This window comes from Acartia tonsa, chromosome 9 (assembly GCF_053477335.1).
Source record: "Acartia tonsa isolate MP-2025a chromosome 9, ASM5347733v1, whole genome shotgun sequence".
NCBI classification, from domain to species: Eukaryota; Metazoa; Arthropoda; class Copepoda; order Calanoida; family Acartiidae; genus Acartia; species Acartia tonsa.
This window is the reverse complement of record NC_137268.1, coordinates 13,101,370-13,173,458: the sequence shown is the minus strand read 5'-3', so window position 1 is coordinate 13,173,458 and position 72,089 is coordinate 13,101,370. Positions and strand designations below refer to the sequence as shown.

The 72,089-nt window shown below is 31.9% G+C and overlaps 1 protein-coding gene across 2 annotated transcripts; it reads left to right on the top strand.

Annotated features, from left to right (window-relative positions):
- Positions 1–39,090: 39,090 nt before the first annotated feature.
- LOC145328246 (uncharacterized) lies at positions 39,091–70,544 on the top strand. 2 transcript variants are annotated; one of them, XR_013882406.1, is made up of 14 exons: positions 39,091–39,482; positions 46,666–46,901; positions 47,063–47,102; positions 53,774–53,830; positions 54,277–54,488; positions 57,075–57,255; positions 57,663–57,840; positions 60,106–60,307; positions 66,008–66,325; positions 66,598–66,762; positions 68,235–68,329; positions 68,767–68,849; positions 69,068–69,180; positions 69,474–70,544. XR_013882406.1 is itself a non-coding variant. In XM_080171864.1 (14 exons), exons 2-14 carry the CDS (start codon positions 46,686–46,688, stop codon positions 69,616–69,618), a joined length of 2,010 nt encoding a protein of 669 aa, XP_080027990.1. In that variant the 5' UTR covers positions 39,091–39,482; positions 46,666–46,685; the 3' UTR covers positions 69,619–70,544. The 2 variants fall into 2 exon arrangements, 1 of the variants encoding a protein (XP_080027990.1); XM_080171864.1 differs by having other exon boundaries at positions 68,762–68,849.
- Positions 70,545–72,089: the final 1,545 nt, after the last annotated feature.

Genomic DNA, 72,089 nt, shown 5'->3' with positions numbered 1-72,089 from the left:
AATTCCCAGCCTCCAAAATCTAGAGACAAAAAGTGCAAAATGAATTTTTAAGTTTTGGCTGTAATTGCAGTTTTTTTGGTTGGGATAGACACTCAATTTCTTGAAGGGGTTAAGTGACCCTCTATTAATCGATATATCTTTACTTGAATGTTGCACCAGATTTTTATATACTCTGATAACTTTATCCTCGCAGCTGGATAATATAACGTTACCCCCGCCTATCATCTTTACCTTATCCCCATCACTGCTACTCGATTTATAAACTCACCAGTAAATGAGGTCCGTATTAGCAAGCTAAATTGACGACAAATTTATTCAGGCCATTCCACTATTGCTAAACAAAGTCGGTGGTAAAAATGTCCTTCTATAGTTACCATGCCCCTCCTTTAAATTCATAGTCTATGCATGTTTTACAGAGGTCTTTTTTCCTGAGTGGTCCATTTCATCAAGAGAAAATTGCGCTGTTTTTGTGGCCAAGAAATGGGAGTTGAAAGTGGCAATTTTAGATGCTTTATGCAAAAATGTTTGCGAAAATAGGTTACTTTTTATAGTGGTATATTCAAAAACAACAAACAAATATTTACAAATTTATAAGAATTAAAATAAGTTTATTATTAAAGAAGTGCAACAATAACAAAATAATGCCTTAATTTTAAAGTAAATTATAATTGCAGTTGTTATATGAATCATGTTATTGACCTAAAAATAAATCTGATAATTAAAAAGAATGGTAGATAAGATAAGATAAGATTTATTTTCCTCAAAGGTACAACATATTTTATTAGATATATATCATACATTAAGTTACTATGCTTTGATTGGTTTGATTCTTCTGTTTTGTTATGTTTGATGCAGGTTTGATAACAATATACATAATAACTATTATTAAGTACCTAGCATGGAATTGACCGAACTTCGTCTCCACCTAGTTACCAGGCCAGTTCGAATAGGATGAAAATAACATTTTTACTAGAAAAATCCCATGCAACATTGTACCAGATAGTTGGCATAACCCATTTAGGGTTGTGGAGCCACTGGTGTACTTTGACGCTTGCCAAGCCGATACAATGTTATATGTGCAAATAAATAATAAATAATCTTAACAATGATAGAATACAATATCTTGCTGTGTATTTCAGACATCCTCCTACTATCAGTTGCAACTTCTCCAAGCGTAAATTCGGAACAATTAAGGAACCAAAACCTTCAAAAGAAGTCGCTATTCCCGTTGTGATCCCTTTTCAGCTCTACCTAGACAGTTTCCTTTGTAAAAATTTATTTTCATTATAGAGTGGAGTTATGTCCGGGTCTAAGGACATCTCCACACCAATAATTACAGGATAACGATAAATATCGCGATAACGCTGGTCCAATCCAGAAATCCAAAAATAAAATAAGATACTCTAATATATAACGTATCATGTACCTAAGTGAACAAGGTGTAATAATTGGTTTCGATTCCTACGGAATCTGATTTTTATTTCTTGAGAAGGGATATAATAATCCTCTGATGTACAAATGTACAAAATAAAGAAAGGTCATGTGCGATTCCTACGGAATCTGATTTTGGTATTTTGAGATAATGGGAATGTATCCCTAGATGTGTAAGGTTCGATTCCTCCGGAATCTGATTTTTATGTTTTGAGAACTGGTCACAGCATAGCTGTGAATGGGGCATCAATATGGGGGGGGGGGGTGGGAGAGGGGGGGGAGGTGAGGGGAGAGTGGTTTGTGCTCGAAAAACGTTTACATTAATCCATTAATCTCACTTTTTTGAAAGAGAAGGGTAAAGGTGGGTCATGGTAAGATAAAAAGAAGGTGGCGTGCTATTGCGCGCATAATTTGGTCATAGCTTAGCTTTTAGTGGAGTTTTAATCTTACTGTTGTTTAGGCACGAAAATGTTCGGAGAGGAAGAATACCAACAAATGTGGCAGCCGCTACGCAATAGATTGACAATAACATATCAACGACTTCTCAATATAGTTAATGGTGGCAATGTCAGTGAGGAAGTGCGTCGTGAGGTAGCCCGTCTACTATACCATCAAGGTTATCTAGAAACCGAGTTGGCACTCACTCTGTACAACCCAAACAAAGACTTGGAGTATCATGAAACTAAATTAGGTGAAATTGCTCAGCGGATAACTGCACAGGAGGGGGCCTGTCTCCAGCTTTAGCTCCAGAAAGTGGCCATTACCGGTCAGGACCGGTTATGGTCAAGTTCTCTGCGACTTCATATACAAGATATCCGCAAAAATATTCGCGAAAACGTCCGCAAAACAGCCACAAAAATCAACAATAATCAACAGAAAAAAGCTGCAAAATCGTTACAAGATGTGTCTGATATGGCTATTAAAAAAACTGTTTTGTGAGAAATAATACTGTTAAAATTTGAAGATTTGAAAAAGAATTTGAAAATTTAAAAAAAATATAATTTTAAAATGTACCATAAATTCATCGATTTGTTTTAATTAATAAATCCTGGATATCTTGCTATGAATTTTTATTTTATTATTTGAAAGATGTATAAAGCAATAGGATGTCTGTTAATATGTTAATATGTTGCTATGGAATAATTTTGTATTAGCATCAAAAAAAAATAAGGATAAAAAATATAGGTTGATGAAGTGAGAGACTAGTTTATTAAGGGAGAGAAATCAAGGAATTGAAAAGGTATAGGGGAGGAGGGGGGGGAAAACGAAGAGAAGAAAATGGGGCGTGGTGAATGGTTTGTGCGCGGTCGTGGCTACCAGCCAGACAGACGGAGCGGCGCTTATCGTTTGGTATGTGCATAGGGGGGGGGGGGGGGGTGGGGAGAGGAAATATGGGGTGGAAATATGGGGTGGGGGGAAGAGTGGTTTCCTGGTATAGCACAGCAGAATAAAGAAAAAAAGGGCAGAATAAAGAAAAAAAGGGCGGGGGGGAAACAATTGGTTGTGAAGCATAGGGGAAAATTGCGCGGGAAACGGAAGTAGGGAAAGTGTTATTACTAATTAATAATTTGAATTAAAGATTGCATAATGCATGGTATTAAAACACAAAGGGGGTATAAATATGGGGTAGGTAAGGTCAAGGTTCAATTGTTTCCAAGATGTCAGATCAAGAAGAAGAAGTAGGACAAGGCCAAGGTGCTATACCAGACGGGGCGCCGGAAATTCCGGAGGAGGCTGGAGGTGAGGAAAATGTTCCCCTCCATGATCAGGTGCAGGAGCTCATCGCTATGCTCAATTCTAGCGATGAAGTCGATGATCCTGTACCCGTGCACGGCGTCCAGCAGCTGCTAAACCTCGCGGCAGTGCCTGATCTACTCCCATTTCCGGGGGTAGACAGGCGCTGTCTGGACCTCTGGTTTATGGTCAAGCGCAGGTTGATGGGCGTTGTGCACGAGGGCGACATGCTGATGTGGCGGAGATTCCGCAACGATGCCATCGATGAGGAAGTCCTCCGCATGATGTATTCCAACTATGGGTTAGTCGTGAGGTTAATATCAGTAATGCCCACGTACGCCCGTTCCTTCCAGGCCAACATGGACGCCATCGCCACAATGGACCGCCTGGTCACCGTCCAGCAGGACCTTCTGGAGGAGCTACTCCATCAGGAACCAGACGGCGTCGACGACTCCAGCGACTACGACGAGTAGATGGCTATGCCCACTATTCATGAGCTTATAAAATATATTTTCGGCCAAAATTCAACCAAAACTTTGTTATTTTTTATTATATAGATAGAGGTTGCGCGATTCGTTAGCTACTGGATAAAATAATATAAAGTCAAATGTAAAATGTAAAACAGTAAAATGGATAAAAAACAAACTATGCCAAGCTACTCTATACTTGGGTATGTGTGTCGGTTCCTACGGAACCTATTCGGTGTGATTTGAGGTTAAGGAAATGCTGTTTTATTGAATTTTAACAAAGTAGTTTAATGCTTACAGAAAGTCGAGGGCTAAAAAATACTAAAAAGTACGGATAGAAACTTAGTTAAAACAAAAATTCAAATTCAAAATTTCAAAAGAACAGAGTTTTAACATTAGTAAAGCATTTGTTGAGTAAAAGAAAGAAAAAAATATTTGCATTTTAAAACTCAATCTTATTTAGGTAATAAGTAAAACATTTTTGCTTGAAAATATTTTTATTATCAATTAGTTTAATTTCAAGTGGAAGGTTGTTAAAAATAGTTGGGAAAGAGTTAAGAGGGGCGTGCAGGAGAAAGTTTCTATTGGTGCCCGGTTCGTAAGCAAAGTTGTTCCTGTTCCTTGTGCCATACGTATGTCTGTCTTGAACAAAGTTCCAAGTGTTTTCAAAGATTTTGGGAAAAATGCCTGATTTATAGGCGTGCATGAATTTACAAACATTGAATTCAATTAATAGGTTGAATGGAAGTATGCCATTAGATTTAAAAAATTCAGCTGTGTGAGCTCTGCTTGGCAAGTTTTCAATTATTCTAATGGCTTGCTTTTGTAGCTTAATAATTGGTGCTAACAGATACATAGGGCAGGCAGTGAACAGGAGACAACAATATTCGATATTCGACTTAATGTAAGACGTATAGAGTAGCTTTAGGTGTTTCTTGTCCAACAAATGACGCATTACTTTCATACTATAAATTATTTTTGAGACTTTGCTATAGACTTTTTCAAGATGATAAGAAAACTTCATTTTCTCGTCTAATTGAATTCCTAAGTGTTTGATACTACCCTCGTTGGTACCGCTCACAAGATCCAACTTAGTGATTTTTGACTCATCATTTTCATTGTAATTGTTCATGTTTACATAAACTTCGAAGTTGGTTTTAGCAGCGAGCTCAGCGGGGGTGAGTATCTCTCGGGGGGAGGAAAAGACCATACATTTGGTCTTGCGGGGGTGTATGAGAAGCTTATTGGCATTGTACCATTGGGTCAGTCTGGGGACAAGCTCCCTTGCAAGGTTGATTAATTGAATAATATTCTGCTTTTCAATGAAGCCCACTGCGTCATCAGCAAAGAGATTGATTAGGATCTCTTCACTGCATGAAACTAGGTCATTGATAAAAATCAAAAAAAGAATTGGTCCCAGGACTGACCCCTGAAGTACGCCAATGATAATGAATTCAATAGTAGAGGAGAAAAGGCCCTTAAAAAATACACGCTGCTTCCTATTTGCATAGTAACTACGGAACCACTCGAGTGCAACCCCCCTTATCCCTGAATTCTCCAGTTTGCTAAAAAGGATGTCCCTATTTATCATGTCGAAACACTTCCTTATGTCCAAAAATATGGCCATGCAGGAAGCGTTTCGACTGAGTGCTTGGGTGATCATTGTGCTTAAGTTCAGTACATTGTGAAAGGTTGAGATCCCTTTCATGAAGCCAAACTGGCGATTGCTAAAAAAAGACCTATCCTCTAAAAACTTAACCAGCGTATCACAGACATATTTTTCAATGGGTTTGGAAAAGTTATCAATGAGACTAATGCCTCGATGATTATCTGCCTCGCTGAGTGAACCTGATTTGTGAAGGACAACTATTTTGGAAGTTTTCATTTTTTCAGGAAAAGTGCCATTTTGAAGTGATAAATTATAAACATGTGTTAGGGGAGTGGCAATGGTATCAGCACAGCGAGACAGAACATACATCGAGACATCATTGATGTCTGTGGAACGCTTAGGTTTGATGCTACGAATAATATTAATAACTTTGAAGGGGTACAATGGTTCAAAGAAGAGGGAGTTTTGACATGGGGGTGGTAAGTATTCAAAGAAATTTTTGGGGGTGGAAGGAATTTCAGGCCTTAGGGAAGACCCAATTTGACTAAAATAACGATTAAATTCGTTAGCTATTTCTTGGTCATTTTCAATTTTGTTAGGGCCTACTTGAAGGTATGTGCACTCAGGGGAAGACTTATTAAACCCAATGACTTCCTTAAGAGTTTTCCAAAGTTTTTTCCCATCCCCATTTGCATCTCTTATTTGTTTTCTATAATAGTCAATCTTTGCTCTTCTCACTTGCCTATTGTAATTATTCCTATAGACATTGTAAATACTTTCATTTTCAATTGTTTTATCTTTTAAAAAGTTGCTGTACAAAATATCTCTATGCAATCTACAACGCAATAAGTAATCTGACATGAAAGGCTGCTGGGGCTGGGTACGTTTGTTTTTTCGTTTTTTTCTAACTGGACACTTTTCATTATAAAGTCTCAAAAAGGTTGAAATAAAGTTATCGTAAGCTATGTTTGTGTTGTCCTGACTTAAAACGTGATTCCAGTTAGTGTGGTAGAGTGCATAGTTTAAGGCATCAAAGTTTTCATCATTCAATTCTCTTTTTTCAAAAAAATCTGGAAGTTTGGGTTTATTTACTTTGTCTATTCGGAATGAATTAATAATTGGCAAGTGATCGGAAATTTTTGAAGTTAAAACAAAAGATGACATTAGGTTTTGAATAAAGTTACCTACCCCGAACAAATCAAGAAGGGTTGCAGTGGTTCTAGTAACTCTAGTGGCTCTGGTAACAGTATTTATTATACCGTTAAAAGAAAAAGACTCAATAATTCTCATGGAATTGCTGTTTATATTACTTATTTTAAAAAGGTCAAAATTGAAATCTCCCACAATGAAGTATGGTATATTTAATGCTGCTATTCTATCAATCAAGTCTAAAAAAAGTTCAAAAAATTCCTCGATTTCAGCATTGCTTTGATTGGGTGGGCGGTAGCAATTTAATAAACAAAACTTTAGACCATTGTAGGAAATTTTTAAGCAAATAGATTCAAGGATATTTTCTTTAAATGAGAACTTATCAAATAGTTTATCTACTTTATAATATTTGCTTACTAGAATACCCACCCCTCCCCCCCTGTTATTTGATCGGAGTTTAACGTGCCAATCATAATTATTAATTCCATAGCAATCCATATTTACATCCTTATTTAGCCATAATTCTTGAAAGCACAGAACATTTAAGTGGATATCATGTTGTCTGAAGAAGTCTACAGTGGAGACAATATCATTATATTTAGAATGTAATGACTGACAATTAATACTAAAAATATTGAGAAGGTTTTCATTGAATGTTTTCAGTTTTTGTACAATACCTTGTTCACTTGAAAAAACACAATTTATTCCAAATTCATTTTCGAAGTCATTAAAGTAGTCGCCGTAAATCGGATTCATAAGATTTAGACCAATGTTATCGTTTAAGTTACCGTTATCCTGGTTAATTTGTTCATTAAGGAGGTTTGTCATAGTAGAGCTGGTCCAGGAGCACCGCAGGAGGAATCGTTTTAACGTCAAGTATGGACATCTGAAACACAGTAGATATTAATGGACAAATAAAGATAGTTAATATACAAAATATTATCGTTGAAACGAAAAAAATTACTATATTTACTATGTTTATTCTGATTGCGTTTAGTTTATGTGTGTGTTGGGGGTGGCAACACATTTAAAAGCTAGTTTAGTTCCCCCTACTCATTTTCATACAAGTTCCATATATTTTATATGCTAATCAGCAGAAAAAAAAAGAAAAGAAAACAGAGGTATGAATGAGATCATAGTTTTAAGATTAATATGCGACATAGACGCTTTAGCAAATTTAAGTAATGTATATATAATATTATTATTATTACTATAAAGTCCACGTCATATGGATCAGGATTAACTCAAAATATTCAAATTGTTCCGAAAATAATAACTATGCTGAATGTTTTTAGTTAGGTACCTTTTTTCGCTGTACAAGATACTTAACTTCATGTTGAGATTACCGCCTTTGTTGCTTTCTTGCTTTCTCTAGCTTTGGCCCTCGTGGCAACAGGATCAGAAGGTGCTGAGTCAACGGTAAATGCCCTCGTGGCAACAGGATCAGAAGGTGCTGAGTCAACGGCAAATGCAGATGCGGCAGATGCGGCGGCAGACGTGGCGGCAAGTGCGGCGGCGTGTGCGGCGGTAGGTGCGGCAATAGATGCTGCAGGTACGGCGGCAGACGCGGCGGCAAGTGCGGCAGTAGATGTAGATATGGCGGCGGTCACGGCGGCAGGTGCGGCGGTGAGCGCGGCGGCAGGTGCGGCAGTGAATTCTTCGGCAGCGGCGGCGGCGGATGCGGCGGCGGCAGGTACTGACTGTGCAGCTGGTGCAATGGCGGCATGTGCGGCACTAGGTGCGGCGGTTGCGGCGGTTGCAGTTGCGGCACTACTTGCAGCAGAAACTATGGGAGGAAACACAGCCAGGTCCTCAAGAACTGGGGCAGGGGCAGACGTTAAATTATGTTGAATCGTGCTGGCTGGGTGGGCAGTAATTGTACTAAACTGCCTTGGGAAGTCATCTTCTGTTAAATCAGTCTGGTTCGAGAAGAATGTTTTCCTTTCCTCAGGCGTTAGCTTGTTGAAACGAAGGATTGGCGGTGCCTCAGACAGAAAAAAATCTTCGCTTCCAGGTATGGGTTGAGCCATTTCCTTCAGGTCTTTGCCGAACGGGTTAAGGCAGCGTATCCAGCGGCTGCCGTTCTTGAGTTGGAATTGAACATATTGGCCAGCGACTTTGGCCCTCGAAATCTGGTTGGTGGCATATACAAAGGTCATGGTTTTCCTATTGAGGTCTGACATATCTTGTTTCACCTGGACTAATCTGTTGGGAAAGAACGGGACCGGTGACGCGTTATTCCTGGGGTTGAACCTCTTGATCTCGGCGTTGTAACGGTCAAGCACAGCCTTCTTATTGTTCATCCACGCGTCGAGGTAGGATCTAGACATAAAACGAAAGATAAAAACGGGGATCTGGCCCTTTGTATATGGGAGCATATGAGCACGCTCAACGATATCACAAAAATGTGAGGGGATATATTCTAATTCCCCTCGTTTAACGGCGGCTTCAAGGGTGGGCCTTATAATGTTTCTGAATATTATAAACTCAGTGATATTTTCACGGCTCCATGGCTGCTGAAAGTTCACTATTCTACAACTCCAATCGCGACATCTTTGCTCTCTTATCGAGTTTTGTAGAAGTTGAAATTTTACGAAATTTTCTCTCGACGATTCGACAGAGTTTAAATAGTCTTTTTGTTGTGTAATCGTGGTCCTAATCGCTTTTTGTTCACTTGCAACAGATTTAGCATCGACGAAATTTTCAATGCCTTCGATAGATTGTATTTTAACATTTAAATCTGAGACTCTCAATTTAATATCGTTTATTTCGGTTTTATGACTGGCAAAAGTACTATGAATAAGCTCATCCCTTACCTTGGCTATATTCGCATCATATTCTTTAAACTTAACATCCAAAGCTGCGTCCAAATTTATTTTAAATTTTGACCAATATTCTGGGTTGTCACACGTACTACAGGCCATGATGAAGTGAAGATGGCGGATCCGAGGGTGCTGAGTGAGTGTGTGTCAGCTGACCAATAGTGGGACGCGAAAAAATGTTAGCCAATGGGAGAGCTTATTTGTCGGGAGTACTTTGCGCCGGTAAAATGTTGCCAGACCGATAAATTATCAAAAGATTTAGAGAGTGTTTTCACTATAAATTGTTCATTAAATTAAATTAAAGCGATTAGGTTACACATAAATTTAGATTTTTTTAATTCATTAATGTTTTATTTTCACTTTTTGTGTTAACAATTGACCGATACGTTAACACATACACATTGCCAGGCCTAAATACGAGGTGCCCTCTGGCTACAGTGTCTTCCCTTTCCTCCAACTGCGGAGTGACCACGGGCAGTGGGGAGAGGGGAACTAGTTGAGAGAGAGGGGGAAGGTAGAACTGAGCTTAACACATGGGGTAGGGCGGGGAGAGCTTGCAAAATGCGTGTTCTCAGCCCGACTCTCTGAACTAAACTAAACTAAACAGTTATTTTTCTTTTCTTTGTATAAAAAATCAGCCATGTGACGTCATAAAATTTAGATAGATGAGAGGAGAAGTGGGAAAGAAACCCCTTTAAAAAGAGATGGATAATCACTCATTTTTATGACGTCACATGGCTGAGACACTTTGTCCAGTTACTTTTCTTTTTCCCTTTCCACTACATTAAATAAACACCTCTCCTTACTTTTTTAGGAAAATTTGTTTATTCTTAAAATAATAATAATGATAATAATACATTTTTACTTTTGTAGACTTAAGTACAGTTTACATTTGAACTTTTTATGTCTGGGAAAGAGTAGTTACAGGTTTTTAGTACACTTTTAATTTTATGTTTGTGTCTGGCTAAAAAAATGTACGTATTAGATTTTCGGAAAACATTTTCAATTCGAACAGAAATCAGAACTATGTTTGAAAAGTGTAGATTTACTAGTTTGGATTCAACCAATCACAAATCAACAAAAGTACTCAAAGTTTTTGAGCTTGTTATAAGACTTAGGGTACCAGTGAAATTTCCAGTCCAATGTCCCCTCTCTTTCTGTTTGTGGATTTAAGGATTAATGCTATTTTCTTCAAATAAAGCCCTATAAGATCTCTCGAAAAAACACCTAAAAAACTTCTTTTTCAGAAATTGGATATAATTACACAACACTTTTACATTTAGATACACAATTTTTTACAAACATGTAAAAAATTATGCCTTTTTTTGAAATATATTTCTTGACGCATGGACAAATCCTGGTTTTTGAGTAGCAACAATTTACAAGAGCAATCCCTTTTTTTGCGTTTTGTCTTGTAAAATTTGCATAAAAATGAAATATTCATAAATTGCTTGGCGTAAGTAAAAGACTGACAAATTTGGCAAGATTAATTTTTAGTGGATCTATTGATTTAACAAAGAGTCAAAGAATGTCCTAAGAGAGCAGGATGTTTGTATGTATTTCTGTGTGTAGCTTGAGATCTCGCTATCCGATTGACAGATATGATTCTTCTTAGTTTAGAAGCCTCTTATAGGTTCAGGGAAGGAAAATAACTATTTTGGGGTTGGGTACCTCCATCCTTTCAAAAGAAAACACCCCAACCATAACAAGAAAATTTTTTAAAACTTATTTCACAAAAGTAAAATTTAAGTTGAGTGTTGATTTAACCTTCCTCCCCTCCTTCAAGTGTGCATATAGGCATCTTCTGACTGATCAATGTGCCTATGCAAAAATTTCTGGTACCTGACGACCGATTTGTTACACTTGTCACTTTTTCATCAAGTTTTGTCCACGTTTTGGTTATTCTTAAAAAGGGTTTTTACAGAGTTACACAAATTAAAATAGCATCCAACTTTTTATGAACATTTACTATAGTAGACAACTAACCTTTTGATTGCAAAACCTTTGAATTTAAGTACTTACTGTACATTGCCGATCCTACCCCTACTTTTACTGTTAAAGTTTTGTATCTGATATAGCAGCAGTAGGTACAACTTTTAATGTTTTTAGTTATGACGCAGTTTAGCCCGAGATTTGAACCCATAATCTCCCCAATTACGAGCGTAATTAACTGTATTGTTTTCACAGTATCTCTAGGCTATGGGTGGGATGGGTGCGTAGTCAATTTTCCAGTGTAACATGTGAATATGGATATTAATATCTTTTTGTCCCAACAAACTTGAATATTCCTCAAGGTTGGTTATTCAAGGAGGTTTAACATCTTTCCTACAAAAATGTATGAAGTTCGATTGTGTGTATTTGTCTAAATTATTTGACTGAATGCAATTTTCAGTGAACATCTGTTTAATTATCAAGTCGGGTCAGGTTTTAGTCTATTCTATAATTTACTAAGAGGTTTTAAAAGGAGGTAAAAATCCCTTCTAGGGCCTTTAATAAAGTAATAAACAAACAGTGTTCATTGTGGCATTATAGTTTGTAGTACCAACTAGTATTATAAAATCATGATATTTAATTACAGATTTAAGACCCTATAAATAATCCTGGCAATAATTCATGGTCAAAAGGCCTTTTCATTCAAATACACTTCTTATAACTTCATGAATATTTTGAGCTTAAACAAGAAGTTATAGAACAAGGATAGAATATTAGCTAAAGCGTAGTAATCTTTAAGTTAATATTTAACTTGACATGGTGATTTCTTCAGCGGTCATATACGATGTATAAAGCGTAGCAACTTTGTAATCGTCACCAGAAATCCTGTATGGGGAACTACAATTTTTTTTAGACTAATAAACTTATATTTGGATTATTGAGTTCTGACACTCTACAAGTGTTAAATCTTCGTTTGTCCTCCGGTCTGATTTTAGAGCTGTTATCCATGTGAATGCTGTCGTCCTTGGGTTATCTGATCTAACTTTTAAAATTATTCTTGTAAAACTATGCTATAGTTTGTTTGTCGTTTTATAATGATTTAATTTTATTGTATACTTGGCTTTGGACTGAATTTATTATGCTTCAAGACATGCCAGAAGTTACCTAAACAGTTACTTTACAAACTAACCAAACATTTTAAAACAGAATAACTTTGTTTATTTCCATTCTTTGCATCATTCTGCTATTTTAATTAGATAATTTCTCATCTTTTTTCTTTTATTCTATTCGCTGCAATAGAAACGGTTGCTTGCTATATTAAAAAATCAGGTATCGTATCGTATTATAGACAATTTTCTTCAAATTGTAAAATAAAAATCATAAAATTAATACCCGTTGTTTAATTCAATAACAATCTATACATCAGTTTAAATTATTTTATCTCGTGTATTTGTTTAAATTTCTTATATTCAAAGTAAAATACTTTATAAAGCTAGAAAAACACACACAATATTTTGTCGGAATGTATTTACATCACCTATGCTATAAATACAATTAGATAAAATTCAAGAGATGGGGGAACACAAAGGGGAGGGTTTGAATACAATTAATAATTTACATTCAACAAGGGTGAACATCTTCTAAGAGAATCACAATGTGATTAGTAAAAAACAAATATGCAGGAAGGGAGAGAACATTGGACTTTAAATTACACTGGTACCCAAAGTTTTAAAGTTGTCATAAAACTTTGGGTACTTTTATAAAATTTTGATTGGTTGTTTCCAAAACAGTAGTGTCCAAACTATTCTGCCATTAGTTTAAATCTAGATAATGGATTTTTTTGTTTATCATTATTGGGTATATGTGAAATGCTGGTCCTTTGGTGGTTTGAAGCCATTTCTTGGGGGAAGATACTTCCAACGGGTGCCACGGAGGAACAATTTAAACAATCCAACAAACATTAAATGTGTGTTAGGAGGGGGGTCCGGGTGGGGTATCCTAACCCGATTCTACTTTAAGCTAAGCTTGCGGAAACCACTAGTTGGTTTAATGGTTGCTTTATTTGTAGTAAAAGAACAAATATTATTCACATATGATGTTTTAAAATGGGGAGAGAATTATAGTAAATTTGTATATGCTTTGCACTAAAAAAAAACACGGACAAACGAACGGACTTTTGGAATTGTAGAGTAGCTTTGCTACTAAAAAGTAGAGTATTTAAGCAGAGTATTTGATAGTAGTAGTAGCAGTAGTATAAGAATAAATATTACTGGCCTTTAGAAAATATGTCATATGGCGAATAAATGGTTTAAATACAGGGCCTTTTGGTTAGGCGGAATTTTATAAGTTGCCAAAGCATTGAAAAGTATTCATCAATTTGGAAAGCGAATCTTTTCTTTAATCAAAGTCTTTTCCTTTTTTACAAAGAATTTATAGGATACATTAATAGTAAAAGTGAGAGTGGAAATGCCTTGGCCCATAAACAGGACATAACACTTCCCGGGACCTATGAGAAGCTACCCAGTTACGGAGAACCCGATAGATTCAGTGTTTGTTTAGCGAGATCCTTCGGTACAGACAGACAGAAACAAAGACAAACAAACACACATCCTGTTACTTTATTGAAAAGATTTTAGTATAATTTTGGTATAATGTAAATTTGTGTTGGACTTATCAATTGCTAGCGGCATTTATACAAATATATACACATAAATATTTATTAAAAGCAAAACTTAACTATAACATGGGTAGGTTCGTCCGTACATCCTTAACTGTTATCGTTATCGATTTAGCAAGTGTACTACTCTACAATCGTTACCAGAAAGTCCAGAAATTGTAAGTATGTCCTACTAATCTCAGATAGAGAGGGGACAATGGGCGGTTTATTGCACTAGTCCCCAAAGTTTTATATAACCTCTTCTAATATTTTGTTTACACTCTACAAGTGTTAATGTTCGTTTGTCCTCTCGTCTAATTTTGAGTCTTTGCTTTTATTGATGTCGTCATCCTTGTTTTATACTACAGAAAAGTGTATAGAAAATTTTCAGTAATTTACATTTGTCTATTACCAAAAACCCACTTTGAATAATTTATAGCTATGAAAATTGGTATATTATGAACACTTTTTGAGCCATATAGACGACATTAAGTAAAGGGGGGGGGGGGCGTTTTGAAATGTATAGTTGAATCTGATATGAAAATGTTCTTATTTCTTATTTCTAGATCACAATTGTACACTACTATTTATATATCAGATTGTAATAGTAATGTTGGGGGGGGGGGGGGGGGGGCGGTGGGGGGTGCTAGAGTAAGGTAACTGTAAATATATATAGCATCACATTTTATATAAGCAGCTTTTATTAATTAATTTAATTGTATTATACATTACTGTAATCAACATAATTGATTATGACTGAGTAATGCTGCGTCCATAGCCTTTATGGGTATCTTTCAAAAGTCATGAATACCTGGCCAGAAACTGTATAAATTTAAAAATAAAGCTGTTATTGTGTGAAATCTAACCTAAATTTTTTTTAAAACATTTTTATGTATTTTTTCACCAAAAACCATAAACCACTGCTTTATAATTCAAAGTCTGACTTTTAACTAAGCTACATCTAAATTTATATCCAACATTTACTAATTTTCGAGGATTCAAATATAAAATTTTTATTTCATAAATTAAATGATGATTTTTACCATGATGTTATAGGCATATCTACTTTTTTTTTAACCGTTGATGGTTAGAAAAGCCAAACTTTGGCAATTCTAGCATTTTTTACATACTTTATCAATAAAAAGTAGAACAAATATGTTTTTTCGTCTGAAGATTAAGATATTGGCAACCGCTCAAACAAAGCCCCTAGAGGCTAGGGAAGAAGTAATGTAAAGCAAAAGCAACACATGTTGATTGTTTATATCCTATTCCCCAAACCCTATAAAGTAAGATTTTAATACCAACTTTTTTATAATAATTAAATTGTTCTGTTGTTATTTTGACAAAGTGGACAATGGCTCAAGGAGAATGGAGTTACAGCTTACAATTTATTAAGAAAAATTCTCAAATTTAAAACAGTTGCCTTGTGTCTTTTTTCATGACTTTTTGTCTGCATGATTTTATACATGTCATGTCATCAAATATGAATGTCTATGTCCTAGCCACCTTCATCTTTTATTTTTTACCTCTGCTTCAATGCATTCGTAATTGATCTTAGCCAGAACACTTTGCAAATTCTTTTTAGTTTGATTTGTTTCCGTTTTCACAGGTCTCCAACATTCAGCTCTATAAAGGAAAAACGATTTTACAATACTATTGTTAAGTATGATTTTTGTTTTCAGAGCAAGTTTCTTACATTTCCAAAAATTGTGAAGTCTGTTGAAAGCAACCCTAGCTTTATATTAATGTATTATTTTGTTGCACACGCCTGACATGAGCAGAGGCCAAGACTGTGAGAATAATCTCTGGACAATACATCTAATATTTTAACTTTTAACGGTCAAAATGTTTTGTTTATGCATTAAGAAGAGTCAATTATAGAGTATACAACATATTATATGGCCAAAAAATTGGCAGAAAATATGGAAAAAAGTGATTGATACTTTCAGAATTTACATTTTCGTGCACTTTTAAATGTACATTGAAACAGAGAATAAAATTCAGATGTATGTAAAGGTTTTTTTCCAGTAAAACTTTGTAATTCAAGAAGATGACAAAAGTCCCTCCACAGATTATGTCGTAATACGATTGAATAGCCAATGAATAATCTGCATAAATTTTATACTAGCCTCTCATTGGCTATTCATTCGTATGACGTCATAATATGTGTAGGGACTTTTATCATCTTCTAATTCAAACCAAAACTATACATATGTAAATTTGTTTCAAAATTGCCTAAATACAGAATACAAGACATACTTAAATATTTAGGATTTGATTATATAGATGCTTCACTTAATGCACTGTACCATGTTATTCTAGGAATCATTACTCCAAAAATCAAATATTTACATAGGATTATTTTAACATATAAAAAACTTGTTGCCTAAAAATTAAAACAATTTTAAAAACAGTAAATTGTGTATAAGGCAACTAAAAATGCGCGCATTTGGTGGCTGCAGCAAAAAGTTAAAAGCAGAAGCCGGGTGAGGGCTTTTTCCAACTTACAACACTGATTACATAGGATAAAAATCGGTTTTTAAAACATTTTTTTGCATTTTACATTTTAAAAAAAATATTTTTGCATTGTATTTCAGACTGTTTCCGCTGATAGGAAAATGAATAATTACAAGATTAAATTTTTGCGTTGAAAACTGAAGGCCAGGGCCAGTACAACAGGGTCAATTCTTTAATTTCTTTCGATATGATACATGATTTTCCATTGCGGCTTAGAACCGGTTCCAAGCTAAATGAATTTTATCTGAATTGAAATTTGTTTCATTCTTTTGGATATAAATGTCCTTGTTTATTTTACATTTCAATAATAGTAATCAAAAAAAAAACGTAGAACTGAAAAATATTTTTAAAGCCTGGTCCATCGTCTTGCAAAAGTTGCTTAAGGGAACTATTTTTGTTGGTTTTTTATCCACACAAACAGACAAAAATTGCTAACTCAAGTAAAAAGTACGGGAAAATGGGATATAGCGATGAGTGAGAAACTATGCTATATTTATTGTCACTCTCCAATCGAGCTATTCAGCCAGAGATTTTGTTGACATTGTAGCCAACTACTATTGGAAACCTACTAATTCTAATGTGACAAGAATGGCAACATCCACAAGTATAAGGCCACATAAATTCATGTAAAGGATGTTCAATTTTGTATATAAATACAGAGAATATGTATCAAATCATAAAAATCACGGAGCTTTTATGAAAAAAGGGTTTTTTGGTCCTTTGATAACTAACTGACAAGCAGACCAAGTAAACTACATCATTAAGATAACTTTTACCCGATTTACTTTTCATTTCCCCAAGATTAAAAGGCAATGGAGAGAGACAAATAAAAAAGAAGGGGGAGAAACAATTAGGGAAGGAGATCTAATCCTAGGGTATAATTGAAAAATTTCAAGATGAACATTATTTTTAGAGTCATTTTTATAATAAAAATTACAGTACAGTAACGGGCATACTTAATACATTAATATTTAGTGATGCAATGTAGATTAAAACCTCGGAAACGGCTGAGATTTGAAAGCACATTGAAGATGAAAACAAAAATTATAGTTGGATGCTAAAGCTATGGTTATAAATCAACATTTTCAAAAATGATAATAGCGACAACATGATTTTTAGAAATAGTAATTCTTGTCTATAGAAAGTTTATTGGAACAGAGTATTAATTGATTTATAGTAAAATTAACCCCCAAAACATTCATATCCACAAGTAGCACTACAGTAATAAAATAATTAAAGTTTAGCTATAAGAAAAGAACAATGTGGAATGAATGTGGAATATGTGTAAATATTTTGACAAGGTAAAAATTGTCGTAAATTTAGGTTGCTAACTTGGACATCACCTAGTGGTCCGTTCGTTCATCCAGCATGAGAAATTGGGTAAAGGGGGTGGATGAGGGGGGTCGTTTTTTAGCCAGCTCCAAGTTTCACATGATTAGAGTGCACGTTAATCTGTTGTAAGATCAAAGTTATAATGCATACATTTTTCTAAATAAAATAATTAGTTAAAAATTTGACTTCTCTATACTTTTATAGAACAATTATTTTAGTTTGTTATAATTTTCATAACATTTACTGTATGACAGTTAAATGCTAACACGAAATAAAAACAATTTTTGCCATATTATTTTATTATTATAGATTATTATAAATTTTGGCTTGCTTTCTTAAGGCTTAAATTATATTTAACTGAAATTTATAAATGTTAAACAAGGATGACTAATTCCATCGAAGTCAATTTTGTATATTAATTTTAAATCATTACATAAGTTGTGTTTATGTTGGCTTTACCAATCAAATTAGGTTAATCTTTCTGAAGGTCTTGGTCATATTTTCAATTCGTGGGAGAATGCTTAAAGCCTCCCAAGAAAATATTATGTAAAAATTGAGCATAACAGAAGGACATTATGCATTGTAGGGTGTAGATGTAGTCATACAATTTTCTTTCAAAATTAGAGAAGAGGTGAAAAATTTTCCAAAAATATCACGCTTTTCTATCAAATGGCCTAAAACCTTACCCCAGACCACTATGTCTTAATTAATAGACCAATTATTAGACAAAATAATGAAAAATCTTTGAGTAAACACAAACATTACTTTATTATACAGAAAGAAATGATGATATTTAAATTGAGAGGTTTTGTGATTAAACATGAATATTCAGATATATTCAAAAGTCGCGCTAAGGACAAAATCAAAACACTTTCATGTTACTGCGCGCCAATCTATGAACCAATGCGTGCGCTATATGTAGACGAGTAGTGTGCTGTGCATGTATATGTGGGAGAAAGTAGTGTTCACTTGGGAGGAGGTGTGGGGGGGGGGGGAGGGTGGTAGGAGGGGACAAATATATGGCAATATATAACTGCTGCACTCTGCATTAGGCTTAGGTTGGTTCTATAGTGCCCCTTTTCTACTGCTTACCATACAAAAGCAGTAAAACTCAAGTGAATATACTACTGTAACAATATGTAAAGCAAGGGCCTTGTAACCCTGCTTTATATGGCTGTTCTACAGTGCTCTGAATATTATGAGTGAGATTTCTCTTTTCACACCTCATATTGAACAGTTATCAAGATATAGATCACAAGAGTCCCTCTCTCTATCTACAATTTTAACATATCTCCTTCTCATGGATTGGGGACATGTACTTTATTTATATTAGCAGCTACTTGAGGGGGAGAGGTGAACCTTCATCCTCTCCCAAAATAGTTATAAACCTTCCCAGGACCTATGAGAAGCTACATTGTAAAATAGAACCATATCGGTTCAGCAGTTTTCGAGATATTTATTACAGACAGACAGACATATAGATTGACATCCTGTTACTTTTATATAAGGATTATATAATGAAGAGTTACTTGTTATTTTCTATGTATTTCAATAAATTGTCAAAGGATTTAAATAACATTTTAACTTCACATTTTTTGCTATCAATCTATTTTAAAAAGTGAAATATAAATTTTTGGAATAGTCGTCCATGATTCCCCGCCCCCCTTTTAAAATTCTTATTCCATAATTCTCACACAATAATTTATAATTTGTGCAAGTACTCATGAATTTGTCAATATTCCTAAACTGATTGAATTTTATGGTTCTGACGAATTGTTTAAATCAACATGATGTCTGTTTGTCTAAAGATTAAGAACTGGCAAACCGCTGGACCAATATGGTTCTAGTTTACAGTGATGCTTCTAAAAGGTCCAGGAAAGGTATAACTCCAGTAATACAAACCAATTCACTGATAGCAATTGCCTGAATGCTTGCAAATTATTATGAACAAAATTATTTTATAGTAATAAAAACAATTTGTTCAATAGCTATAATTGATTAAACCAATGGAATATACGCGGATATTATGACAGGGGAAAAATTAGGTTGTAATTTTCTTTGTCATTAATTGGTCAGTTCGTTAATACAGTAGAAGTGAAGGGGTTGGGATAAAGAGTGATGGAAGGGAGGAATTGTTATTTTAGCTCGCTGCGCGTTTTACATTATTAGAAAACATAAAACTCTGATGTAAGATCCATGTAATAACCTATCCATTATTAAACCTGAATTCTTCTTTGAAACACAATAAGGACAAAAATATTCAAGAGAACCCTACTTAACATTTGAAGTAATTTGTCTAACATATCTTTAGACTGATCATATCAAAATATTGACGCTTAATACAAGGAAGGTACGGGACACTGGACTGTGAATTACACTTGTACCCAAAGTTTTATAATCTTGTCATTTTATTCATTGGATTAAAGACTTTAGCTATTTTTGAAATTTTATGACTTAGTCAGAATGTTTAGCCATTGATTAATTTTTGGAACATACTTGATGAAGGTTATAATAGCATATTGAATTCAAATAAGAAAAATATTATCAATAAATATTTTATTTAAAAATTTTAGAAGCAAAACTGCATTATAATATATTGTTCTGCATGTCTCTGAAATATTATTAAGAATTATGACTAATGCATGTATTTAGATGTCCTAAAATATCCTAAATTTTGTAGTTTCTCACAGAAAAGAATCTACTCTTCATACAAAAAAATTCCATACATGATAAACCAAATACATAAATGATATCAGGTTAAATATCCATATGTATTATGTACATATATATTTGTTTGAGTTAGTTACAGAATGACTTTGTGAAATCATTGTTTCCTAAGAATGGATATATTATTATTTGGATGTTACACCAGATTTTCAAGTTTTTTAACAAAGTGACACTCGTAGCTAGCTAAAATAATGATTCCCCTTTTCCATTCTGTTTAATCCTATATCTTCCCCTCATATTAGATTAACGAACTGTCTAATAAATGATGTCCATGTTAGCAACCTAAATTGACGACAATTTTCCCCCTGTCATAATATCCACTTATAATCTACATCCATTTTCCTAAGTCTACGAAGCTAAGCTACCAGTACCTAACTTTTTACCCACAAAGTACAATAGTATTATTCAAACAGTTGCAATACAAGACAGATTTAAAAATCTTCTATATTTAGGGTCGGTCCGTCCGTACGTCCGTCCGTCCGTCACAGATAGTTAGCTCTATTCGTTAATTTAAACAGATTAGAATTGTCATATCGATTCCAAACTTTGCACGATGATTCCTGTAGTAGGTACAATTTTGAAAGCGTAGCAACTCTATAATCAATACCATACTGTCCGTACGTCCATTTGAAACATGTCGATTTTTAACTTTTTTGACAACAAACTTTTGTATGTTAAAATTATCCGATTCTTCAGATTTTTTGAAAACTGATTCCTATTACAACAAGGTGCAATGTTATAAGCAAAGCATCTCTATAAACAAGTCCCAAAAATGTAAGTAAGTCCTTAAACAGTATCATCAATTTATGCAGTTTTGCAACAAATTTACTTACAATATTGTTTGTACTGATGCATTAATATTCTGTTAATTCAGTTCTGTCAATCTGCAAGTGTTAATGTTCGTTTGTCCTACTGTTTTAGAGCTTCGCTTTTATGGATGTTGTCATCCTTGTTTTCTTTACGGATTGGAAGCTGCAGAATTTAATTTTGTAAATCTACCCTCCACTAGTTTGAAAAGGAATGAAAAAATGCAGTAGTGATATTTTTCCATGGGCTATTTATCTTGTTATAGTGACTGCATCATCCACAAAAAATTGTCAAGAAACTTTACTGAACCTATAAGAATTGCAATATCGGTGGTTAGCGAGATTTTTAGCTACACACAGACATCCTACCACTTTTATATTCCTGGTAACGTACATGTTACACAGAAACATCCTGTTACTTTTACATTCTGGTAACTGACGTGTTTTGTGTATAAAATAAACCCAAGAACAAACAGGAATATACATAAAATAATGTATTTATGATATGTGTGGATATATTGACAGGGTAAAATTTGTCTTCAATTTAGCTTGCTATTTTGGACTTCATTTATTGGTCAGTCAGGGGATGGGGTAAAGGGGGTGGATGGGGAGTATCGTTATTTTGGTCAGCTTCAAGCATCACTTTATCAGAGTACATGAAACTCTGGTGCAACATCCAAGTAATAATACATCTATTGATACAATCATGTTGCTTTACCCTTTAATCTCCGACTTTTCTTATATCAAAGCCATAGACTAAATGTATAAAGAGTAATAAAGGGGATTACCTCTGCGTAACTATATACGAGCTATTCTATCCTTTACTCAACCTAACCTGACTCATAACAAGCATCAAAATACACGTTTGACTTAAAAATTCGGTTGTAATCCAGATGCAATATGAGGGAAATAACCAAATAGTCTTTTTTTGTTTTGTTTTGCTGTTTCTAAAATGAAAATAACCTGTACGAGCATTTAAAACTATACTGGTGCATTTCCACAGAGTATGTCAAACAATGACTCCTCCCCCCACTGCAATTAGAGGGTGAGATTTTCTTATGTTCACTCCTATTGTGACTAAACTTGAGGTACCCTAACTTTAGGGCGCTACCCAGTACCCAATAAAACTTAACCTAACCCAACCTAGAGTAATAAACAAACAAACGAAAAACTACACCCACCTGATTTTCAAATGGGGGGTTCATTTTTGCTCAACAAGGCGCATTGAAGAAAAGTGTTTCAATACGTATAACTATTCATATATTCTTTATATTCATATTGAAGTAACATGAAATACAGATATAAATATAAAGAAACAGCTATAATAAAAATATATATCAAACCAAGTGAGATGTAGTTTTTTGATGGTTAAATTTTTAGGTGTAAATTTCAGTCTAACGGCCCATCGAACACAAAATCTATCTTTGACTGAATTTAGCCATTATAGAATCGTCCCTCTTATTTCAAACTATCTATAAAATGATCAATATATTAAAAAGGGCAGTACCTTAATATACAAGATACATAGGTATACAACAAAAAGAAAAAATACCGTCTCAGTCCTTTTACAACTTTCGATGTCCATTTTTATTTTGTAATATTAAAAATTTCGCATGCAAGATGTTATAAAATATTACACTTTAACTATAGTACAATATGGATATGAAATAAAAGAATAATATTTTTTGCTTTGGGTTCTAACTGCCTTTCGATGTACTATACCTGTTGGGCTCCTATAACCTTTACTTGACATAACCCAACTTAAAATAACAAGGATGACAACATCCATAAAAGCGAAGCACTGAAACAGTAGGACAAACGGATATTAACACTTATATAGTGTCAGAACTGAATAATCAGAATATAAATGTATAAGAGTCGAAGCAAAGTTGTAAGTAAATTTGTTGAAAAACTGCTTTATACAGGATTATGTTTATGGACATACTTACATACATACTTACATGGACATACGCTAATAACATTATACTTTGTTATCCCAGGAATCAATATACCATATCATATAAGGGCTTAATTCTTATTGTATCATGGATCAAATATCATAGTGGAGTGAAATCCTTAAAAGCTAGTGACTATGCCATTAGTATTGGCAAAAAGGAACAACCCATTTTTTATCTAAAAGGTTGAGTAAAATATTTAGGTAATAATAATATATAGCCCCATGCTAGCTAGGCATTGTTTGAATGCCTAGCTAAGCTATCAATTTGTAACAAACATATCACAAATACATGCCGTGCCATGGTCCAGCAACTTTTCCTCAAACTTTATCTACTACATGCGGATAAGCCCGTTGAGTTCTCTAGGGGCACTTGAGGTTGAGGAAGGAAGTCGTATTTCTATCCCCCTTCCCCCCCAACTTACACTGTAACGGAGAACCATATATTTACAGCGGTTAGCGAGATCTTTCGGTACACACAGAGAGATAGACACATATCCTGTAACAATTGCCCCACCCTCAGTCTTTAGGTTAGAAAACCCACCAATATTCATATATGTTTTCAATATTTTCTTGATAACCTGGCGAAGATTATCATCAAGCATCTCCTGCATCTCCTAAAAGCCGTAGATCAATCAGCCCAGCCGTTCACGAGATCTAACTCGAAGCCCGTTTAATTATAAGTTGAACTTTTGTTGTTGATTTGAGGTGGGTTTCCTTGGTAAAACATAGGGATCTTAAGGGATAAGACAATTAACGATAAATTGATTTACGTCCCAAAACATGATAAACAAAATTACCCCTTCTATAGATTATTTTGGAAAAGTGTAAAAAAAAGATAACAACCACAAGTTTTTGAACCAATGAATAAGATAATATGTAATCTATTGTCTAATGTCACTTCCCTCCCAGGTACAAAACACAAAATCTAAAAAAATTTTTGTCATTGTGTTTTAATCGAAAATGTGATAAAATGTAATGTATTAAAGCCAGCATAACGAAAAGAAACATAAGCACGAACACACGCGCATAAACAACTTTTAAAAATCAGCACACACACACACATACACATACACGCACACACATACACACACACACACACACATATATACATACATGAATAGCACACTCTATATTCTATACATATAATGTAGATATCCATAAATGGCAAACCAAAGAAGGCCCTGTGATGCACATATAATGGCGGTTTCTTAAGATCCTAGGAATCATTTCATTACAGTAAAATATTAGCTTAGGATAAACTACTATTGAACTGAAATTTCAGTGTGTTTTTCTGGCTATAGGAGCTCATAGTGCTTTATGGGACGTGAATAGGAAGAGGGGGGGAGGGTAATAACCCCCTAGGGGGAAAGGTTTTGAATTTTATATATGGGGGTCATGCATAGGCATTAGGTGTATACATACACATCTACATATATGAATGTGTGAATGGTGGAGGAGGGGGGGTATTGTGGCTTTTTGGGTTTATTTGGGTATGGGTGATAGAACCTTGGAATATGACTAGCATTGGCAATCGGGTAACTATTAATACAAGCAATTTTTTTTATCACATTAAATAATAGCTTGGGTTGTAAATTTAAGTATGTAAATCGTTCATTTTAAGCATATAAGTTTTGACACCAAATTTGTATAATGATTACTATATAAACTGGGTATTTTTATTATAAATAAACCCAATTGTATAAGTATTACGCCTTCAGAGCATCGTTTGCAATATTTTTTCAGACTTTAAAAAGCAAACTTATTTAAAACCTATTTTATAATAAAAGTATAAATAATTTTGAAGAAAAGTAACCTTGGTTTTAGACTTGCTCACAAGCTGAATATGGATTTTCAAATGTATAAGCATAAAACGATAGAGAAAGAGACATTGTGGGAGGGGGGGGGGGATGTTTATAAATTGATGGGGGCTAGAGATTTTAGGGGAGGGGGCCTGGCAAAAGAACTTGCAGTTTTCTTTATTGGCACATTGGTACGATACTAATAACCTCTTTTTTGAAAGGGAAAAGACTATGGATGATAAATTAATGTAAATTCCTTATGATCAACAAAATTTTCCCTTGAGTAGATTAGATTAAAAATTGAAAAGTTTGATCCAACCTATAAAGGAATAATTATAGTAAGTTTTTGGTCGACGAATGAATGAACGTGTATATAAAACTCAAGGTATTTCTTATCTCGCTGTGAAAATTTTGTTTTGAAATATCTGTAAGTTTTCATTTGACATATATGGGATGTTGCCAAAATGCCTGGCATGAATAAATGGTTGGAAAGTGTGGTTTTCATCCATATTTTAGGCAGGCATTAGATAGATAGACAAATAGTTAGGTAAATAGATCGATGATAAATATATGGATAAATAGATAGTAAGACATAAAAATGATTAATAAATATAGATAAATTCATAGATTTAGTTTTAATTTATAAGGATAGATAGATAGTAAATTACTCAGGTACCTAAAGTTTTAAGAACAATTTTTTCTCATTGGTTGACTTAGTGTACTTTAATAAAACCTTGATTGGTTGGTTCAAACTAGCATTATCCATCCTTTTAACTAATAACCTTAATGTACAAAAGTGGTAATTTTGTTTATTATCATAAATCAATTTATTATTCAAAATCTTATCTTTTAAGATCCCCAACATATGAAATAAAAGGAATATAAATTAACAAGGCATTATTAAAACTCAAAAAAGATTTCAACGATGAATAGAAACTTTCTACACGTAACCTTAGTCAGCAAGAAAGCATACTAGAAAATAAAGTTCTGTAAAAAGAAAGGTGCTTTCTTTAAAAATGCCTGTGAGGTAGCTTTTGGGAGGGGGGATGGGGAGGGCTAACCCTGTTAAGCAATCCAGAACCCAATTTAACCTAACTTAACCTGATCTAGAGAAATAACAATGAAATGAAAAACTAGCCCCATTGTAAATACTAAATACCCTCTTGTCGAAGCTTCAAAGCTTGGAACGTCGCCAAAAGCAAAAAGGAAAACATTAAAGTGAAAATATAGAAGATCGAAAGATAGAGGAAAGAAAGAAATGTTGCAAATGTGCATATGAAAATTTGCAATTCCTAGTTGAATAGGTCAGAAAAATTGCATCAAATTGTAACAACAACACGAACTTTAAGACCAGAATATGATTGTTAGCAAACTGTGTTATTGATTAAGTAAATTAAAGAAAGCAATGATAAACAGGTCCATAATTAGCGCATCAATTACAAGATTAGTTATTTTACTGTTTTACCGCTGTGGAAGAGGAAAATAAATTAGCTTAAAACCACACCATGACATTTATAAATCTTCCCTGAAAAGCATAATTAATTCGGACCGAAAAAAATCCGAAAAAAACTTACTACTTCATGATATAGGATTAAACACTTCATATACGAAAGTATTTATTTTTTCTTGTTGCATTTTTAATACTTTTTGACTTTTTTCAGCACTTTTTTCAGAGAGCTAAAAAGTACGAATGTTCTTTTTACTAACAGTTGTTGTTAACTATCTATTTTTTTCATTAAGACATAGGACAGTACAATGGAAATTAAATTATTGTTTATATTGTTCAATAAAAAAGCTACAATCTGCAGAATTCTACTTATCAGACTTTTATGGAAGTTTGTTTAATTATCTGTTGTCTTATCCCCGTTTCCCTGTAATTTTCACTCTTGATATTTACACTTGAAGATGCCCTTCTATAATTTTCTATACGTCAGGGATAAAGAAATATAAAAAAATAGATCATGGAGAAAAAAACGAAGTAGCGGGTTTCGTAGTATTTTACAGTAGCTTTTCTCCTATTTCAAGCCCCTGCGGGGGCACTAAAGCTACGGAGCCAATTTCCTAAACCTGCACGCAGTCATTAACATTTAACTAACCTAAAATAACTTACCAAAAGCTAATTTGAAAATATGACAAAACCCGCTGCTTCGTTTCTTTTCAGAATCCAAAAATTAAGTTACGACAATAATTGGTGCTTTCCCGAAAAGTGCCTAGCGAGCACAGAACCCTGTGGGCGCGGGGCTTCCCTCCACCCATTATAAGCTTACCTTACCTGGCCTAAGGTACAACAATAAAACACGAAAATCTACCAACCTCTTCTTATTTTTGACTTTGACAGTTAAAACCTAGACATATTTACCTATTTATTTATCTTGACTTAAACCGCAACAAAAATAATGCTTTTAATAATGATAATATAACATTTGTTGTTGTCGCTAAAATATTTAGTAAGGTACGAATGGTCAATAATAGATATAATATAGAGTGGTTAGGCTGGCTTATACTATTAGAGTAAAATTGGAATTATAGATGAAAATATTCATTTAACTAGCATTTACTTATCTAAATATGACTTTTTATAGTTTGGGCATGCCTGTAAGTCTTAGGTCTAATATCAATTTTTACGTGTTAGAATAGTCTCATTGACTTCAAACCTTGAATATATTGATATTCACTTCTGTATTTTAGAATACATACTAATATTGTAAAGCTTATAATAAAGTTTAAACAAATAGAACAATTCTATCGCTATTTAAAATTAAGTCTTTATGGAAACTGTACAAATTTTATTGTCGCAAGAATTGTATAGGTTTAGCTAAAGATGAACTTTGCAAAGACAATTTGAAATTTAAAAATTTTATACAACCACAGATTTATTGGAAGCGAAGCTTCGCTATTTTGTTACATATTGGCTGTAGTTCTACTTTATATTTTCGGCGACGACATTTAAATAATATTTTGATTAACAATCGCTTTAAAATTTGCACCTTTCTCTAATCATCAAATTGGTTTACTTTTTTGGATAGGTTCTACTCGGAGATCTTAAGGGATAAGACAATTGACGATATCTTGATGTAAACCCTCAATAATGGTAAACAAAATAACCCCTTTTTAGAAACCTAAAGATTGTGCACTAAACAATTAAGATTTAATAAGTCCACAAAGGTTTTTAACGATCAGGAGGAGAGGGAGTTTATAAAACTTTGGGTACCAGGATAATTTACAGGATAATTTGTTGTTTCCCTCCCTGGGTAACCTAAACCATTCCGGGATTTCAGCGAAAATTAGTGATATTTGTAAATTTTCAGGGGGGAATAAATTAAGACAAAATCCCTTCCCCCCTCCTGTTGAAAGAAAAATAGCCTGAAACAAGCTTTGGACCAAAATTAAAAATCTAAATTTGGAATAGTTAAAAATAAATCCTATATTTTTAAAATTGAACTTAAATTATCATGGTAGGAATTCACTTTAATGGAATTTTTTATCCTTGATAAAATCTAATATCGTCGGAAATATTGTTGGCAAGAATTTTTATCAATATTAATTTTAAAAATTGTATATATGGTTATTTTGTAATATTTTTTGTGTGGGATTTTTAATATTTGTATTTTTATCATTGTACTGTGTACATTATCTCACTTAAAACTTAAGATTTCAGAGACTGTTGGTTATATTTACTGATTTTATTAATATTAATTCATAGAATTTTGTTATCATCAACGTCGATATTCTGGTGTTTTCCTTTCTTGAAGTAAATAAAAAAATAAGGGGAGAGGGAGGTAAGTTTTTTTTCTATGCCTAACCCATGCGGAAGGCCCTTACCTTCTGGGGCTACCAAATATATAACCTAACCATAATCTGTCCTAAAGTAATAAACGAATAAAAAAACTTCAGAAAATCCCTTTTAATGTTTTTAAAAAATAAGGCGGACGGGGTTCAAAGCTCGACAGGCAATTTTAAGGTAATACACTCTAAGAGGTTTTCTTCTTTTATATTCCTATTGTAAAATTAAACTTTAAGGAAGATTACAATTCTTAATATCCTTTTAACAAAAATATTTTTTTTTTGTATGAAAATGTTTTCTATAATTCTTATTCCCACTCCTTATATCAATGCAGATCTTTAAGCTAAGTGGTCCCTAGCTACATAATACAATATCGCACAAATTAAGCTTTTAATTTGACAACTAAAATATAGGCTTCCAACACTAACACACACAAACAGGCGTACACCAACTCACAAACACACACACACACAAAGAGACGGGTAATTATGTTCATTTAAGAAATAATATCTAGAAAATCTGCCTGAACAAAAAGTTGAGTAAATGTCATGTGGATTTGGAAAGGGTAACTCCAAAATTTAGTTTTATGAGTTTTTGAAGCGCGCGCGCTGGTATGTCAAAATTACAGTAACGAGGAGCTTCTTTCATAAATAAGAAATGTTAGAATCGGCCTATCGACTTCAAACCTTCATATTTTAAAGATAAAGCTTGAGATCTTTCTAATTGCTGGACCTAATGGGAATTTTCCTGCTTGTCATACCCTGGTTTAGGGCTATTTTCCATCAAACCCTTCAGAAAAAAGTACCCCATTCCTTTATGGAATAAGAAGCCATTTTCAAAGGTTAAGTTATTCGTTGGGGAAAAATTTCAAGAAAGACTCATATAGTCTTGGTGGTTTTAGGCTGCTTTTTCTTCTACGCATGTAGGATAAAAGGGTTAGGGATTTTTTAATAAGTTTAGAAGTGTCTCTTTTTAAATAACATAGGGGGGTATTTTGGTCAATCTGTCATTCTATTACTAGCGGATGACAAAAGAACAAATTAACCATAAGGCAGAAATTCAGATTTAGATATGTACGTTAAATTCACTGCAAAACCTTTATTTTTATCTAAATTTAATTATATCAACTAGGACTCGGTAGCCGCACCTCAGCCGTGACTAAGCCTCAAACTTTAACCCGTTTGGGTTTCCATATTCGGGTCAGGTTAAGGCTAACCGCTGATTTTAAAATTGCAAAAGGTTGATTTACATGAGGTTTACACTTTACAGGCCGATGACGTACGGCTACCGAGCCCTGCTTATAAACTTCATTAAAATTTATAAAATCAAATAATTGAAAATATAAAATTATTTTCAATTTTATTAAAATTCAATAAATTAATAATGAAAATAGCAAAGTGTAAAATTACGGACATATGTTGCCGATAATATTTTTGCAAAATTTAATATTTGCAATATTGTTAAATATCATATTGTCTTTCCAACAAGGACGTTTACGCACCAAAGACAATTATTTTTGGCATTGTATTTTCCACTTTTTATTTTAATATTCGTAGAAAATTGTCTGTAATACGATGCTATACATAATTTTTCAGTATGGCTAAGAACCGGTTATAAAATTATTCAAATAATTCATATCAATTTCGGAATAATGATTTTTTAGAACATAAGGCACTATGGTATGCTAAGCATCTCTATATTCACCTTTTAAAATGTAAGTATGTCTATTTTTACACTAGTTTTTGTTTATATTTTTTTCAATATTAAATACATTGTTACTTTATAAAATGTTCTAATTTGTTAAGCTTCGATATTATGGATGTTGTCATCCTTGTTTTGATTTCAATTTCATAATCATGAAGTCAAAAGATTGATTTGGCATGTGAGAGTGCGGGAACAACGCTTCAAGAACAAGATCTGCGTGATAAAAAATAGCTTAATTATTGTAAATAATTAAATATAATTTGTCATGATAGGTTTTTTTTGTTATTATCCATTTTATCAAGAATTTTGTACTAAAAGGTTAGATAAAGCTATTATTAGAACAACGTTATTAGGAATTAGGTATATGCAACAAGCATTACCCCCAAAATCATCAAACCTTTATGAATTTGTTTTTCAATCAATTTAGTTGCTACCAACATTAAAAGTTGCACAATACTACTGCTTTTTCAGATGCACAACATTAGTGTTAAAGTAGGGGTAATGTTCTGGCCAAAAATAGGCGCAATTCAACACTATGCACATACTTCTAGCACGAGGTCATACAATTAAAGGGTTGCTTTGTCTAAGATGAGGGGGACCTCACCTCAGGGAGGAAGGGGTCATTGGTTTATTTAATACACTATTTTATCATAATGTTTTCTTATTCATTATTTTAGCAACTCTGGACTCTGAAGACTTGGATGGTTGGTTCATTTAGTTGGGTATCCAAACGTTTCAACCTCTAGTTGTAATCTACAGAAGGGGCAATTTTGTGTATCATAATAGTAGATGTATTAAAATCTATCGTCCATTGTCTTATCCCTTTAGATCCTTGATGATACCCACTATGAAGACAAAAACTCACGGATCGACAAATTTTTCACATTCTAGTAAATTATCTTTGATCCAATATTTTTACATTTTTTTGCAAATCGAACAGTTTTATTAATTATTAAATATTTTATGTAAAAAATATAACTTCTATTTTGTTATTACTTATTGAATATTTTTCATTTTAATTACGTATTGTTTAATAAAAAATAACGTACTGTTTATGTAATAACAAGGAGGATGACATCCATAACAATGAAGCTCTAAAATCAGATGGAAGTACAAACTCTTGTAGAATGTAGAATGTAGAATGTCAGAACTTAATTTGTAAGTCCAAACTAAATTTTTCATACATTTGTTGCGTAAATACAGGAAGCAATAAAAGTACTTGATTTATAGGAAGCCTCGCTTATAATATTGTACCTTGTTGTTCTAGGAATCAGTATACAAAAACCAGTATTAGTATGATTATATCGTACATCATTTTTTATCGAAAAGTTAGGATTTAGTATGTTTTAAATGGACCTACGGATTTTCTGCCAACCATTAAGGGCTAGCATTTTAAATTTATTTAATCATTGCACATATCGAATATAGTTAAATTCAAACATTTTTGTTTATAGATTTGCTTGCTAAGTTGCTACACTAACTAAATTATGCCATTTTGTTCGAGGAATCTTCAGAAAAAAATCAATATATTGGTGAAAAACTATTTTTTTAATGTTAACTATTTTTCCATAGAGCACGTTTAGAGAGAAAAGAGAGAAAAAGTGTGCGACTAGAAAAAGCGCTCTTTTTGAATACACATACATAAATACACACACACACACATTTAAAAATTGTCACTCTTTCTCTCTCTTACTTTTTCTCTCTTCAACTTTCTCCTGAAAAGAGAAGTAGAGAGAGAGAGAGAGAGAAAGTATTTCAGAGAGTGGGAGGGTTGGTGGTTTATTCAAATGAAGCAATTCAACCAATCAAATTACTTTTGAATATTCATAGACCACCTTTTCCCACCCCACTCCCTTTTCAAACTTCCCCGATTTCCCTTTTCAGCCGTTCCCGGATTTCTCCCCCCCCCACACCAACCCCCCGTGGCACGTCTCATTACATTGACTCCCACATTTGAATATGTAGATGTGTCGCTCACGGCATGAATAAATTTGAATACACGCTGCCATTGGCCAAAATTTGGCGCTGAATATTCACAAAGGTTGTGATTGGTGCCGCCGAATTAAAGCAGCCCTTCCAATTTTGCATGACTTGGTATTCAAATTTTGTGAACAGATTTTAGAATATTTTAAACATAAATTGGTTTGAGTAAAAATTTATGGTAAATACTGCTACACTAGTCGCCGGAAGGCAAAAGCAGTTTTTTGAAACAGGCTCTCTGAGATTATTACAGATTCTTATATATACATATATAGACTAATGAAAAATGCAAAAAACGAAATCAAAAGCGTTCCTTCTTGGGAGAAAATCCGGGAAAAAGATTTTAGCTACTTTTAACCTAAAATTCACATTGGTAAGCCTACAAAAAATATACAGACATTTTAAACATGTCATTGCTCAGCACATAGAAGTGATAGAAAAATACTATGCATACCATTGGAAAGCTTATAACCTCAAGTTTTCATATTGGTATATAACGTTTTTGTACTATTAACAGTTTTTGAGCTATCCTCTGAAGTATGCACAAGTTTTGAAAATGCAGTTTTTTCCTTGAATTTTAAGTTTAATACTTGTTACACAAACCTTAAATCTTATTGCTTAGCACCTAGAGTTATATAATTATTCTATATAGATATATTTGTATATTTTAGGTACTTTGGGTACTTTCAATGTTTGCTTAATTAAAAATTGTCTTTGAAATTTGTATAGTTTGTAGTAAGAACCAAGGAGGGAGGGGGAAAATTTATACACTTATAGGCAATGAAATTCAGTATAAAATTTTGCCCTGGATGTTTTTGGGCTTGTTGTTATAGCCAATAATTATTTTTGTAAAATCTCTTATATGATTAAATATACAATACCAGTAAACCTAATGTTTGGTATTTTCCTTCAAGGGGTTAGTGGGGTAAAACTAAACCTAAAATTACTAAAACTTTAAGTTCTGGGCTTATTTTTAGAGATATCAAGCTGATTTTATTAAAGTATACTTTTTTGCATAATTAAGCCAAGTAGCCACTTTTTGGCATTTTGGCACTTTCCTCCATGGGGCTAGTGGGGTAGAACACTCCCCAAAACACTAAAACTTAAGCCTTTAAGGCTTGAGCTTATTCAAAGAGATATCAAGCTGATTTTTTGATGTAAACTTTTTCACATAATTGAGCTAAGTAGCAACTAAAGATTTCATTTTAACACTTTCTTTCTAGGGGGTAGTGGGGTGAAAGATTTCCAATAATTAAGTTTTAAGATCCAAAGGGGGGGGGGGGTGAGTTATATACTTTTAGAAATTTACAAAATTTTGCTCTAGATGTTTGGGCTTGTTGTTTTAGTTATCAACCTAATTATTTTTGTAAAATCTCTTATATCCTTTTATATAAAGTAGTAAGCTATTTTTGTCTGTAGCAAAGGATCTCTGTAACCGCTGGACAAATATGGTCCTTCTATACAGTGAAGCTTCTTATAGGTTCTGGTTTTTTTGGAGTAAGGGACAAAATCGCGACAAACAAAACCGCGACAGGGACAAAACCGCGACAGGGACAAAACCGCGACAGTGACAAAACCGAGACAGTTACAAAACCGCGACAGTTAAAAAATAACAGAAATATAACTATGTAGGATTTTTTTGTAGAAATACATGGCTGCAGCGCTCGGCCCCCTGGCCTGCCTAGCCGCGGGCGCTCGGCCCCCTTGCCCATAACCTAACCTAACCTAACTATTGTAAAAAAATATTAAAAATTTGAAAAAAATCTACCAACCCCTTTTTGTAAAATCCACGAAATTCTAATTTATAAATAAGTTAATGTACATTAAACATTCAAACATATAGGTTAGGTTAGGTTAGATTATAGGCAAGGGGGCCGAGTGCCCGTGGCTAGGCAGGCCAGGGGGCCGAACTCTGCGGCCATGACCTTCTAGCATTAAGATTTTTTATTATAGATTTTTTGCAATGTCGCGGTTTTGTCACTGTCGCGGTTTTGTCCCTGTCGGGGTTTTGTTATGTCGCGGTTTTGTCCCTGTCGCGGTTTTGTTTGTCGCGGTTTTGTCCCCACTCCGGTTTTTTTTGGGGGCAGGTGTTATAACTCACTAGCACCAAGGAGGAAAGTACCAAATGAAATCTTTAGTGACTGCTTAGCTTGATTATGTAAAAAAAGTTACAAAATCAGCTAGATATCTCTAAAAGTAAGCTCAGACTTTAGATTTTAGTGTTTTTGAAGCTGTTTTACCCCACTAGCCCATAGAAGGAAAGTGCCAAAATTCAATTTTCAAAGATTTGCTGGCAGATTATATCATATATGAGATTTTACAAAAAGAATCAGGTTAATGACAACAAGCCCAAAAACAATCAAGGCAAAATATTATACTGAATTTCATTGCCTATAAGTATATAAACTCCCCCCCCCCCTTCCCTTGGTTCTTACTACAAACTATACAAATTTCTAAGAAAATTTTTAATTAAGCTAAAATTGAAAATACCCAAAGTACCAAAAATATACAAATATATATGATAAAAAGTAGCTTGATGTCTGTCCGTCTGTCTGTCTGTCTTGTCTGTCCGTCCCTTAAGATCTCGGTAACCACTGAACCGATCAGATTCTACTCTTCAGGGTATATACCTATTGGTCCTGTGGTGGTTTTTAGCTTATTTTTTTTAAACATTACCTCATAGGCCAAAGCCCCTAGAGGCTAGGGGGGAAGCTGCTAGTATCTATATAAAATAATTATATAACTCTAGGTGCTAAGCAATAAGATTTAAGGTTTGTGTAACAAGTATAAAACTTAAAATTCAAGAAAAAACTGCATTTTTAAAACTTGTGTATACCGAGAGGATAGCTCAAAAACAAAATAGGATAGTACAAAAACGTTATATACTAATATAAAAACTAGAGGTTATAAGCTTTCCAATGGTATGCATAGTATTTTTCTATCACTTCTATGTGCTGAGCAATGACATGTTTAAAATGTCTGTATATTTTTTGTAGGCTTGCCAATGTGAATTTTAGGTTAAAAATAGCTGAAATCTTTTTCCCGGATTTTCTCCCAAGAAGGAACGCTTTTGATTTCGTTTTTTGCATTTTTCATTAGTCTACATATGTATATATAAGAATCTGTAATAATCTCAGAGAGCCTGTTTCAAAAAACTGCTTTTTCCTTCCGGCGACTAGTGGCTAGAGAGCTGATAGTGCAACACAACGACTTTGATAAAAAAAAATTGGCCAAATTTTGGGGGGAGGAAATATTGAAGGGTTGGTTTCAGTATTTTTAGTAGCAAAGCTTTTCTATAATTATAGATAAGATTAAAACTTTATACCTAGAAAGTAAATATAATTTTCTATCATGTAGTTTTACTTTACTTTATTTACTTTTTGTAAACTTTTTATCGTGTCTTTTTACAAAATCAGTGAATCTTAAGAGATTTTGTACTTTTTAGCTTCCTTCTTTTAATTTAACCCAAAAGTAAAATTCTTTAAATTATGCCGGAAAATTTTTAATAAAAGCTTTTTTTTGTCTACCTTTCTAACTAAAAAGGAATCAGTTATAGACACATTAGTATTATATAAAAGGCTACGCATCTAGAGCCACATACATCCTTGTTATTTCTTGATATTGTTGAAATGCTCGGCAAATTCACTTTAGTCGCCAGTTCACCAATTCAACCACTCCCCCCCCCCCAAAAAAAAAAGACACAAACATTTTTTATTCAAATATCTGAAGATACTTCTCTGAGATTAGTTTATGTTAGGTAAGGGTTAATAATTATCATGGGCTTTAGTATTTTTATAAGAGCTAAAAAAGAAGACTAATACAGTTATTGAAAGTGTTATATATGACGTCATAAAATTACGTATAAATCCATCTATTTTTTAGGGATTTCTCCTCTCAACCTTCATTATTTTTATGACGTCAGACATGAAACTTTCCGTATCTCTATTTTTCTAAAAAGCTGGTTAAAGTTAAGTTACTGGTAACTTAAAACATTCTACTAAATGTTGAAATCTTGGTATGCGAAGCCTGTTTAAAATCATTAAACCTTCAAAAACATAAAAACTTACAAAAAAAATATTTAGGGATGCATTCGAACCCGAGGCTTTTGGACATTTTAATGAGATCTGCCATAGATATTTAGCTGTAGGTAGTAAATCAGGTAGACCATTATGCACTGGTGAGACTTAGCAGAATCAAATGAATACACAGTTGTTAGAAGCTTGAATTCAGAAGCAATTATAATAATAACCACTAATATTTTAGGACTTACAAAAAAGTTGGTTGGTTTACCTGTAGTGCTACATTAGGTTACAACAGGAAACCGATTACTGTTTACGTATCTCCTCAATAGTCAGAGTCATATTATTCTATGAATTTTACGCAAGGAAATTTTACATAAAGATTCTTTCAAAGAAATAAATTAATTTTAATACGTGCTAATTTTCTGTAAAATAAAATCACTTTTTACTGATGATATTTACAGCTATTATGCAAAAAAAATAAGAAAAAAATGTATTTTGTTTCATTGAATACAGCCAATAAACAAGCAACACTACTAAACTTTCAAGCTTTTTAAACGATTTTAAGGACCTGAAAACACTTAGAAAACCCTTTTAGCTGTAATTTTTTGGAAGGTATTGTCTGTAAAAAGTTATTTCTAAACCTCTAAGTGAATATACCTTGAAGAAAACGATTTTTAGGGGATGCAGATATATTTTTTCATAAGTTCATAAGATCGTTCAAATATTTTAGTTTTTTTTAGAAAAAAAGGAGAAATATGGAAATAATTTTTATATGTTATGTTCTTCAAAATATTACATTCATTTTAATACTTTTTTAGATCCTAGAATTTCTACGAGATACTATAGATATAAATACAATTTCTAAGCTTTTTATGTTTTTCTAATTTTATTCATAAGATACAATTGTTTAAGTAATAAAATATCACCAATTCCAGTTAAGATGTTAAAAATAATAAGAATGAAAAAAAAATTACAAAAAAGATTTCATTATATGTAAGTCCATTACATTTTATCTCGTGGACAATATTGTTCTTGATTTTTCTTAATTAAGCAGAAAAGTGTAATATTAAATTGAGGGAATTTTTATAAACTCTTCATAATTTTCTATATTTTTTAATATAAAATAAATTGTTAATATTTCTCTCTCTCTGTATTGGCATTGATTAAATTGAGAGAAGTTTGGAGGCAAATTTAATTTAGAATTTCTTGTTTATTAATGAAAAAATATTTATTCAGTCAGGTTTTAACCACAGTTTAGAGTATTTCAAAATAATTTATCTTGAGAAGAGTAATAATTTTTTATCGCATAGTATTATAGACAGCTTCCCGCGGATTTTAAAATTATAAGATTAAAATCAGTTTTGTCACACCCGAGTGGCCGATCTTGTATTCATTATATGATTTATAATTTGATATTTGTTGAAATTGTCTGTAATACGATGCTATACATTATTTGGCCGTGCTTGGCCGTGCTTGTATTCATTATATGATTTATAATTTGATATTCGTTGAAATTGTCTGTAATACGATGCTATACATTATTTTTCAGTGCGGCTTAGAACCGGCCCTAATCCAGCGGATATTAATCGGTTTCGAAGCTATGCTGGAAGTTTGATTAAAAACTCTTTTATGAAATTGGCTAGCTTCAAAGAATCAAATGTTTTTGCTTATTCTTAGACAAAAATTAGATATTAAACATATTAAGCATAATGTATGTACATTTAACTTTTCAACTAAAATCTACCTATTAGACACAAGATGTTTCCAAGATCTTAATGGTCAGATCAGGCTAGCATACATCTTATTACTTTCCATTTTACAATTTTTTTATGTAAACTTACTTTTCTTGTAAACAATCAAACTATTAAAAAAAATTAAGGTCAACCTTTTAAATTCTTTTGGATTTCATGTAAAAATGTTTAGAAATTATGGCATTCTTGTAAACCATATGTGATTTAGATTTCATTACGTAGCTAGGAGGGATAAAGATACTTTTAAACAAACTTAAAACATAAAAAAGAACAGTTTACTGACAAAAAGCCCAACTTGGAAGGTAAAAATACAAACCATTTTGTCTTTTTCATGATCATTTTGAAATGTTCAAGGCAAAAACTAATTTCTTAATTAAAATTCCCTTGATTTTTTTTATTTAAAAAAAATAAGCTTACAAAAATATGTGTTTAGGCTAGGTAGTGCAAAAAAGCATTTTTAAAACAACGTTAAATGGGTCAAATTTTACTTAGACCTCCAGTATGAATATCCATAATCCAAGTCACCAAGTTTATGGAAATGTTTGTCTGTGCTTATTTGTTTTGTTTTACTGTAAATACGTGTACATGTTAAACAGAAAGAGAAACACAGAGAGACATTTAATGATATTTAAAATCATCTTGACTCGTTTATGTGTATGTTTAAAAAATTCATATATGTTATATATATACGGATATTTTATTTATATATGTACAACGTGGTGCTTAGAATATGCCATAGAGCATATACATTTGGATACATTTGTGTATCCATCCCCCTTTTAAATCATTTCTCTAACCCCCCTCAACATTATTCTCTTTTCTCTCTCATTCTGAATCTAGTAAATGGTAAGAAGAGCTTAGAGAAGTAGTATAGGCTGAATATTATACTCTCAGTTGCGTTTTACCAGCGCTATAGTGTAGACACTCACATACAAGCGCGCACAAAATTGAAGCGCCTTTACCAATCCCGAGGCGTGCATATTGTATAGATGCGCGCATAATTTTACGTGGCCATATACATATACACATATCTCCCCCCTCATTCACATATGCCTAGAATGTAAAAACAAAGAATTTTTGAGGATTTTTTAGGTGGACATATGAATATTTTATCCTGAAGTGATGAATTTTTTTCAGTGATTAGCATAATTTAATATTTATCATAAAAAAACTTTAAGCTTTAAAAGTGATGGTAAATTTTATACGATTTAAAAAGACAGATAATTAAAGTTTGTGAAATTCAGATGAAATGAAATCTTAAAATGTTTTGAAATTTTTGAATACTTTCTAAAAATAAAACCAGGTAAAGTAACTTTTAGAACCTTTTGATAAATAAAAAAAAAATTAAGCCAAATCTTTTTATCTATCTATCTTATTACATAAAATAGTAAGATTTTTATGTCTGAAGCTTTAATTTCAATAACTAATGAACCGTTTAAGTCCTTCTTTTTATGGGAGCTTTATATAGGTACCGGGATAGTTTTAAGCTATTTTTAATTTTAGCCATTTTTGCCCCTTTCCTCTCTGTGAATTTAGAGCCCTTAGATGCTAGGGCCATAGCCGCTGTATAGTATATATAAATTTTCACTTTTAATTCTTACTACCTCAAAATTTGTCTCTTTATTTGAATATTATTTTGGCATTAGATTAAATTTTGACCATCTAATTACATATTAAAATTCAATTTTTTTACAAAAAAAAGGAAAATTTAAAAATGACTCATCTTTTTTATATAAAATATTTCATGATTTCATTTAAATTTAATTTAGCCCTCTTTCAAATGACATAAAATAAGGAAAGGAACTTTTATTATAGAATAAGATATAGAAGAATTAACAGACAAAAAAGCTTATTAGATAAAAAACAAATAAATGTTGCATAATAATGTTAAAAAAATATGCAATGCTGTATAATAATTATTATTATGACATTTATTCAGCTTAATACCTATGTTATTTATCTCATTTTTGAATATTGATTCCTTGAACAACAAGATACAATTTTATAAGAAAAGAATCTTAATGAAAGTCCTAAAAATGCAAATATGTCCATAAACCCTTTCAAGTATTAATGAATTTTACAACTAAACTATATAGAATTTATGTCAGACTTTTATTTTTTTAATCTGCCAATTAAGTTCTAACAATCTACAAATGTTAATGTTCGTTTTTCCTACCGTCTGATTTATTCTGATTATCAGTCACTGTTTCTTTAACCTATCTCCAGTAAAAAATCAATATTCCTTAACTATATTATACACTTACAACCACAAAATATCATTTAAAAAAGAGTATGTCCATTCAATATTTATAAAAAACATGTTCTAGTTCAATTTTGTATTTTTTTTAAATTCAATGATATATGCAAAATTTCTAAAATTTTAAATGACATGATTTAACACATTTTGAATTTAAGAAGACACTGCTCTAAAAAGCGCAAGCCTTTTATATTTTTAGAACATATACTGCTTCAAATAAAACCTTACTACTTTTTTACAGTAATGCATAAAGACTCCCATTTTTGAAATGACAAAAAGTTGCTCCTAAACCAGACGAGCCGCAGCCAAAGGCTTGCAGATGTAGGGCTAGGCATCCGAAAAAATTAAAGTAGAACAATAAAGATAAACGTTTGATGGTTAATAGTTTATTAATTGAAGCATTTTTAACCCCCTAGAATCTAAATTGGAGAAAAAATATCAAAGCTTAATTATTGATTATTTTTTATAATCAGTTTTTACTTTTTTAGAAGATTTAAATACTTTTTTGAAGACTTATCCATAACCCTAATTTTGAACAAAAAGCAGAATGATAAAAAGAGTGCGCATGTTCTTAACCATCAATATGCCAATTTTGATTTATCGTTGGGAACTAAATTTGTCTTATTTCTTTCTTTTTTTATTTAAATCCAAATTGGACTTTAATACATATATTATATATTACATATCTTAAATGCAAAATTGGTTGATTTATATTTAAATCTTTAACGCAATTTCATGCCAAAAGTCCATAACATATTATATGCGCTAGTTGGTCAAAAATAGGCTAGGTATTCCAATTTCAAAATTATTCAGAACTTATTTAACTTTTTAATCTTTCAAAATATGTATTTTATAGCATTTATAAATAATTCATTAAATGATTATAAATAAAAAAAGACACCTAATATGCTTTTACAATTAATTTTTTTCTAAACATTTACAGTAAATTGTTATAAAAAAATGTACCTATTTTTTTCAATTGGTCATTTTTACTAAAATGGGAAATCACGAAGTTTCTAAATGCGTGCATAAAAGCTTGTTAACTCCACCTAACATCTTTACACAACCTCAACCCCCCCCCCCCTTCCTGAAAAAAACATAACATCTTTTTACAGCACCCCCTTGCCCTCCCCCATAATTGACCACACAAAATCTTTATCTAGATCTGCCTTGCATATTTAATGGAGGAATCAATATATGGGCTCAAAATTATTTTTCTTGTCAATTAATGAAAAATAAGACAGAGCTTGTAATACGTTGCTATACATGATTTTCCAGCAAGGCTTCGATTAATATCCGCGGGATTTGAACCGGTTCTCAGTCATCCTGAAAAATCATATATTGCAACGTATTACAGACAATTTTCCACAAATAATGAAATAAAAATCATAAGATTGATACGAGTTTTGTAAGCCCTGTCCTTGAGCCCCTCGCGTTCCAACGAAATTGGTTTAATCATATAATTTTTAATTTTAATGTCCGCGGAAAGCTATCTTTAATTCGAGAATTTAAATAACTATTATGACAAAGGTTTAGGTGACAAATCTCTATCCAAAATTATTGTGCTTTTCATTGAAGTTTTCTATTGGAACTGAAAATGGTTTAACAAATAGACACACACACATTATGTTACTTTATCATAAGGATTTCTAGGATTTTCATTTTTCTACATCCCTGTAATGATATTCTGGACCCAAATATAGTTAGCTTAGAACATTACTAAATAGTTAAATAGGTTTTTAACATGCAATATGAAAGTTTAACTTTATATCTAACATAACTTTTCTTTTTGCATAAAATTTTACTGGTCAGCAAAAGAGATAAAAAGATAGATTATTAGGTATCTTTTTTTTTATTAGATTTGTAGTTCAAAATTTATCCAAAAGGTTTAATGTAAATAATTTTGTTTTAAGGAAATAAGAAACGCAGCTAAATAGTTTATTTAAATCAATTTGTGTTATAAATCTAAAATACATCAATTATCCATATATAGGTTGTATACTATTTTTGTTCTAGATAACATTAGTTGTAGAGTTGCTGCGCTTTATGAAAAATCTTAAAAATGATTATGAAATTAAACAATTTTGAGCATTATTTAAAAATTGCAAATTTCTTAGGCTAATATACATAATAGTTATTTGTATAAGGTGTTCTTTCATATCCGCGAAAATTAAACAAATATCACAAAAATTTATCAAAAAATAACAAATTAGAATAGGTTTATAATTCTAAATAAAATTCAATGGTAAAATTAAATTGTAAAGTTTTGCAACTAAAGAAATTAGAGATGTTTAGTCACTCAGCGTAAACATTATAGTGATGAAATCCTTCTACTGTAAATTATGTTTCTGCGAAGGTGATGGGACACCGAAGGGTGTGAGTATGAATAATTTGTATTGAATATTCATACGTGCTTCTGGCAGTCTTTTAACACGATAATTTAAATATATGTAGAACAAACAGACTGACAACACAATTGTTTAACATTTTCCAGGCTGAAATTACAGAAAAACATATTATCTTTTGAATTAAGATGTCATATCAATCGATGTCCTGTAGAACTTTTAGGTTCCTAATAATTTAATAAAAGCCATGTCGTTATTATGTCAGCTGTTACTCAACGCAATATAGTCGATTAATGTCCAGTTTCATTTAATTAATAACGGGAAAAACACAAATTTATTAGATTAAAAAGAAATCTTTTGCATTTTTTTTCATTGGCAAAAATTAGATTCTCACTCATTTGAAAAGCTGAAAGTTATTTGAATTCTCATGATTAGGTCAGGTGCCCTACTGGGAGAGAACAGCCAATAAGAATATATTACGAGATTTGGGAAATGTAAAAAGTTTACAGAAAAAAATATTTTTATTAAAGCAAAAAATCCATTAAATTAATTGAATAGTATGTTACACTTGTATTGTTATACTATTAGTATTAGATGATATACAAAATTAAGCATCAAGTTTTTTTCCAGTATGACCTCGAAACCGATTAATATCCGCTGGATTAGAACCAGTTCTCAGCCACACTGAAAACTCATGTGTAGCATCGTATTTCAGACAATAACAATAAATTTAGTACCTGTTTTGTTAGCCCAAGCCTTCGACCACTCGGGGCTAACAAAGCTGGTTTTCATCTCATGATCTTTAATTTTAATAAACTTGGAAAGCTTCCTATAATACGATGCGATAAAGACCAATTATGATTGTAGATAAAAAGCAATAGCATATCCCCTATAGCTGGGAAATTTTGGGTTTGTTTTTATTTAAAATATTTTCTTTTCACAGTCTTGAGGTCATTTCAATAATAGTCATTAATATTAAATATCTAAAAATTGAAATTTATGTCTTTTATTGTTTTTAATTAATTTATCACAGAACAAGGACAAATATTTCAACAAGTAACACACTTAAAAATGTTAGTAAATCACAAGTTATGACATTATGTTTCAGGTATAAGATTTGAATTTTTAAGACTTATAAAAAAGTTACCTTACGAAGTATTCGGTTAGAGACGAACGGACATAATCTTGTTATAGAATTGTTTCACTACTGAAAGGATTGTTTAATTAAAGTCAAATCTTATAAGTTGATAGAATATTAAAATTAAGTGACAAATAAATCATAGAGAGCCCTGATTTAAATAATTCAGCTACTTGCCTCTTTGTATTTATAAATTATGTATTTATTGTGTTATATAGATAAAGGAATATCCATCTGATAATATAATGAATATGTTATTAATTGGATGTTATACCAGATTTTCATCAATTAAGACTCAATTAAAATAACTGTCCCATCACTCACCCATTTAGCCCATCCCTTTCCTCCTACAAGATGGACGAACTGACCAATGAATGATTTCCATGTAAGCAACTTAAATTGGCGTAAATTTTTCCTCTGTCATAATATCCACGTAAAATAGGTATACTTATACAATCAGATATTTAGATCTACCTATATCCTTTCCCCCCTGATTGCGTGCTCGAATATTTAGGCTTAAATTTACTGGAGGCATAATGTTAATTAAATACATGAGAATGTGCATAATTTATTCAACACAAAGCAACCATGGTGAACCACGAATAAAGGAATAAAATATTCAATAGATATGTGTTATTTTATTTATAAAATAGCAGTAACACGCCCAGAGGCCTCTACATCCCCAATAATAATTATGAGAAGAGAACCATATAGGTTCAGCGGTTAGTGATATCTATACACATAGTTATCCAAGCCTGTTACTTTTTTATAAATGGAAAGTGCTCTTAACCTTTCGTTATTTCTCCACTGAAACAAAAATCCTCGAATATCCTTTCTCCCTGTTAATTTATTCCAAGTGTATACCTTCCCTCTCCACTATATACCCTGTAATTGCTCCTTTAAATTTGATTACGTTACATTAATCAAGCTTATTCAAAACGGCAAGATATGAAATTTAAAATCATAATAGGCCCATTCTTTTAGAATTCATTCTCATAAAGATATGCACTATTTTCTCTTTTTTAAGTAGCACAGCTTCTCTATGATTAGAAATGTCCGTTTGAAACGATATTGAGCCATTCAAGAAAGACAGCTTATCTTTTAGTGTATTGGTACATACAGATGTTGTCATTCTTGTTTCTTCCCTTATTTTTTTTCTTCTTTGCTTAACCACTGCACTGCGGGGCTACCCTATACCTAATATAACATAACATAACCTAACCTAATGTAAAACACAAGCACAAGAAAAACAAACCACATGCCCTCCTTCGTTTTCAATTTATTTAAAAATTAGGTGGTGGGATTCTGTGTTCGATTAGGAAATTCGCCAAAGTATCTATAAAGATGATAAACTATTAAGACTGACCCATATTATAGAATTAACCGCATTATGGTTTATTATAAGCATACTACGCACATATATTATGGTGCAAAGGTACCTTTTAAACAATCATTTACCATCATTATCAATTACTACAGTCTTATTTTCAGAGATTTTGAGATAAACAAATTGTATTAGAAATGAAATTAATTTAAGATCATATAAATATTTTATGATTTCAGTCAAAAGATAATGTCCTTTATTGTGATTTATTGGCAACATTTATCAGCAAACTAATAACATAAAAACATTAATTGCTTGAAAAATAATATTTTGCAAATAGTACTGTTTCCGTTATAAATCATAATTGGAACTTATTTGTAAATCCGCATATTCTTGAATTTTAGAATACATACATTTAAATTTGGCTTAATTTTCTTGGTTTCTTCCTTCTATATTATTATGTTAAATATCTTGGGCAAATGAAATGGCATAAGTATTCAAATAAACTGTTCAGAAATCATATGTTTTAAAGATATCTATAATAAACATTACAACTATGTCTATCCGTTTGGCTGCCTGTCTGAAACTTAAGATGTGGGTAATCGATGAAGAATATAGGTTCTGGTTCTTTTGTGGTTCAAAGCTATTTAATTGAGAGGTGGAAGAGGAAACTATTAAAGGGCCAAAGTAGGGAAAGATCTCTTTATTAATATAATTATGAAGTTAGTAGACATATATACCCCAATTATAGAGCATCTAATTTACTAAAACTAAATAGATATTTTTATTGAGAAGACTATTCCCTGTTAGTTAGGCGCCTTGAGAATATCTTAATAGTTCTTATTAATATTTCAAATTACATATTGAGCTATGCTACAATTTTGGTCAATTTACCGATTTAGTTCATAACAATTTAGGTATTAATACTATTAAAGTGACTTAAATAAATTAACTTAATGATTATTAATCGCACCTCGTTATAGACAGCTTTCCGCGGATATTAAAATTAAATAAGATTAAACCTGTTTTGTTGGCCAAGGGGGACTGAACGCCCGGGCTAGCAAACTGGTATTAAATCTATGATTTTTATTTTTTTATTCGTGGAAAATTGCCTGCAATAAGATGCTATACATGATTTTTCTTTATAGCTGATAATTGAAAAGCAATCTTTTTCTCTGTTATTTCACTTTCATGCTCTAACCTGTGTTTAAAGGAATATATATATCAGAGTCGTGCACAGAAACTCACCAGGGTGGTATGAAACCTTTAGGGAGTGAAAAAGGGAAAAGCAAGCCTTTCCAGTTTTTTAATTTAAGAAGGTTGTTGATTCCCCCCTACAGCACGCCACTAAATATATCATATAATGTTAAATCTTAAATAAAAATAAAAAAAATATCCAAATCATAAAAATATCTATTTTAGACAAGAAGAATACTTGAAGAATGAACTCCAACGAGACAATACGTCCAATGTTTCCCTTCTTCCCATTCCAGAACCTGCCATTTCTGCCCAAGATGGACGGCGGGGAGGCGAGTAGCGGTAGCCCATCCCCGGCGGGACTCACTGTCAACCCCTTCCTGGGCAAAGGAACATTCCCTTCGCCTGTTAGCTCTCCGCCTTCCCCGAAACAAGCTGAATCTTTAGATCTTTCAAAAAAGGTAAATTATACTTTCCATGTCTTTCCAAATTTTTGAAAACTTTTCTTGAACTTATTAAATTCGAAGTATTAAAGATATGTATAAATATTCAAGGGAAAATAAAATACTTTTATATTAATTCTTTTTGAATTAGATAATTCAATATTTTTATTATTTTGTAGGATGATAGTAGAAGTCACGCCAGTAGCCCAAATTTTTCAGGTAAACCCATTCTCTTTTTTTACTTCTGCCGATTCAGCGTCATATATTTTGAGGCAGTTATTTTAACTGGTGCTTCACCTCAAAAAGCGTAGCGAGTTTAAATCCCTTTCACCTTATTTTTAAAGAAATAAAAAATAAGAGAAGGGAGTTTTTTATCTCTATTCCTAACCCCTTTATAAGGCCCTCTAACATTATAGGGCCCGGCCTATAACAGCGGTGCTCTAACCCTGTGGGGCAACCCTGAACCCAATATAACCTAACCTAGTTTCATTTTCGAAAATCTAAAAAAGAAACTTTAAAATCCTAACAAGTGTACAGAGAAACCACAAAAAAATGCGTTCCTATATTTCATTCTTAAGTGTGCACTTTCATATTAGTTAAACCGACAAAAATGCAATATGGCGACAATTATTTGTGCTTAAATATATTTTAATCTTTTAAGTAATATAGGAATAGGTAAAAGAGCGTAAAAATATCCCTCCCTCTTTATTATAATACCTTGCTTTTTTGTTTAAATAGCGGCTTAACCCCTTTTTTTCTAGTGGTGGTATCCTCCCCCAAAATAGTTATACACCTACCCAGTGAAGCTACATTGTAAATGAGAATCGGTTCAGCGGTTAGCGAGTTCATTCGGTCCAGTCAGACACACAGACAGACAGACACACATTCTGTTATTTCTTTATAAAACTACACATTCCCTATTTCCTTGAAACACATAGAAAATTTTCTTTACCAGTATTGCAATTTTGGTTTATCTCAAGTTAAAATTAACTGCAATTAAAATTATTAACCACTTACTGGATTTCTAATATGTACTGTACATTTATTTGGAAGCACAGCTCCTATTATTTTCTGATTTGTTGATAATATATGCCAAATTTTAAAACTTTTTTCCTTTACCACTGATAACTTTTTATCTTCTTAAGTCTAATTGTTTGTCAAGTACTGAATCCAACTTATTTTCAATAAAGTAAATTAAAAACTTTAGGGGGATTTTTAAGCCTAACCTTGCAAGGCTTTACCTGCGGTGTTTTAACCCTGTGGGGCTACCCAGTACCTAATATAACCTAACCTAATGTAAAGTAATAAACAAACAAACATAAAACTCTCCCCTTCTTATTTTCAATTTATTTTAAAAATAAGGGTTGTTGGCCTCTGTGCTCATCAAGGCACTTTAAGTGCATTATATAACTCATCTTAATGCTAAAATTGTATTAGTTTCTAGTATTGCTGCGGTACAATTAAAAATATCATCCCTGTTTTATTACACTAAGAGATACTTTCTAATATGTATTGGCAATTGATAATAATGCCTTCAAAGATTTTTTTTCTGTAATTATTTTTGCTTTAGGCTACGCAATAGCTGTCGATTAAATATGTTACCAACGACAGTTGAAAAATGTATCCTATTTGAAAATTGTATTATCAAAAGCCAAGCCATATTTATTAACATACATAAAACTAGCGGCTACGCCCCTCGAGGCCCCTGAGAAGGGGGGATTTCAATTTGATAACCAAATTATTCATTTAAGATTTAATAAGAAAAAGTTTTAAAAATATTTCTCTTGTGGTGCCACTACCGTACCCTCCCCCAAAATAGTTATAAACATTCCAAGGACCTATGAGAAGCTACCCTGTAAAGATGAACCTTATCGGTTCAGCGGTTAGCGAGTTTCTCCAATATAGACAAACAAACATCTTATTACTTTATTATAAGGATATAGGTTTTTAGCCTTATTATTTTTAACTAAAGCTGTGATTGGTTTTTCTAAAAAACAATGTCCATGAGAAAAAAATACCCGGCTATTCATCTATAATTTTCTCTGATGGGAAAACATTGGGAAAAAGTTTTGTTTAACTAAGTTGAACATTGTTTGGAATATAAAAGACCTTGTTAATTTTAATCATTTTAACAATAAAATTCTCTTAGGAGGTTAGAATACGATATAATCAAATATTTTTAGATTGAAACAGCTTATCTATAACTTTAAGGGCTTATAGTCAATCAGCAGTTGTAAGCAAAATAATTTTTATGTCCTATTACCATTTATAGCTTAATTATTAAAATAATAATTGTTATATAAAAAAAAGTTATTTTTTTTTAATTTTGGCGGTTTTATCCAAAATATGCTATGACGAATTGGACATGAGGTCTTTTTGTGCTAAAAGGCGGGGGGGGGGGGTGTAAAGGGGGGGCAAATTTTTCCATTTTAGTTGGCAGAGTTTATTCTTATTCCACCATATGTCATTTTTTCTTGGACATTTCTCAGATTGGGATTTGCAATCCAGAAAAAAATAAATTAGTTCTTGCAAATTCAAAGATAGAATTTTTTTCCTTTTAAGATATTAGCTCTAAACCACAGAAGGGACAATAGGAAAGTTCTCTTATAGCAAAGCTACCCAGTACCCAATTTAACCTAACCTAACCTAACCTTAAGTAATAAACAATAAAATTAAAATACAAACCCCTAGTCCATCTTCATTCATGAGTGGGGTTTCTTTGTTCAACTAGGTACTCTGTGGAAATATGCGGCGAAATTCCTATTTTTTTTTTTGCAGAATAGCATTATCTGTTCCGTAGGAGACTCAATTTAGTTGGACTACATATACTAAATTTACTAAATTTGTCATCTGGCTTCAAAGTTGATTTACTTAGCATATTTCCCAACTATAAACCGTGGATAATTTATTGTCATAAAATATATTAATAGCTAAGCTATTTTATATCTAACGTGTACGTATTACTTTGTTTATTGACAGATATATTTTAAAACTGATAATACCATTAACAAATATATAAAAATTCCCATATTGAAAATCATGTATAGCACCGTATTACAGACAACTTTCCACTAATATTAAAATAAAAATCATAAAATTAATTGTAGTTTTGTTAGTTTTCATTTTAATATCCGCGGAAAGCTGTATACAATTCAATGCTATAGATAACTATTATCGTATAATATTTTACTGTTCTTTTTGCTACGCGTTTTTTTTCACATTTGACAGATGTCTACAACTTTTTAAAAATCTTCTTATTCTTGTTACTCCAAGTCAAGTCATACTATGTATGATAATTTTTACATTGTCACTTATGTTTTTAAAATTCCTTTTGGTAAAAATGATAGGTTAGCACCCTTCCATTATCTGGGGACTAAAATGGCTTGTTTTAAAGTGCCTTTAAAAGATGTTCAGAGCAAAAACAATGTGAGATTTTTATGCCAGTAAGAGTGAATAGCGAAAGATGTTTTGAAAATAATCAAGTACATGGGTACGTGCTTTCCTTCATAATGCCTGGCGAGCATCCATCCCCATTCCACTACCTTATTTTTAGAATAAATGGAAAATAAAAGGGGAGGGGGTGGTTAGCTTTTTCTTTTTACCTAACCCTGCGGAGCACCCTAGCCCAAACTATACCCTGTATCCAATTTTACATAACCTAATCTAACCAAAAAAAAAACACAAACACACGATAAATTTCAAATCATGGGGGGGGGGGGGGTTATGCTCGACTAAGCAACTTAGGGGAAACCGCCCGTGCTTGTTTATATGTGAATACTGAGTTAAATAAAACCTTTCTTAAGGTCTACCCATTTATATTTACAATAAAAGACATAGACTTGTATTAAAAAAAAAATTGATCTAAAAACATTTTTAGTGGAAATATTTTCATAAGGTTTACAATTCGAATGTTTAGTTTATACTTTTACTTATTGTGTCAAAAGTCGAAACCGTGAGATAGTTTTAATTAATCCTTATCCTAGAAAACCCAAGCTTGTAAAGCCTTTAGACAATACTTTGTAGTACATTAACTACATTAGTGGGTAATAAGCATAATTTTCACAATGAGGTGTTACAAATCATACACAACTACAAGAATAACATCATACATGAAAGCGAAGCTTGAAATAAATATAGCTTTAAAATCATGAAAATATTTGTGAAAAATTGTCTGTAATACATAATTTTTCAGTATGGCTGAGAACTAGTTCTAATCCAGCGAATACTATTCGGTTTTGGAGCCATACTGGAAAATCTCTTTAAAAGTTTTTTTTACCTTGAATGAATTTTCTTCAGAAACAAAAATATTCCTTTTATATTTTTTGCTTTTAACGTATAAAACTAGCAGCAACGAACAAAAAATACGAACAAACGGGCTCCATAATTATAGAAAATCTTCGCTTTAAATAACAATTCAAAAAAAGGTGGGGAACGGGGTGATAATTGTTGGGTAAGATGGATGTGAATAAGGAAGGGGGAGGGGTCCGGGGGTCATCCCCACTCATATGTCATAAACGAAGCAGTGATAACTAAAATTACGGGGTTGAGAGTGGGGGAGGGAGGGGGGTGGTAAAGAGTTATTATATAAAAAGTCTCCTTTCTCCCCCCTTGAACTTTATTTCTCCTTGTCAGCACGTTCAAAGCTTTGGTTTACACAGCGATAGTTAATAGCATGCTTAAAAAGGATTTATTATTCCTTGGTTCTTACACCTGATTATCATTTTCTCTAATAAAGTGAAACCTCTAGCTGGCTTAAATAAAAAATCTTCCCTATCCATCCCATTTACCCCATCCCCCCCCCCTTAAAACTGAATAAACGAACAGACCAACAAATGATTTCCATTAGCAACCTAAATTGACGACAATTTTTCCCCTGTCATATTATAAACATATATTTCATATCCCTAACTAAACTGTTAAAAATCGAAGATTTCTGAGTTGATTCGGCATTATTGAGAATACAAGTTCCACTAGCTGAGGTATGGTTGAAACAAACTACAATCAAATTTTTTGTGCCATTAATCACACTTTTCAGGGATTTCCTTTTGTTTATTCAACTTCACACCTAGTTCTCTCTCTCTCTTTCTCTTTCTCTCTCTCCTTTTCTCTCTCTCCTTTTCTCTTTCTCTCTCTCTCTCTCTCTCCTTTTCTCTTTATCTCTCTTTTTCTGTCTGTCTTTTCTATTTTTCTTTCTCTCTCTTTCTCTTTTTCTCTCTTTTTCTCTCTTTTATATCTCTCTTTCTCTCTCTTTCTCTCCCTCCTTTTCTCTTTCTCTCTATCCTTTTCTCTTTCTCTCCCTCCTTTTCTCTTTCTCTTTTTCTCTTTCTTTCTATTCCTCTCTCTCCTTTTCTCTTTCTCTCTCTCCTTTTCTCTTTCTCTCTCTTCTTTTCTCTCTCTCTCTCTCTCTCTCTCTCTCTCTCTCTCTCTTTCTCTCTCTCCTTTTCTCTTTCTCTCTCTCCTTTTCTCTTTCTCTCTCTCTCTTTCTCTCTCTCCTTTTCTCTTTCTCTCTCTTTTTCTGTCTGTCTTTTCTATTTCTCTTTCTCTCTCTTTCTATTTCTCTCTCTCTCTCTAAATTTATTTTTTTTCACCATCACTTTTTTTCGTTTAATTCTATCTTCATTATACTATTTTTCCTTTTTTTCTTGATATGGTACATATCTCATTCGAATCTCTAACTCATAGTCTTAATCTTCTTTTCTTTCTTTAAATAATTCCTCTTTCTCTTCTTCTATTTATTTTGTAAAATTGCTTATATAAAAAAGTAGAAATCTCAAAAATAAATGTTTAATAAAATATGACAAGTTTTAAGATTCCTTTTTTCTTAAAATACATCATTTTAGATAACAAAAAGTTTAAGTATTTTTTTACTAAACAAAAGATAGCTTTATAAAACAATTAGTTTTCAAGTTACTAAACTTATTTTAGAAGAACTTTAAAATACAATTTATATAATATCTTGCAGTTATAAAGCTAGCTTTTGAGAAGACAGAAAAAAATCCATAAAAGTGACTTCTTTCTTATCCTATTGTAAAATTTTTAGAGAGAAAGGTCCCCCTACTCTATAATTTCAAAATTCTTTTGATAGTTAAATATTTATTTAAAATGTACATACACACATACTATTACTCATGCGATACTATTTATAGCATCTTTTGTATACTAGGTGGTTTATACCAATTCAGATATGTAGGAAAAGTAAATTGATAAAAAAAATATTTGAAAGATAAACCTAAGGTGATCTAGTCTTATAAATTTTGTTTGACCTGTAGGTTAAGATGTGTTTTGTGTTAATTATGTTATTAATGTATTTAAAGTTATTTCTTACTTTGCTTCTGACTTTATAGGTACCTTTAGATTTGGTTCACTTTTTTGGACTAACAAAGTTTACTTAATTCCTGAAAAAAATGCTAAATATATATTTTATTTGGCTAAATATCCTATATATAGGTTAAATTTTAGCCATATGTTTAAATAAACCTGACCTCAAAAATGTAAACTTTTTTGGTTGTGGAGCATCTTTAAAGACTTTTTCTTTTAAATTTTTATTCCTTTCTTATTGTTAGTCCTATTTTATAAGCTTATTTTTTCATAAGAAGGGATCTCGCTAACTGCTAAACCGATATGGTTCTCCTTTACAGTGAAGCATATTATAGGTCCAGGGAAGGTTTATAACTTTTTGGCGGGAGGGAAAATCTACCCACCCAAGAAAAATCATTCCCCAAAAATATGACCCCTCCAAACCAAAAAAAGTTTCTTTCCTTTTTAAAAATAAAATTGAAAGTAAAACGTCAACTTCCCCCATCCCCTCCCTTTTCTCAAGTGTCACTAGAGGCCTCTAGGAACGTAGCCGCTAGTATTTAATTATCAATTTATATTTTCTTTTTTTTTAGATAAAGAAGAGGACGAAGAAAGAAAATCCAGGCAAAGATTAGAGGAAAAATTACAAGGTAGAAATATATTATTCTTTATTCTAACAGCAAAACTACTTAAAAATTCTTTTTTGGATATATCGGTTATTGCCTTATTCTTTTTATGAATGAACTTATAAGTTTTACCTTCAATTTTTTTATAGCAAGAACGAAAACACCCATAGATTAGTTACATTTATAATATAATCATTATATAAAGAGAGGGGAAGAGAGTAAAATAAAAAGAGAAGGGTTTATTGTCCTCCCCCCCCCCTGAAAAATTCGAAGAAAAAAAAAGAGTTAAATTTAGAATTAAAGAGAGGTTTATTTCAAGTCTAAACACTAATATACTCTACTAATAGCATATATTCTAAGAACACTCTACATACTCTAGTATTCAGTTTGAGAAGCAAATACTTATAAAAATGCTAGGCATCTAAAAATTTGGAAGATTATTTGCTGAAATTCAGAATTATTTAACATAGGTAAACATAAAGAAGACACTGAACGGTCAAGATCTCGCTCTCCGCACAACCAATACCGCAGACGCTCCGGCAGCCGCAATTCCTCGCGTCAGGGCAGCGTATCGCCGCCGCGGATAGACGATTCGGCGGGATACAACGGCAGACCGTCGGCGGTTCAGGAGCTTATGAAACCTTTGTCAGAAAATTCGAGTTTATCACACTTTTCGCATCAGGTATAGTTGGTTTTATGTACAATATTTTTATATAAAAGCAACAGGATGTCTATCTGTGTGTATCGAAGGATCTTGCTAATTTCTGAACCAATATGTTTCTCCTTTACAGTGTAGGTTATTATAGGTTCTTGGAAAGTGTACAACTATTTTGGGGTGAGGATTTCGACAGACAAAGTGGATTACAGAGTACCTTCGCTTACACAAATTAAAATTTTAACAATTTATGACAACCCAGATATTTAGGGAAATTTTAAAATTTTAATTAAACCATTCCCCTTTTGACCTCTGCGCTGAAAACCATCCACTTTTTTCATTCCCCCAACTATTCATCAACCCCCCCCCCCCCACCCCAACTGACTTTTTAGCTACTTGATAATATTTGACCCCTGTTTAAAAATTCCCCCTCTCTACTATATCTTTCTTTTGATTACTAAATGGGTGTTTACAAAAAAGGCATAAATTATATTTGATATTAGCAAATATGATTAAATACAATTTTTTCTTTGCGCATTTTCTCTTGTGAGATTGGTGGTACCCTCCTCCAAAATAGTTATAAACCTTCCCCGGACTTATGAGAAGCTACATTGTAAAGGGGAGAACCATATTGGTTTAGCGGTTAGCGAGATCATTCGGTACATACAGATACACACACAGACAGAGATCCTATTTTATTTTATTATAAGGATTAACATCTTTAGTATGCTTGAACTCCTTTCAGTTTTTGCTATTAATTGTTATGTCCGCACACTCGCTACTAAATGGTATGTATGCAACCAAAGAAATTTTTTTTTAATTTCCTGTTTTGGCAATTCCAAGTCCCTGCATGGGGGCTAATTCAGGAATGACAACATTCAATTTGTTTTCAATGCCTTCTAAATTTTTCCATATTGCCGGTTCTCAGCCATAATGAAAAAAATCATAAGTAGCATTGAAATACAGACAATTTTCACGATTATTAAAAAACAAACAAAATATATACCAGGTTTGTTAGTCCCAAGTGGCCAAAGGTTTTAATCCTATAATTTTTATTATAATATCCTTGGAAAGCTGTCTATAATACGATGCGATAAATAACTATGATTTGATCATAAATGCTAGGATTATGAGAACAAAATAGAAATACCTCAAACAAAGCGAAAAGGAAATAATCTTAGAATTACAATTACAGTTACAAATTAAAGAGAAATGAAATGACCTTTATATCATTAAAATGGACACTATAATACTTTAAAAAATTAACCAAAAACGTAAAGTCTATTAAGCTAAGGCAAGTCCTTTAACAAAAGAATAATATAACAGTTTTGGTGCTAAAGATCAGTAGAGTATAATACAGTAAGAACTAATCTAATTCCAAGCTTATGTATAGTTAAAGATACAGTTAAATTACTTAACTATATTAAATGAACGTCGGAAGAAAAGACAAGTTTTTTTTCGATTTGACGTTTGAACAAAAAATCAGCTGTTCTTTTTTTTCAACGGAGTGTCCTTTAAATATAATGTTCAACTAGCTTAGCAAGTTGGTAATTAGTGGTAATCAATTATGTTCATATTGAAAACTTGACTGCCCCTACAGGAGATGTGTTTTCATACAGGTGTTCTTTCATTGGGGCTAAATTTGAGTAAAATAAATCAAGCCACCTCGAATAATCAGAGACAAGGTATGAATAAATGAAATATTCTAAAGTAGGGTTGGGCCGGATATCCGGCTCTATAATTTTTTATACTTTACACCAAAAATCTCTGCTTTTTAAAATTTTAAATGGCTATAATTTTCTTATTATTGAAGCTAGAAGAACATTTTTTCTGAACAAGTTTAACTTTATGTAAATTTATATAAGATTTCTGAAGAAATTTTTTTTTGCTACTTTAGTATCTAGTAATTTGACCGGTTATCCGGTAGTTTGGCCGGATAACCGTATATTTGCCGGATATCCGGCGTTAGCCGGATATCCGGTCGGTTACCGGATATCCGGCGTTTGAAATCAGCCGGATATCCGGTATCCGGCCAAAAAAGTATCCGGCCCAACCCTATTCTAAAGTAATATGATGTCTATCTGTCAGTTTGGATATATTAATGTCCATTTTCATAAAATCATAGGGGGGATATAATCAACCCCCCTAAAATAAAAAAAAAAAAAAATAACAAATATTTTTTTGTCAGTTGTTTTTATAAATACACCAGTTAGCTACTCTCTTGGACAACCATGGGTCTCAAGTTTAGCCTTTGCTTTTAATGCTTTTTTCTTTAAAATAATGACTATATTCGAAAGAAATAAATTTTAAGAACTGTAGGAAAATTTGAGTTATTTTAGGTGCTACATTTTTTATCTTAGCAGGGAGGGAGAAGGAGAAGGGAAAAGGATTATAAATTACACTTGTACCAAAAGTTTTATTTCTACATTATCTTGCTTTCTGGCTCAAAATCTTTGGATACTTAATTGGTTGGTTCCAAACTAGTAGTGCCTAAACTACACAAGGAGTAATTATGCCATCATTGGAAATGAATATAAATTAATTGTCCATTGTCTTATTGTCCCTTAAGATCTCTGTTTATTCTAAAATCATCAAACCGCATATGTGTTTTAGATTCCTGGTCTGTTGTCAAGCCTGCCATCCTCCAGTAGCGCAGCAGTCAAGGAGGAAATCATGCAAAAGTTTTTGTCTGACATACCTGGAGCTTCCGGAGGCTTGCCAGCTGGCCTACCTGCAGGCCTCCAGGTGGCCGCCCTCAATCTAAAACCTGATAACAATGCAAATAAAAATGATGGTAATTTTTTTTCAGTATGGATTGGAAACCGATTAATATCCGTTGAATAAGAAACCGATTATCTATACCGAAAAATCATGTTTAGCATAGAGTTAAAGACAGTTTTCCACAAATATTAAAATAAAAATCATAAAATTTATACCAAACAAAACTGGTTTTATTCTTATATTTTTATTTATTTTAATATCCACGGAAAGCTGTCTATAATACGATGATAAATAGATATTAGAGTAAAATTACTTTAGAAATGAAAATTCTATAATTAAAGGATAATGATGCATTACATAATAATTTTTTCAACATTTTTAACTTAAAAAGAAACTTTAATTGCAATTTTTAACAATACTATTACATAATTAAAGACGCATTAATTGTGTTTAAAATGAAACATTTGATTATTTTTTAAGGCTATGATTCCTCCATACCAAAGAAATTTACACATCCGCTTCAAATCTTCACCGAAAACGCCGAAAAACACGGTGAATTGGCGGGACCCGCTGCCGCTGGTTTTCCTCCCGGCCTTGGGGCAATGCTTGGCGGTCAAGACAACCCGTTGTTCAGCGCTGCACTTCAGCAAATGGCCAGGTATTGGGTTTAAAGATTAGAGTAAAACACTAGAGGGAGAAAGGGTTAAACACTGTATCTCCTCATCGCAACCGTCTTGTGCAACCTTACTATTGGGTCATTGAAAATCAACCAATGGTGTCGCTTATATTAACACAGCCAAATAGCAGAAATTAATTTAGAAGCAGACGAAAGAGGTCTATGAAAAGGGAAGGGAGTTAGTCGTCTGTATATACTATAGATTAAACTTGTAAAAGTAACAGGATGCTTATCCGTCAGTCTCTACCTTAAGACCTCGTTAACCGATGGACCAATATGGTTCTCCTTTACACTGAAGCTTTTAGGTTTAGGGAAGGTTTATAATTTTGGTGGAAAGGGTTTCTCCACCCTCTAAAGATATTTTTTTTTCTTTTTCGTTTTAAAATTTAAATTTGAGGGTCAACTTACCTCGCACCCCATCTTTGCTCAAGTGCCCCAGGGAAAACTTTCCTGAAAAGCAGAACTCAATCTTACCCAACAAATTGTTGAAACATTTTTCTTCAAATGACAGTCGGCGGTTGAAAAAGACATCCAGTTACTTTGTCATGTGCTGCAAAAATGTATACTTGCAAAATTTATTGTTATTGTTCTCAAAAATGTCAAAGGCATCATAAAAGTAAACTATTATTACTTACAAACACAAAATTTTAAACAATTTGTAAACAAAGCTATTTTCAAAAGACTTTTAGTTTTAAGCTTGGTTGGTTTTGCAAGGTTTAAAAGGGGTGGTGATTCAAAATTATTTTCTCATTTTATCAAGTTTCAATATTTTGTCCATAAAAAAAAATGAAAGAAAAGTTAGATAATACCTTAGGTTTAATCAATGTTTCTTAAATATTTACGCATTAAATAATTTTAAGCACAATGTTACTTTTTTTTGAGTTGCGGATTTTTATATTTTTTATTTCGCAGATTTTTTATCACCTCCATGTTTTTGCAAATGACTTTTAATTTTTTGTTATTACAAAGAAGTAATGATAATTATGCCTGGACTAAACATTATAATCCACGGATAGGTATAGGTTTTCCTTTTGTGCTGTTATCATATCAATATATTCTATTCATTTCTCGGCTACTATTTAAGATAGTTAGCTGAATTTTTTTTTGAAGATTCCCCGAGCATTCAGTATATCATTTATTTGGTCCGTTGGTTAATCGGTCATGATCCAGATGACAAAGATGCTGTATAACGGTTTCGAGTTTTCTTTTAATAAAAGCTTATCTTATATCTTTTTTTATGTCAACTGACCATATGGTCTATGACTCACTTTGTACGTTTGTTTTTCCCTACTAGAACATTATGAAACAATATGAATTTCATTCAGAAGAAATTTCCCCGTCCATGAATAAAAATCTATTTTTTACTTTTTAGTTTAGATAAATAGATTTGACAAGGTTTTTAAATGTCTTACGATGATGCAAGCAAATTATGGCAGAGACTAATTCTTTAAACAAGAATGATTGCATTATTACTTACAAAAGCAGCGAAACTGTACCAGAAATAAAAAAATAAGGCTTATCGATATTGGCAAAAATCTTTTTAATCAGGGCCGTCAAAACTTTTTTATGGGTGTAATCTAATGTATTTTTCAAAATTTTGTGGGGGTAAAATTAGGGGTTTAAAGCCTAAGGGGGGTTAATACCCCTTCGCCCATCTATGGCTGACATACAATCGAATTCTTCATGCTATTATCCAGATGATAACATTAACATTATTCATGTCGACTATTTGTCATTAATTAAATGAGGTCAGTAGTGATATATATCGATAAAACAATATTCAAATGAAATGTTATTTTGATAAGTTTTTAAATGAATCCTTACAAAAGTAAATAACTTATACAACAGCTTCGCTACTTTACATGTTTAGAAATTTGTAAATGTATTTTGATTATAAATTGTATTTTTATTTCTCATGTGAATTTTATTTATTGTTCTGTATTTATAATTCTAGTAATTTTATAATTTTCATATATTAATTTTCTGAAATTTCCATTTTTCTAATTTTTCCCTTTATTTATGTACAAAACTTTCAAATCTAATATTTAATGATTGAGAAAGAATCAAATTAAGGATTAAAATTAAAAACAATTTTTGCCCTTTTATTTTCATAAAGAAAAGCATACATTCGCTTAAAAATAATCATATTTAATACATTTTAATTAATCTTGTTGAAAAGTATTATCTTAGTAAAAGAAATGTTTATGAAAATGTCTTGGCATAACTTTATATTCTTAAATGTTTTAGGGACACTGAAGAAAAAACACGCAATTTATCACCAGCCCTTCTGCAGCAGGCGCAGGCAATCCAGTTTCTGGCACACCTGCAGAGCATCCTGCTACTCAATCCTGGCCTTCAGGCAGCTGCTGGTGGTCATCATGGCGGTCCACAAATGCCAGGTGGCATGCATCTTCCAGGACCTGATAGAGGTTCACCACATTCTGCGAAGGTAAAAATTTAATTTTGCTTTAAAAAAAATAAAACGAGAATTTTTAAGCTTTTTTTCTTATAAAACTAATATTTTAACTTCGTGTTGAGTTTTTCTCATACAAAATATAACTAATTATGAATTTCCATAAAAGGCAAGAAGGGCCTTTTCTTCATGAAAAATTATAACCACTTTTTGTTTTATATTCGAAAAAGAATATTTCAATATAAAATATATAAATTTCTTATGCTCTAAAGCATCATCGAAAAAAAATTTCTTTTTTAAAGTGAACCATAAAAAAAATATTATTGTTTAAACTTTTAAAGTAACCCTAAAATGACTCCTTTCTTACACCAAAATTTGGGTGTGTATAATCCCAAATTTCTACACAATGAAGAAAAAAAAACGAAATGAGATTTCCAAATGCATTCCAATGCATACTCAGAGTTCATATAATTTAATCCTCACCACCTCCAACGCGAGATGTTCTTGTTATCCAGAAATCCAACCCCAAACTACCCCCAACTCTGTTGCTTTATGATAATAGGAACATTTGTTCTTCACTAGAATCTTGGTTGAAAAATGGTCTGGCGAAGTTAAGAAGGAGGGACATCAAATTTGGGAGGTTTGGATACAAATATCCTAATTTGAGAAAATTACCGAAAATGTGGAAAAAGACCAAAATTGTAAAAAATGATTATTCCAGTATGGCTTCGATACCGATTAATCCATGCTGAAAAATCATTTATAGCAACGTATCACAGACAAGTTCCCACGAATATCAAAATAAAAATCATTTAGTTACCTTAGGCTGGAATCCTGGGCTGGCACAACTGGTTTCAATTTTATGATATTTTATTTTGTTATCCGCGGAAAGCTTTCTTTAATACGATGCGATAAATATGATGTTATATGAAGACGAAAGTAACATAAGTCGGATGTGTTTTTCTATATTTTCTGCAATTAAATAACAAAATAAAATTTAACCAATAAGATTTTTTGAAGGTTAAAGCATTTTTTTTTGTATCACAATTTTGAGATATCTGTGTGACAGGACCAAATTATCATACTCACTAAAATATTCACCTTTTTTATACCTTCCTGTTTCCTAGATTTATTAAAATCCGAAGTATCACAGTACAATTTATACCTTTCCCTTACTATAAATGTAATGTTATGTTATTGAAAGGAAGGTTTTAGAAATAATCTTGAACAACCCCTTCAATTTAACTTTTCAACAACAATTTTCAACATTTTTATATTCAAAGGTTTAAGATAAAGGAAAGGCCAGGTCGACAAATTTTGCACAGTTTTGCCTGAGCAGAATCATTTCATGGCTGCAGTAGAGGCCATTTAAGCGAATCTGCTAGTTGTCTTGCGGCGTTTATATGAAACTGATACAAAAACCATCAGAAAAACGGAGATATGGAAAGTGTCATGTGTGACGTCATAAAAATAGGTCTAAAAAGGATGGATGAAAGGAGAAATATGAAAGGAACCCCCTAAAAAAGAGATGGATTTAGACGTATTTTATGACGTCACACTTGACACTTTCCGTTTCTCGAAAAAAACAGCAAAAATTAATGCTATTATTAAGTTTCAAACCATATTTTTAAAACTTTTTTCCAACTTTATCTAATTTTAAATATTAAAAGCAATTATAATTTATAAATGTTATAATTATTTATTACTGTGCTGCTCGCAGTGGCGCGTGACGGTGTAAATGGTTCTAATAAAATATATTTTGCATGATTAATTTAGACAAAAATATTTACCAACCGCCAAATTCTCATATTTAACCCACGGATGAAGGATTGTGTTTATTTTATCTTTGGTTTGCATATTTATAGGGTAACTAAAAAAAACAGTTTTTGATCTTAAGTTTCAGTTAAGATGCAAATGTAGAATTTTGAAGGCAAATATTTTTTTGTGAGATGACTTTTCCTTTCAAAACTTTTAGCTGTATCCTAAAATATAATTTCTCAACCCCTTTATCCATGTATTCAAAAAATGTATTTGGTTGGTATTGTGTGTGTGTGGCGGCAAAAGTTGAAAATCTACTCGCGCCAAAAATAAATTAATTAGCGCATTTTTTTACTTTTTAAAAATTTCAATTATTTGGAGGGCTTAGGAAGATTTTAGACTTAGATAGCTTTTGCTGATGAGAGATTGGAGATTTTAAAGAAAATCAAGGATGAAAATATCCATAGAAACATATCTCTAGGCTTTGTTTTGAGGTAAATGAAACACAAGATTGAAAAAAGGGATTATACATTATTTTGCAGGAGGGAGGGTGTGAACATTGGACTGTAAAATGTACCCAAATTTTTTATAAACTCGTTTTTTTATTCATTCACCTAAAAACTTTGAGTACTTTAATTGAATGGTGATTGGTTGATTCCAAACTGTTGAACCATTAACTTTGATCCACACAGAAGGAATACAAAAATACCCTTTTAGAAAGATAAAATTATTGGTTGAAAAGTAATGACACTACTGGTTTGTGAACCAACCAATCAAAGTTCATGATAGTAAATAAAGTTCATAGGCGAACTTATAAGAAAAAGTGAATGTAAAACTTTGGGAATTAGTACAGTCCAATGTCCCCATCCCTCCTGCAAAATATAACTTACAACATCCTTTTTCTGTATACAATAACAAAGTATTAGAACTAATTTTAGAAAAGATTCACCATTTAAAAATAAGAACTTCGAGGCTAATGGTTGTATAACTTCCAAAGATGAGAAAATACAAAATTTCGAAAGTAATTAAGTTTTGATATATTTAATATGTTAAAATTAATTCAGTTATTGAATGCAAATATATATATTTAATAATAACAATACCTTTTGTCCTATAAACTAATTACTTTAAGGTAAAAAGAATTGTTAAATAAACGGAAAATATAAATATTATAAAAGTTGATAAATAAATTAGCAGTCTTTATAGTTGTCAACTATTATAGCAAACAATTTAAAAACATGTTTTGTTTTATCTGGAATATTCAAAACAACATAATATTTTAAATTCTTACTGTATTATAATTAACTGGTAATTCTTAATACAAAAGTATTTGCAAAAAAATCTTCAAACTGAAAAACATTGAGGGAAAAAAATCTTCCAATAAAAACATTCAATAATGTTTTACGATAATCTTTATATTGTTCAATGTAAAAAAGTATTTCCTCATATATATATGTATCATTTTTACAAAAATTAGAAAGTATATTTTATATTAAACTTATCTCTTCCTTTATCATAGCAGAATAATAAAAAATAGCACCTCTTTTTAATATCTCTATTCAAATATTGAGACAAAAGACTGGAATTTGAAAATATTAAAAATTAATATATTAATATGTATTAAGGAGCCGGATTTTGGATTTTAATTAAATAGTCAAGAAATTAATAACAATTATAAATTTTAAATTAACACGAAGTTAAATTTTATCATTCTATAATTTATGAAACATAATGCTAGTACAACTGAAACTGGAAGGAGCCTAATAAAAATGACATCACACAATAAAAATGACCAATGATAGGCCAGTATAAATTGTAATTGACCAATGGTAAAATGTATACTTTTTATTATTGGTAATTTGTAATGTATGACGTCATTTATTATAAGGATATATAAGCTGCTTCTTGAAACTGAAATTAAAAAGCACATTCTAATAATCTTTTTCATAAATAAAGCAAGCTTGCAAAATAATCTTTACATAAAACATGTTTAGAATTAAAATATTTGATGTTTACCAGAAAGTTTTGAAGTCTTTTTATGATTTAAAAGTAAATTAAGTTATTTTGTTATAAAAGATACAAATCATTGTGTAAAATTTTGGTTTTAAAAACTTTAGAAATAGTATAAAGAATTTGTTGTTGGTTCTAGTTTGAATACTTTGAATGTTGACACCCCTAACATTATCCCTTCAACCCTGTCTTCGTGAAAAACAGCTAAAAAATATTTTTAGCCAAAAAAAGAGATTGTTCGATAAAATTTGTGTCAGCATTTTCTTCGGACGTGATTTTATTGAGCTTGTTATTAGAGTAAAACTTAGATGGGATAGGGGTAAAATAGCTGTACGTCCCCTTCCCAAGGACCCTGTGTCGACTTTCAATTGGGACTTTAAAAATCAACCAATAGCGTCGGAAATATTAACACAGCCAAGTCGCTACAAAAGAGCAGAAAACAATTTGCTAGCAGACAAATCCAGGTAGTTGTCTGGTTTTACATCTATACTATAAATTTATTAGCTTGTTTAGGTAGTTTAATGGTAAATAAAACGCTTTGCTAAAATATATTCACACTTCAAACCTTACTCTTAACATATTCAGAGAGTGAGATAGAGACAGTGAATGGTTGTATTAGCAAAATATGTTTTGGCAAACAAAATAGTTTCTTGAAATTTAGTGGTTGATTATTTCAAAACAATAACAGTAGCAGTCTTAAATTTCTACAAATACTATTAATTATTGGAACAGTAAATTGTTTTGCTGAAAGATTCCCAAACCATTTTATTTACAAAATTGTATAAAAATAGAATGAATACACTGCATAAAATATAAATAAAGGTGTGTTCTAAAATCTAAGATGTAAACATTTTCAGGATTGAAAGGAACAATGATAGATAATTTTAAACTTCTTTTTTTACATTTATAAATTTTAAATATAAAAAAACTATCAGTCTATATCTATAAAAATATGTATTGTGTTAAAATCTAATACTACTAGTTGCTTTGCCCCTATTCTTTAGGGGAGGGTAAAAGAGTTCATGAAAATAGCCTAAACTATATCAGACATTTGTAAAGCTTCCTTGCAAAGTACAATCAATTTAGACCAGCATTTTATAGAATTTGTATAAACATATTCAAGATGGATTTGGGTTTACAGCACTTTAATATTTGCATCTAAAGCTTAAAAAGTAACATATTGACTTATTATAAAAAATTGCAAACAGATTTGCAAGATTATTTTATAATCTAAAAAGATGCATTTCAAAAATGCACAGCGTTTTCAAAAGTGGTGTTTTCACATTGTAACTTAGATGTTTAATGGGGGAGCTATTTGTTAAATAAATAGATAATTTAATGAATAAGTCATAATATGTAAAAAATATATTGTAGATTCATGTTTAAAAATTTGTTTTTACTCACAAAAAAATCTATGCATTTAATAGAAATGAATTATTTTCCATTTAAATTTTACCATTTTTACAGGAACGCTTATTTTTATTTTTGTGTACCTCAACTCATTTATCTGCTTGACTTGTAGCAAGATTACTGAATATTAATCCTATGTGTGTGGGTGCTAGCAAGAACCACAGGGATACATCCTTGAAAGTAAAAAATATATAAGTAAATTTATTAACGTGTTTTCAGATTCAGTATTCAGTGGGATATATTTTTGATTGATACATTTTACAAATCCCTTCGTTTTTGACAGAGGTTCAACTTTGAGGAACATTGCAAATTTAAAAAAAGGATTTGCCATTTTTTTAAGAGTTAAGATTAAGATAAAGGTTTTTCTATTATATGTTCTTGTATTATGTTTTTAAGCAAACAAAAAGAACTATTTGATCAAAATTGAAAGCACCTATTTTTGAATGGAAGTATGTACATAAACAAATTTTTAAAGATAATGCAAAATATTTTGTAGTCTATTGAAATAGAGATTTGTTCTAATCCGTTCAATAGATCTTAATTTTAAATTATTTCCAGGGTCAGAGCAAGGACAGATTCGGCGGAGGACCCAACTCCCGCCAACACCATCTTCCCTTCCCACCATCTGCCGCCTTCCCGCCGCCGGGCTCGCCCAACAGCCCGTTCAACTTTCCACCGGTCAGCAGCATGGCCTCGCTTGTGTCTCCCGCCGGCGGCTCGGCCGGTGGACATCCGCTGGGATGGACGAAGCTGCATCAGACCGCCAGGAGGCCCAACCGGCTGGATTTGCCTCCAGATGAGTCAGCGAATTTGGAGGAATTGGAGGCGTTTTCAAAGATGTTTAAACAGAAGAGAATTAAGCTTGGTTATACACAGGCAAGTAATAATTTTAATAAACACGGTTAATAAAAAAGAAAATATATTTGTTTTTAGAAGGGAGAGAGTGGGGTCTTGGTTTCTAGATTTTCAACCTTTGAGTGTATTCTAAACTTGAGGGATAAAAGATTTTGTCTTTAATAGATACAGATCTTTGTTTTAGTTTGAAAAATAACATATGTTCTTATTATGACACTTAATAAAAACTATTATGCCTACAAATTTTCTGATAGTCAAAAATTAACTCTTAGATCACGAACTTTTCTTTACAGGGTGATGTTGGATTAGCCATGGGAAAGCTGTACGGCAACGACTTCTCCCAGACCACGATCTCCAGGTTCGAGGCCCTGAACTTGTCATTCAAGAACATGTGCAAGCTGAAGCCCTTGTTGGAACAATGGCTGAAAGACGCTGATGCCAACCATAATACCCAGCAGGTATACAGGCATTTATTGACATTTTTTTTATATATTTATTATACTATGGTGTCGTTGTTTAATGCTCCTATTCAAGATAGAAGGCTGAAATTTCTTGTCAACATTTCTATCACATTGTTGCATATTTGAATAAAAACACTCATGGCTGTCGGACTACTTTAAAGCAATATTTGTCCTATACGACTAATTTCTTTGGTGTTTTTGGTTCGATTTACAAAAGTTTTGCGATTACTATTATCAATAACTTATATAGGTAACCAGTAGTAATTGATGCTTCATGTTTTTATGAAAAAAAAATCAATATGCACTAATTGTTATTGCATGATTTTAAAATCAATATGGAAAATTTAATCAATTCGAAATTAAAATATAAAAAACAAAGAAATATTTTTATTTTAAATTATACATTATTTATGTTATGTACATAAGCATGAACAAATTTATTTTCAACATACATAATAATCATTAATTTAAAAATGAATTTGGCAGGAAATAATCTCCCCCCCCCCCCCTCCTTACGTCTCCCTTTATGTAGCTAAAACTTAACAAAGATGAAAATAACCTTTAATAGCAAGACAAAAAAATTAATCACTCTTAAAATATGAAGTTAAGAGTACCTGCTCAGAGAAAAAAATGTTGGCCTGATAATTTAAGGGTTCCCGGTTCAAGCCCCGCCACGTGCAAAATTAACTCTGATGAATTGAGCCGTACTGATGAGCCCTAAAAGGGCGAAACACTGTGTCTATGGATATGTATAATATATATTTTTACGTTTTATGGACGAAGTTTATCATACAGTAGATGCTTAATCTTCACACAAAAAAATCTTCAGTTTATTTATCTTTAATAATCTTCAATTTACGTATTGACGGACGTACAAACATTAAGACAATATAGTAGCTTCGCTACTAAAAAACATAAATAAAAATGATTAAATTAATAGTCCACGGAGTGGTATGTTATTTATTAGCTATTAATAGAAATATGAATAGTTTTTACTGCCAAGTGATCTTGTTAGTATAATTATGCTACAAACCAATGAATTTTTTCATATAAATATGTAGCAGATTAATGTATTATTATTATATTGATGGCATGTTTTTATCAAGGTTTTTACTTTCATTTAGTAATAAAAAGTTACATAGTTTATATGGTTCATTTGAGATTGCCTAAAACTTTATGAACTGTATCATATGAAACCCCCATAATTTTTTTGGCGCTTCACGCAATTGTTAAAAGTTCGTGGCTTTCGTTTAAAACTACTTATTTCACATCTGACATCACCCCCCCCCCCCCCCCCCTCCACATTCGAACTACCCCCCATCATAATGAGATTTTGAACTTTACTAAAAAAAGTGCTTAGACGTCATGGTATTAGTTATATGCAAGTTTTAAAATTAATACTATTCCTTTATTTGACTGACAGATATTGTCTTAAAATCTAACTTTATCTAACTTTTTATTATTTTTAGAATCAGTATATGAGCCCTGGCCTGCTAACAGCTGCCCAACAAGAAGCTATCAATAAGAGGAGAAAGAAAAGAACTTCTATTGACACCACAATTAGGTGATTATTCATTTCTAATTCAGAAAACGGTTATTAAGTAGCTTTGCCATTTTCCAGTATGAAACATATAATAAACTCTATGTAAAACTATACAGACCATTCAAAACCATTTAGCTTTAACAGCTATTACATCTTGTCAAAGGTTGTACAATCAATAAATCGTCTGTAATGCAGAGAAAGTGCCCAAAATAAACCAAATTCAGTATGTTTTAAAACTGACGAAAGGTTGCGTGTTTTTTATTAAATATAAATGAATGTTGTTTGTCAACACACTTCTTTTAAATTAATATTTGGAAGGCCTGACTTACCATTTTTTTTAAAGAAATACACAACACTGGCACAACATTGTGCAGGCCACTACATTAATCCTTAAACCATTCAATATCATTGTTCAAATACTTAAAAATTATAATTGTATTGTCTTTTTCAAAGGATAGCATTGGAAAGAGCCTTCAATCAGAATCCAAAGCCCACTAGCGAAGAAGTTTATTACATCTCGGAATCTCTAAATATGGAAAAGGTAAAATTTTTATTATTTTTTGGTAACTTTTCTGTTTTTATCTCTTACTCATCTTTGTATAGTTTCTCTTTCTCTCTCTCTAACACTATCTCCATCTCTCTTTTCTTTCTTTCTCTCTCTCCCTCTTTCATTGCTCCATGTTATCTCCTTTCTATCTATTGTTTATCTTTTCCTTTTTAATTATTTTATTCCTTAAATGTTTAACTTTTTTGTCCTAGGAGGTAGTAAGAGTCTGGTTTTGCAATAGACGACAAAAAGAGAAGCGTATGAACCCTAACAGCTCCATGTATGAGGGCTCCAGCCCCAGCAGCAGCTCTTCGCCTGTTTCTAGGTAGGTTTTACAGCCCTGCAGGGGTTAATTTGGTCAATTTAAAAGATTTCTAAAGGCTCAACAAAACTATTCTAACTGAAAAAAGTATTTTCTTGAAACTTTTGTACGATTCAAAAATTTGAATTTTTTCTCTGGATTTTTCTGGAAACTATAGATTTTAAAAGTTGTATTTATAAAATACTTATATTCTATATTCTAATTTGTGTATACAAAACCCTAAAAATTATTGGTTTGTTTATTTTTACTTCGAAATACAATCACTAAAAAAACTTCTGCATTCTATTTTTTTTCAGGAGCAATATGAGTCCCGTGGGAGTACCACACTCCCTGTCCTACGGCTCCTCCCCCCCTCCACCCCAATCTTCCCCAGTGCCCCTTGTTTTTAACCACAGCATCTTCAGTGATGACCATAGACCTCCATCCGCTGCCTCCAGTTAGATTAACGTATCATGTGATGCATTACTCACCATCTCTAAAAACCTACCGATCACTATTAAGACTTATAGAGCAGCTATGCTGTTCAAGAGTTGAAAACCTCACAAACTTATGACAAGTGATTTTTGTGTCCATTAATTCTGAAAAAATGTATCCAAGACAAAAAAAAATCCACCAAAAACCTTCTTATAAATGTGATTTTAAAGAAAGACTTCAGTGAAAGAAATTCATACAGTAGATTACTAGATAGAGACTTAATTTCAAAAATAAGTGTTGTTAAAATATGTTCCTTATATTTTTTGAGACAAAATGCAAAATTAAGGTAAAACTGCACAAACCATTCAATGTAAAAAATATCATTTAAAAATGAATGTTTTAAAAGTATTTTCAATGCAATATCACCACTTTATTAATGTATAATTTCGTCTTATTCAAATGTAATGAGACATCTAGTGTCAAAATAAAAGACTAAAAGGTTTCTTATATTAATTTCAATTCTAGTTTATTAAAACTCCCAGTGAAATAGATTATTTTTTAAGAATATGATTAAATTTTGTTTTTGTTTTGTTTTCTTTATAAGAATACAAACTTGTTGAGTTTTTTTATCATGTTGTATGTGTAAATGTGATATTCTTAAGATTTAAATTTTTTCTTCCAATAAGTATGTTCAAAAATCTTTTTAAATCGACAAACAAATTTCTTTAAAATGTTAAATTTATAAACTTTCTCTTGATGTGATTTAAAGCTCTTCCGAAAATGTTAATTTATAAATCAGTCAAATTATAATCACAGACATGTTTCTCTTTTTTTTGTATCCATAAACATTTCGCTTTGAATTATAAGTATATTTTGGATCAAATTGTAATTGAATAAAAAAACTTTTACAGAATATATTTCTAAAAGTTTAAAGTAAAAAGATGAAAAAATTTGTTTAATCTTTTCCGTCAGTCAAAAATAATGAATACAAAAGCACAACAGTTTTCAGTCAATATAGGGTTTTCAAAAAAATAATAATTCAAGTTAAATCTTACTTTCCTTTAACTTTAAAAAGCAATTTAAAACTATAAAATTATTATATTTTTTTTTTAATGTTTGTTAAATGTTTGTATGTATGTTAAAACTTAAATGTTATAAATTGAAATTAATGTTTTTTTGTGAATAATTGGTTAGAAATAAAAGAGAATAAAGACTGAAATGTTTTTAGATTTAACTTTGACCTCTCAAAAAAAACATAGTTTACGTTGGCTGCAAAAATTGATTTATTATTACTTGGAAGTTGGATCTTACACCATTATCTATTAAAGTAAATTCGTAGCTGGCTAAAATAACGCTTGAATAATCCACCCTCTTTACCCCATCCCCTCCCTTGCTACTGGATGAACGAACTAGCGAATACGGAAATTCCATGTGAGCAACTTAAATTGACAAAAAAAAAATCTTTGTTATAATGCCCACGTATGTTCTGTAAGAGATTCCTTGAGATTGTTTTTTAAAAAAGTCGGAATGCGGCTGTGATTTATTTCTTTTCTGAAGGATTTTGCTGATTTGCTGCTATGAATTTAGCAGCTGTATAGTGGCCAGCCACACATAATGCAGCTGGCTATTTGCTACTGCTATTGTGGATTGACCAAAAAAATAAGAAGCTCAACCTTCTAAATAGTTTGATTATATCATCAATTTCCTTTGTAAAACCTTAACAGGGACAATAACAGCCAAAATGTTTGCATTCAGATGGGTGCAGAAGGGGGTGGGGGTGTATCCATCCTCCCATTACAGCCAGGGGGTGTATTAAGTTAAAAAGCACACCCTTTGAGACAGTACAGGAGGGTGTAGAATTTTTTTTTATATATATGATTGTTAAAGTAGAACATCAAGCTAGCTGTATCTGACGTACGATCCTTTGTCCATAAAAGCTTTGCTTTTTCCAAAAAAGAGTTATGAATCAGCTTAAAGTTGTTAACTAAAATTACAGACTAAAATACCCATAATTAGACAAATTCTTTATTAACCACAACAGAGATGGAAGGATAGGCAAATATGTGAAAAAATACCTCATTTTGTTACTAATTCTTACTCTTTTCAAAGCTTTCCATAGGTTAAGTAGGCTTGGATTGAGCTACTTAACAACGGCTTTAAATATTTATATCAATTATTTTGTAGAGATCTTAAGGGATAAGACAATGGACGATAAATTTAAAGACATAATTGTCCCTTCTTAAGATATAGTAGTTGAAAAGTTTGTACAACTCTGGATTTGAACCAACCAATCAAAATCCAACAAAAGTATCCAATTTTACACACATATCAAAAAAAGAAAAACTACCTCTTTAACTTATACCTTTTTCTGAGCAACTAACATTTTTCTCCTTTTTTCTAGGGAGTTGTAAGGGTCAAATTAAGGATATTATGGTAGGATTTTTATTAATTGGATTAACCGCATGGATTTGTTTTCCAAAAAAGGAAAAAATCTAAAA

Coding starts and splice junctions, on each gene's coding strand:
- LOC145328246 (XM_080171864.1), top strand. CDS start 46,686: ATGAACTCCAACGAGACAATACGTCCAATGTTTCCCTTCTTCCCATTC. Junction 47,103..53,773: donor CAGTAGCCCAAATTTTTCAG/GTAAACCCATTC, acceptor CTTTTTTTTTAG/ATAAAGAAGAGGACGAAGAA. Junction 69,181..69,473: donor AGCTCTTCGCCTGTTTCTAG/GTAGGTTTTACA, acceptor ATTTTTTTTCAG/GAGCAATATGAGTCCCGTGG.